The sequence below is a fragment of the Phocoena sinus genome, chromosome 20 (assembly GCF_008692025.1).
Source record: "Phocoena sinus isolate mPhoSin1 chromosome 20, mPhoSin1.pri, whole genome shotgun sequence".
NCBI lineage: Eukaryota > Metazoa > Chordata > Mammalia > Artiodactyla > Phocoenidae > Phocoena > Phocoena sinus.
The window spans coordinates 19,733,626-19,803,704 of record NC_045782.1 but is presented as its reverse complement, the minus strand read 5'-3'; the positions used below and the strand labels follow the sequence as shown (position 1 = coordinate 19,803,704).

The 70,079-nt window shown below is 50.7% G+C and overlaps 4 protein-coding genes and 1 pseudogene across 5 annotated transcripts; all 5 read right to left on the bottom strand.

Annotated features, from left to right (window-relative positions):
• Positions 1-40,471: 40,471 nt before the first annotated feature.
• LOC116745249 (fibroblast growth factor 11-like) lies at positions 40,472-44,306 on the bottom strand. 2 transcript variants are annotated; one of them, XM_032615816.1, is made up of 5 exons: positions 43,583-44,306; positions 42,563-42,673; positions 42,298-42,357; positions 41,432-41,630; positions 40,472-40,534 (listed from the first exon to the last, which is right to left on the bottom strand). In XM_032615816.1, the coding sequence occupies exons 1-4, from the start codon at positions 44,019-44,021 to the stop codon at positions 41,614-41,616; spliced, it is 627 nt and encodes a 208-aa protein (XP_032471707.1). In that variant the 5' UTR covers positions 44,022-44,306; the 3' UTR covers positions 40,472-40,534; positions 41,432-41,613. The 2 variants fall into 2 exon arrangements, with proteins under 2 accessions (XP_032471707.1, XP_032471706.1); XM_032615815.1 differs by lacking the exons at positions 40,472-40,534; positions 41,432-41,630 and having other exon boundaries at positions 41,672-42,357.
• Positions 44,307-46,647: 2,341 nt separating this feature from the next.
• Positions 46,648-48,382, bottom strand: LOC116745252 (transmembrane protein 102-like). The gene is given in 3 exon segments (XM_032615820.1): positions 46,648-46,686; positions 46,688-47,970; positions 48,072-48,382. Coding segments are annotated over 3 exon segments (1,536 nt in total). The 5' UTR covers positions 48,286-48,382.
• Positions 48,383-49,527: 1,145 nt separating this feature from the next.
• Positions 49,528-53,639, bottom strand: LOC116746149 (uncharacterized protein SPEM3-like). Its single transcript, XM_032617457.1, is given in 6 exon segments — positions 49,528-50,799; positions 50,801-51,933; positions 51,936-52,476; positions 52,927-53,177; positions 53,296-53,353; positions 53,502-53,639. Coding segments are annotated over 6 exon segments (2,169 nt in total). The 3' UTR covers positions 49,528-50,751.
• A 4,261-nt stretch (positions 53,640-57,900) lies between these two features.
• Positions 57,901-59,283, bottom strand: LOC116746148 (annotated as a pseudogene).
• Positions 59,284-61,108: 1,825 nt separating this feature from the next.
• Positions 61,109-66,295, bottom strand: LOC116745251 (neuroligin-2-like). The gene is given in 8 exon segments (XM_032615819.1): positions 61,109-63,013; positions 63,016-63,181; positions 63,184-63,656; positions 63,659-63,693; positions 64,494-65,090; positions 65,459-65,651; positions 65,774-65,959; positions 66,133-66,295. Coding segments are annotated over 8 exon segments (1,989 nt in total). The 5' UTR covers positions 66,254-66,295; the 3' UTR covers positions 61,109-62,795.
• Positions 66,296-70,079: the final 3,784 nt, after the last annotated feature.

Genomic DNA, 70,079 nt, shown 5'->3' with positions numbered 1-70,079 from the left:
TAATAAATGAGAAGGGAAATCAAATTAATGATGATGATAAAAATGGCTGAGCAGCTGAAGTGCTTTGTAAAATTGGTCTTTAACAAGGAAGAGAAAAAGAAATCCGAGGGATGGGCAATTAGAAAGGGACAGAAGCCCTGTCAATAGAGTTGATGAAAGGTAGGAAAGAGAATACTTAGAAAAATTGGATAATGCTGACCCAGTTCAAATCACCATGTCCGTATATACACTACCAAATGTAAAATAGATAGCTAGTGGGAAGCAGCCGCATAGCACAGGGAGATCAGCTCGGTGCTTTGTGACCACCTAGAGCAGTGGGATAGGGAGGGTGGGAGGGAGATGCAAGAGGGAGGGGATATGGGGATGTATGTATATGTATAACTGATTCACTTTGCTATACAGCAGAAACTAACACACCATTGTAAAGCAATTATACTACAATAAAGATGTCAAAAAAAAAAAAAAGAATCACCACATCCAGATGCAAGGATTAAACCATTGGCAGTTGTTTTAATTATATATATATATAAAATTATATAAAATTATACATAATTAAATATATGTATACATATAAAATTATATATATGTTTAAACATATATATATGTATACATTTTTTTCTTTTAAGGGAAGAGACAGAATCAGTGAAGATTCAGGAGCTTTAGATAGAAGAGGGAAAGGAAGTACTGTATTACCGTGTGTTGACTTCCTTCCTGGGGCCTGGCACCGTGCTAGGTACATTGCAAATGTCCTATCATTTAATCCCCCTAGCAGCCCTGTGTGCTTCCATGACCAGCCCATTTCACAGGCCAGGAAACTGAGGCTCAGAGAGTCTATGCGTCCCTCCAAGATTACTCAACTACACATGGTAGTGGTAGACTTTGGACCCACGTTTTTCTGATTCCCAAGAGGATTCCCTTCTGTTCTACCAGCTGCTTATTCTAACTCTCAAGATTTGATTCTACACATCAGAGAGAAAGGCACCCACCTGCCAATGGCCTACTTTTAGTGACTGTCCTTTGTCCTGAAGCCTTGGGATTCTGATGACATAGACAGAGGACTGTCTGATTGTAACTTTGAGATATTTAGGGAGGATTTCAGACTTTGCATGTTGAAGAGAAAGAAATGGGGCAGAGTTTGAGGAATGATGGGCCCGAGGGCACAGGACATCAGTGTCCTCAGGGGTATGCGGGCTCCCAGAGTCCAAAGGCCTTATCACACTGGGAAACTGAGGCCTGAGAGCGGGGAGTGACTCACCCAAGGCAGCACCAGGAGCTGGAGCTGACTTGAGGGCCAAAGCTCTGCTTTCCACACTTCTCAGCCTAAGCCCATTATTTGCCCTCATCGCTGACTTCTGTCCTTTGCCATATGAGACTGACCTTGACTTTGATTTTCAGCTTTGGCTCCGTCCCCTTCTCTCTCCTTTTTGTGGCTCACATCAGTGGCTTCTTTAACCTCCCATCTCATGTCTGTTGCTGTTTTGTTAACCCTGAGGCCGCAGGGGGTGGGGATGGGAGGGTGAGGAAGAGAGGGAGAGGCATGTAGGACTCATCTGGCTCTTGTCCCACTGGGGTCCTGTCATTGAGGGGTCTTGAGCATGGTGTGGTGGGAACCCACCTGTGATTGATTCAAACACTGGCCCAAAGTCTTTACCCACCTCATCTAACCCTTGCCACGGCTTCCTCACATATGGAGTTTACTTTCTTGCCTCTTGACCTTGGGCTTGACCATGTGACTTGCTTTGGTCAATGAGATGTTAGCAACATGGAGAAAGCAAGGACTTGAAATGTGCTTGTGTGGTTGGGCAACTCCTTGTGCACCTTTGACACTGCCATGAGATGAACATGCCTTGGCCAGCCTACTCATCCAGGCTGGATGAGACACAGCTGGAGTAGAGCCTCCCCAGCCAACTCCAGCCTTTCAGGGAGAATCAGAGCTGTCCCAGGCACCATGGTTTGAAGCAGAATTTTCTGTCTGGACTTAGACCAGCCAAGTTTCCACTGATCTGAATATCCCTGAGAATAGATGTTCATAATAATATACCACTGAGATATTTTGTGGTTGCTTGTTACGCAGCATAGCTAACTGGTACACAAGCCATTGACACGATGTGCTTGGAGGGCTCTAGTTCCTATTTAAAATCTCTCTTTTCCTCAATTTATTTAAAAATAAAAAACAAATCATTAAGCACCCACAGCATGTCCATTCCCATGATATATTTAGAAGTTTGGGTTACTGTCTTTGAGGAGCTCAGCCTGGGGGAAGCAAAAAGACGGTTACAAAATATGATGGCAATGAAAACTTCCCGGGGGGTAAAGATCTCTGAGTGAATTCTTTGGGGGAAGGAGAAGAGGGAAGGATGCTCAAGGCAGAAAGTACAGTGTGCCCAAAGACATGAGGGTGTGAAGCAAGCTGGTCCATTCATGGAACCCAAGCCCTCTTTGCGCTGGAATGTTATCCCCAGCATAGACAGACAGCCTGAGCCCAGGTCTGGCTCTGACATTTTACAAGTCCCTGACCAAATGTTTAGACAAAAAAGCGACATCGATGATGACAATTTATTACCAGATGATGAAGTTCAGGGAAACTCTATTAGATAAAAAATGGCACAAGATGTGATAAAACTCGAAGAAACTCAAAGGGGATAAAAGACTCATGGTAGTGTTGCGATACAATAAACAAACAGCATAATCCGGGAATGCCAAAGGCGCAGATGTAATCACACATGGACACCTGCTGCCGGAAGTCGGGCTGGGGTCCAGCAGGCCCAGCGGAGGGCCGCTGACAGGGTGAGCATCCCAGCACTACCCTCACCCCACCCTACCCAAATCTTGCCTGAGATGCAGACCCCTCCCTTGGCTTCTCCCAGTTTCCCTTTCCCTATGACTTTTCTCAGTGTCACTTGCTTTCTGCAGGGAGAGGTGGCTAAGGGTGGTAAGGGAGGGAAGGTGAGCTGCCTCCCTGGCCCTATGCAATAAGCACGGCCTCCTCCTCGAGCCCACCCCTCTCCTTCTAACACTCCCCCTTCCCCCAGCCCAAGTGTGTGCGATTTCCGAGTTAATCTGTCCTGCACTAATTAAATATTGAAGGCTGTTAAATATTCATGGGGCGTTTTAGCCTGGCAGGTTTGATGTCTCCAGCCCCGCTGCTTCAGCTCCGCTGATGGGCCATTTTGGCGGGGCACTTTGCGCTCCTGACGACCTCTCTCTCATCCAGATGTTCCCAGCTGCTCTGGATCACTTCATCTGCTAGGGATGTTCAGCCCGCAGCCTGGGACTCCCAGTTAGCTTTCTCGTGTGGGAAGTGGTACCTGCAGCTTTGGCCTTGGGGGCTTGTAGTGTGCCACCAAGGGAATCTGGCCTGGGGTGCTGGGAAGAGGGGCTGAACCAGGAGTTCACTGAGAGGCCAGGTGGTTGTGTCCTCTGGGTAGGGGCTCCTGGGAGCCTCCCTCCTTCCTTCCACCGGCTTCTGATTGCAGCTCCAGTGCTGTGCTGGGTGGGAGGTGCTGGGGGGAGAGGTGACCGGAGACACACTCTCCGATCCCTGCAGGAGGCCAGTCTGCGTGGAGACGTTCCTACAAAGGGCAGTTACGATCGCCGGGGACAGTGTTATGCTGGGCAAAGCGGGGCTGTCTCACGCACAGGAGCTGAGGGGTCCCAGGAGACACCAACCAGACTGGGGAAGGGGGAAGGTCAGGAAGGCTTTGCAGAGTGAGACTTCAGGCCGAACCCTGGGAAACAAGAAGGACTCAGCCCAGTTGGTATGAGAGGGTCTGTGTGGAAGGCCTCTGGTCAGGGGAAGGGCAGAGTGAAGGCCTGGACCAGAGCGAGAGAGGGGTGCCCTGTGAATAGGCGTGGCAGACGCCTGAAGCCTGGGACGCAGAGGGGAGGGGAGCAGTCAGCAGCCTGCAGGAGTGAGGGTGCCTGACCCCACCCAGGGTCAAGGCCAGGTGCTTCCTTCCTGTCTCTCACCTTCTAAGTCCCTTTGTGAGGGCCAGCGTCAGAGAGCAGGACGTCCCATGATGGTACCTCCTGCTGGCTGGCTGGGAAGCTGGTCCATCGCTATGTTTTCTTTCTCTTTTCTTTATCTTTTAAAATTACAGTTGAAGTACAACATTGCGTTAGTTTTGGGTGTACGGCATAGTGATTTAGTATTTTTGCAGATTATATTCCATTAAACGTTATTACAAGATATTGGGTATAATTCCATTGCTGTGCTTTCTGTCGGAGAGTCACACAGACTTGACGCAGGGCCAGCGTCTTCTTAGCCGGGGAGCACTGGTTTCCTGAAAGGGGGTTTATCTCCAGGCAAAGGAGGTTGCGTTCCAAGGCACACGTGGAGGTCAGTTAGCACCTAACCATAGGCCATAGACAGATGGCTCCCCGAGGCCCAGAGGAGATGCCCAGGACCCTCCATGTGCCCCTTTCCCTCTGGGCTATGGGGACTGTTGCCGGCCTCGGGCACCTCTGTGTGACTTTGCAGCTCAATGCAGGCCCAGGGTGTCCGAGAGGGCCATGTTCCTCCTGTGTGCACAGTTCTGGTTGCAGGGGGAGGGGTCCGTGTGGTTCAGGGAGATGTTACCAGGGTGATAATGTGTGTCAGCTCTCCCTCTAGAGGGGGAGGCCATGCCCTTACTGTTCTGAGTCCCCGAGGCTGGGTCCCCGAATCTGCATGGCACCAAGGACTTGTGAATCACACTGCATTGAGCTTTGCGCCCAAGGGAATCTGAGAATCTGGAATGTTCTCTTTGGATCATACCTAAGGCAACAATGCCGACAATAGCCATAATAACTTGTGTACTGAGTGCCACTGTCTCCAGCACTTTATACACATTATTTCATGGAACCCTGCCAGCTAGCAGCTTTTATGACCCACAATTCACAGACAAGGAAGTGGAGGGTCAGAGAGGTTGAGAAAACTGTCCAGGGTCACACAGGAAAGGGCCGAGCTGGCATCTGAACCCAGGAGGTCTGACTCCAGTGTCCATGCCTTCAGTTCAATGCCAGTGGTTTCCAAACTTCCCCGAGACAAACAATCACCTGGGAAGCTTGTTAAAATGCAGATTCCAGGTCCATCTTAGCCCAACTGAATAAGACCGTTAAGCACCAGGCTGCCCTGATGGCTGTGGCAGCAGCAGAAACCAGAGAGAGGCAGGGGGAAGGAGGGGCTCGGGGACAGGATTCAGGGCTCAGTGTTCGGCCACCCACCCCTTCGAGAGAAACAGTCAGAAAGAGCTGTGCTGGGATCCTCTCTCACTAGCTGTGAGGCCTTTGGTAAGCAACTGATTGTCTCCAAGTCTCAATATTCTGATCTGCAGAATGGGCTAATGATACCCCTTACCCAACAGTGTAGCTATAAGCCTCAGACGAGATATGAGAAGCACAGAACACCTGCAGCAGCGGCCTCTTACAGAGGACTTCCTAGGTGTCAATCACTGTTCCGTGGGCTTTACATGCATTACCTCCTTTAATCCTCAAGACAGCCCTGCCAGGCTGTTATCTTTACTGTCCTCGGTTCCCAGTTGTGAGACTGGGGTGTGGAGATGTTCACGCACTTGTCTGCATCCTACAGGCGGTAAGTGACAGAGCTGGGGTTTGAGCCCCGCCTTTCAGGCTCCAGAGCTCGTCCTCTTAACCCACAGAGGTGTCCAAAAAGGTTAGTCTGTCAACCTCCACTTTGCCCAGACTTCGGGAAAATTCTGCGTTCTGTTTTGGACCAAGGCCCCTCTTCTGTGGACGATCCTCCTCTCAGGAAGCCCTCCAGGCCGAGAATGGATTTCTCCTTGGTCAGTTGGGGCTCTTTTACGGGAGATTCACCGTCGCTCACTCATCCCCCCACTCACTCACCATTGCACAGCTATTTGGTGAGCACTGGTTACATGCCCTGTCCTGGGGACACAGCGCAGACACTGATTGTGACCCCTGTGAGACCACAATCGGTGAACAGCAACAACAAAAGGCAATAAACACGAAACTAAGTGAACTGTACAGCGTGTCAGGATGGGATCGCTGCTGGGAGGGAAATAAAGCAGAGAAGGGAGGATGGATGGAAGACGGTGGCTGGGGAAGCCCTCGCTGGTGGGTGTGTTTGACCGGTGGCCTGAGGGGATGGAGGAGACAGCCACGTGGGTGTGAGACGTGGAGAGCGTGCCGGGCAGACACACCAGGAACAAAGCCAGGACAGCAGCGTGGCTGGCGGAGGGGGCAGTGGAGATGCAGGCTATCGGTGGAGAAGACCTGCCTCCTCATGGTTTAAACGGGCTGCCCTGGCTGCTGTGGACGATAGACTGTAGGGCCAGGGTGGGTTGGGGACCAGTCAGGAGGTCCAGGTGACTGAAGATGGTGGGTGTACTCAGGTGCTGTGTCTGAGATGGTCAGGAGGGCTTGGATGGTGACGGATGGGATTTTGAAGGTAGAAACAACAGTATTTGCTGACAGACTGGATGTCGGACGGTGAGGGAAGAGTGAGTCCAAGGGTTTTGGCCGGGGCAACGGGAAGGATAAGATAACCATTGACTGAGATGCAGGAAGAGTGGGGTTTGGGGCAGAGGTGGGGGAATGTTTGGCTTCATTAATTAGATCTCCAAATGGAGGTTCAGGTAGGCAATTGGAATACACGTCTGAATTTGAGGAGATGTCGGGAACAGAGACATAAATTGGAGTTATCAGCATGTAGATGGTGTGTGTGTGCTTTTAAATTTTTTATTGGAGCATAGTTGCTTTACAATGTTGTGTTGGTCTCTGCTGTAGGGCAAAGTGAATCAGCTATACATATATCCCCTCCTTTTTGGATTTCCTTCCCGTTTAGGTCACTACAGAGCTTTGAGTAGAGTTCCCCGTGCTATACAGTAGGTTCTCATTAGTTATCTATTTCATACTTTGTAGTGTATGTATAGCCCAAGGAGGAGGAGAATAGATCAGAAAAAGCAGAGGTCTGAGGACAGAGCCCTGGAAGCAGGAATATTTATAGGGCAGGGAGAGGACGAGGGGCCAACACGTGAGACAGGGGCCCTGTTACCGCAGCCCACAAAGCCAGGCGGGGACCGGCTCAGGTATTTGGGTTCCCCGCCTTTCCCAGCATCAGCTCTGCGCTTTTGGCAGGCCTTTTCCGCCTTCTAGTGGTCATAATTGGGAGTGCACCCAGTGGAGCTAGAAAACCAGACTACCTTTCTGGGTGTCTTCTGAGTCACTTCACTTGTGCATTCGGTAGGTAGGCAACTCTGCTGTTGACAAGTCTTGTGATCTGGGGTGGGTCTCAGCTCTTTCCGGCTTTGGTTTTTCCATCCGTCTTGGGAGCAGGTGGACCAGATCATCTTTAATGACCTGTCCAGTTTCCACCTCCTTTGTTCTTGCACTTTCTACTTCTGAGCCCCTCGGGGCCACTCAGCCCTGATTCTGGAGTTTTGGCTTCCAAGCAGCTGGTTGGTGGGACCACTCCCCCTTTCCAGGACTTGGGTCTTGAATAAAACGGGGACAATTCTATCCACTTGGAGAAGGCAGCCCTTTGGGACATGTGTTATCAGGTGCTCTGCTGGGCACCCCAAGAGTCACAGGCTTGGAATCTACTTGTGTGAATTCCTAAGACCCTCCTCCTCTGGGGCCTGCGTCTGATGAACCTGTGCCAGGCTCCTGTCTGCCCAGCCATGTTTCTGGAGAGCAGGTAAACAAGCTTTGGAACAGGAAAATCAGAAAGGACACAGCCTGAAAACTCATCAGAGACAGACAGAGTTCTCTCTGCCTTGTTATTTAAAGAGGGTTCAATTCGAGTGGGCAGAGGTGAGAGCAGACAGGGCCGAGGCAGGACCGAGTGGGAGAGGGCTTTCTAACAAGACAACACCCTGTATGCACAGTGACTCACAGCCCATGGGGAGGGGGGAGTTAGTGGATCATCTCCATCCATACAACTGAGATCCAGAGGGGAACTCGTTCAGCAGATATATGGCTAAGCATTTGGGTGGAGAACCCAGGCACTCTGACTCTTGTTTGATGTTGTTTCTGGAACATCTATTCTGATGTCTTGTCTTTGATAGAGTAGGATGCTGGGGTCTAGAGAGGGAAAGAGACCCACAGGTCATCTAGCTGCTGAGTGACACATTAGGGACCAGATCTGACCGTCTTGCCAGAGTCTCCTGCCTGTAACCGGCAAAGTGTTAGTGATGTCGCCCATCTGTCTCTTATTTCAGAAATTGCTTGTCTCTGTGCATCCCTCTCCCTACATACATCATCCACTGACATCACACAAAAGTTTCCTCCATTATAAAAATACAAAGAGAATTTAGACAATAAAGCAAAGTAGGAAGAAAAATGGTCCTACACTCAAGCATTAATTTTTGGGTACATTTACGTCCTTTGTTTTTCCTGTATGTGATATGTGATTCTTTTTTTTTTTTCATTTTCACATATCGACTAGACCATTTCATGCCCTGATTTCACTTACTATTATAAGTATTTTCCATGTTATTACATACACTTCATAAATGTCATTTTGAAGGCAGGAAGCTTGCTAGACCAACCCCTGATTGTTGGACATTTAGACTGTTTCCAGTTTTTCACTGTTACACACAATGCTTCAAAGAGCAGCTCTGTGTAGGATGGCTTTGAATATTTAGCATGATTTTCTTGGACTGGAATTTTAGGGAGAATACTGCACATATGCACACAGGTGCTCCCATGGCTGGCTCTCCCATGGGCGGCCCAGTCTTGGGGGTCCAAGACAGAAGGCTAACAGGTCCCCTCTCCTCTTTCTACAGCCTTTTCTGAAGGCTATGTTGATTTCTTTTTCTCATTATTCACTCAGGACCTATAAGTTCTTTCCCAAGACTCCTCTGTTAAAACCTGTCACATTCACCAGGATACTCTCTCTCTCTCTTTCTCTTTCTCTCTCTCTCTCTCTCTCTCTGTTGAAAGTGAAGAAAATTATTGATTGAAAATAGAATATATTGTTTCAATAAACTGAAAAGTTTCTGACTTCAGGTATAGCTGGATCCAGGCGCCGAAGCAATATGATCAGAACCTGGTTTTTCACTGACTCTAAGCCCAGTTCTGTTGGTGGCTCCATCTTGAGGCCCACAGTCAAGAAGACTGTAGAAGATTAGTTTCAGCCTGCCTGTTTCCAGGCCTGTAGGAGAGAGACAGAGAAAGAATTTCTCCCTGGTAGGTCCTATATAAACCCCAGAATTCACTCTGATCAGACTAACTTAGCTGCTCACTAACTCCTGAACTAATCACTGTCATGTGGCCTGACCTAAAGCTTAGGCAACTTGGATAACATGTGTGCCTGGGGCTGGGGTTGGCTCTGCTTGTTCCAGAGCCTTTAGATTAGGAGAAGTATTCCCTGTGAAGTGTGCTTGGGGCATTTATTATCCCAAGAAAGGGAAGTGGAACCAGGAGGGAGAACACAAAACAATGGTTGCTGCTCTATTTGGGGAAAGACTCAGAAGCATAGCATTTTGGACCTGAAAGCTCCTGTGAACACATGCCTCTTCTCTCCCAGAGAAAGAGGATCCCCTGTAACAAACTTTCTGAGAGACAGCCCTTCTGATTCTGCTTGTATGTGTCTAATGACAGGGAGCTCAGCACTGTCCAGACCAACTCACTCCACCCCTGGTACAGCTGTAACCGTAAGAAGATGAATTCTCCTCTACACTGAGTGTTCAATCAAGCCTCTCTATCTATCTAACTGCACCCCCATGTCCCTGGCCGCATTGGACCCATCTGGGGGACCATTAGATATATGACTTTTAGAATCAGAGCCATACTGGGGTTTTTTCTTCTTAACTAAACAGCCCCTGGACTTTGTTGTGTGCTACTTGGTTTCCTGTCCCTGCTATTGGTTGGCTTTCTCCATATGCTCTTGTTAGTCAGTATAAAGTCAAGAACTGAACATGAGCCTGGGGTCTGATGCAAGCACACGGATTCTGGCTTTTTGAGAAATCTTTAACAAGTGACTCAGCCTTCCTCTTTAAAAAGCTGCCCAGGGCTTCCCTGGTGGCACAGTGGTTGAGAGTTCGCCTGCCAATGCAGGGGACACGGGTTCATGCCCCAGTCCGGGAAGATCCCAAATGCCGTGGAGCAGCTAGGCCCGTGAGCCATGGTCGCTGAGTCTGTGTGTCCAGAGCCTGTGCTCCGCAATGGGAGAGGCCACAACAGTGAGAGGCTCATGTAGCGCAAAAAAAAAAAAAAGCTGCCCAGCTGTGGAGAGAGTTTGTTCCAGTCCAGGTATCCGAGTCACCAGTCCAGGTATCTGAGTCATTCCTTCCCTTGTGGTTCATGTGAATTTCTCTTTTAACCAGTTTCAGGGTCCTGAAAGCAAAAGTAACAAGCCCAACAATGTGTTACTTAAAAGGAGACTTATTACATTCAACGGAAGGGATATTTTTCTAGGAAGAGACTGCTAGGTGTGAGACACAGGCAGATGCTCCCACCATGTGGCTGGCTGCCTGGGCCTCCCCACAGGTCCCCTTTCCTGCCACTGCTGCCCTGATGTCAGAGCTGTCTCCTGCCCTTAGGTGGCATCCAGCGCCTCACGGGTCCAGCAGATCATAGCCCATGTAGCACAGGGGTGGATCATGGTGACTTGGTGGCCCTGCAGCATTTTGTAGACTCTGTTTTCCTTCCTGAGGCCCTAGGGGGCTGCCACTCAAGGCAGCCACAAAGGCCCCCTTGTTGACCAGCCTTAAGTGTATGCTGTCACCATCCCTCCAACGGCCAAAAGCAAGCAAGGGGTCCAGGAGATCATCCATCGGCTGGATTCAGTCAGAGTCAGAGCTGGGTGGCTAGGTTGCCATCTAAGTGGGTTAGGGTAATGCCGCTGTAACAAATAAACCCCCAGCTGTACAGTGGCTCAGATGTGACAGAGACTATTCCTTCCCTCTGCCATGGGCCTGGTGTGCAATCAGGTCAGCAGGAGGCCATCCTTCGTGCTGTCTCTGGACCCCAGGCGGCTAGAAGCTCGGCCACCTTCACCTAAGGGCTTTGGTAAACAATCCAAGGGTCGCCTCCATTTCAGCCGGCTAGAGAAGGAGAGGAGCACCAGCAAAGCGGAACCTCAGTGACAGTTGTATGGAGGGTGGCCCTGGAAGGGACATAGATTTCTGCTCATCTCCCATCGGCCGGGTCAGACCTTTGCCACGTGACTGCAAGAGATACTGAGACAAACTGTCTAGCTGTGGGCCAAGAAGTGGATGCAGATTTTGGTGATCAGAGAGCAGTCTTTGCCACACAATCCCACCCCAAATGACAAGCTTGGACCATTCCATAGGGAAGTGGGGGGACTTGGTACGTGTCAGGGGAGGAAGGTCGTGGGCTACAGGGCAGCCAGGCTGACAGCCAGTCCCTGTCATTGGTCATTTCTCTCACAAGACTCTCCTCCAGCCATCCCTCAAGTCCAGGTCCCAGTGCCCTTGGCTGGTTACCATGACCCATTCCCAGGGCAGAGGCAGGGAGGCCTTGTGTGTGCATAAACCCTCGAGGGGATTCTCTGATCTCTCCACTCCACTCCCCTCTTTTGCTTCTCAAACACACACTAGGCGTGATTTAAAGACATCCTGATCGAATCATCTGGACACATTTTGCAACTTCGACTAAACCACCGGGGATGTCTTGAAGGCTTGTCGGGCAAGAGGAACCATGATTGGTGATGTGGAGACACACGGGCACTCGGGGAAGGATTTCTGATAATGCAGTGTGATCGATCTACAGCATTTCCTGACTTGCGTGAACAACCTTCAGCTGCCACTTTTCCATCTTGTCAGCTCACTTCATACTAACGTTCCCTTGCAAAGGATCAGCTCAGACTCAAGTATCTTTTACAGACGCTCAGCCGGCTCAGTGGCTGTAATTATTGTCTTGATGCTCAAGTTCAAGTTCTACTTGCTGTTGCATGACAACTTTTTTTTTTTTTTTTTGCGGTACGTGGGCCTCTCACCATTGTGGCCTCTCCCGTTGCGGAGCACAGGCTCCGGACACACAGGCTCAGCGGCCATGGCTCACGGGCCCAGCCGCTCCGCGGCATGTGGGATCCTCCCGGACTGGGGCACGAACCCGTGTCCCCTGCATCAGCAGGCGGACTCTCAACCACTGCGCCACCAGGGAAGCCCTGCATGACAACTTTTGCAAGAGAGATCCTCTTACCTGCTCACCCCCAAGGCAGTCCGACACAACCCCCCAGAATATTATTGCTCTCCAATCGCTGGGCGTTCCTGACCCAGCTTTCTTCGCTGAATTTATCTCTGGAACGGCCCCTCCTTCGGGGAACCCCAGCCTTCTAAGAATAACAGTCAGGAGTGGTCGCCTTCTGCACTTGTGACTGTGTTGATATCACTTGCATACTCCCTGATGACTCCCTACAGGCCAGACATCTCCATCGGCCGTTGGGTCATCTCGGCAGAGAAGGGATTTTTTTCAAAGTCACAGGTTGATGCTGAGGTGTTGGTGATCATACCATGTCATTAAGCCCCTTCTTTTATTATTCTAAGATAAGAAACTCTTGATTCACCTCCTGGATTCCTTTGCAAAGCTCTCAGCTTTCCTTCTCACACACATACTAGTTTCTAAATGCCAAGCTGTATATTGTCAAACAAAACTGTATGTGGAATTGTTATAACGACCACAGCTTTGAAAACATCAACGCTCAAATGCCGACTTGAGGCTGCTTGCTCTCCTGATAGCTCTTTATGACATTTTACACACCCCACATCTTAATATTTATCTGACCTGGGGAGTTGCATTCTTGATTGACTTTCCTCACTTTACTCAATTTGTTAACAGCAGTTTCTATATCCAGCACGTTCAGGAAACTGGAAACAGGATAATTTCACCTGAGGTTCCATGTGTCCTTTTAATATGCTTGGATCCTATCCAAGCATCATTTTAAGAAAGAACACTCCACCGTGAATTAGATGTGGACTCTAAAAAGTAAGAATCCTTTCCTGTTTAAACTGGCCTTTAGAATAATCCTATTCACACAGAATATGACACAACCAGATCATCTTTACCCAGGGCAAATGGCCCTGGATGATTTCAGGGAGGAGTGTGTGTGGTGGGGATGAATGGGGGAAGGGGTTCGTTTGGGAGGGGAAGGTAGTGATGAGAAATGGCAGGGTTGGCTTGGCCTTGGGAAGACAGTCCTGGGCCCCAGGAGAGAAGCATCCCAGACTCATCAGACCTATTGGGATAGAGAGCACACACACACACACTGGATTTCTATGGCCACTGCCTGCGCAATTCTGTTCCTTCCCTGGAACACTGCCTTCCTCCACTTCTGCCCAACCTGTGAATTATCCTAATTCTACATGTGATGATCTGTGATGCCGTCCACATGGCTTACCTTCTGTGCATGCTACCATATCTATACCTCTTGTACCATTTGCCACACTTGATTTTAGTATGTATGTGTGTGTGTGTGTGTGTGTGTGTGTGTGTGTGTGTGTCGTCCCTTTTGCCCACAGGCTCTTGGAGGTAGGAAGCATTTCTTCCTCATCTTAATATCCTTAGTGTCTGGCATGGGGTCAATACTCGTTGAATTGTGAATGAACCACTAAAATTAGCATCCAACTTACCATAAAATCTTTGTGAACGTTAAACTTGAAGGGAACGATATCCCATCCAAAGTCTGTTCTTTGTCAAAATCCAGGAAGACATTTGATGTGCTCGCTAATGACAACCATGCGTATTTCATAGAAACGTTTCCAGAACCTACCAAGCCCCCACTTCCGTCATTCACAATGGCAGCGTGTTATTCCACTGTGTTAACCCATTTCTCTTTGCTTGGTTAGCCCCCTCTTCTTTGGCCTTTAGGTGGTTGACAGTGTTTAGTTATCACAAGCAGCACTGCTATAGACCTGTTTTTCTTTCTTTGGGGCTAATACCATGGGGTCTGTTACCAGAGAGAGGATCGCTGGGTCAGAGGATAAAGAGTCCTCACATCTGCTGCCTGATTGCTTATGTAAATTGGTCCAGCCTTTCTCGATAGCAATGCTGAAGGATGTGTTTTCACTGGCTGCCCATCTTGGATTTTATCATATTTATTTTTTGTGACTTTAATAGGCATGTAATGGGACCTGAAATGTGCTTGCTTGTAAATTTTATTTCTTAGTTGGGGGGATGGTGCCTGTTTCCACATGGTGATTTACTGTTTCCATTTCCTGGCGTAATTCTGTTCATCTCCTTTGACCACTTATAAGGGGGAGTCATGTAGCAGCCCATCTGTTATCTGTTTGGGGCAGTCAGCAAGCTTGGGAATGGGAATATGACAGACAGAACGGATGCTGCTAGTTTCCTTTTGATATTGATTTTTATTACATGGCAGTGTAAAAATTTTCATTCTTAGATATTTGAACCCATCCATCAGAGCCCTGATGGTATCTGTTTCTTCAGTAGCTGGGAATTTATCTCCTCGTTGGCGTCAGGGATGGTAATGCTTGTCCCTTGTTCCCGGGTTTGTCACCGATTAATGGTGCCATACGGCTGAACTTGACAGGTGTGCTGTATGGATTTAAATGAACTCTCCCTGGCCCGTTAGCCAACTGTCCCGGTGATGTTTATTAAAGAACAATTTCTTTCCTTGGTGTTCTCCTTTGTTGGCCTAACGTTAGTTTTACCAGGGCTCAAATTCATCTCAGGAATCTCTCTTCTGGTGACCTTTGCTGCTTTTAACTCAGCATAGGCTGGTTCCACTGATTGACGGTGCATATTGTAATTGCTCCAGACGGATGGTCTATCACTGCCATTGAAAGTCAAATCCTTTGATTCTTCACCTGGAAGAATAAACATTCCACACTCAGAGCTGTCAAATTCTATTAGAGGACTTAGGGAGATTTACATTGGTATTGCATTAACTCTATACTTTGACTTTGGGACATAGCATATGTACTTGGGGATTACAATTAGACCCGAGCTGGGAAGCTCCCCAAAGACCTCAGGGCTTTAGACACAAGGAAGATTCACCTTTCCTTCCAATGGGCCTGGCCTGGGGACAGTCCCATAGGGTCAGGCAGTCCCGAGGCTGATGGTTTTAAGTAACGTCACTTTTCGGTAAACTCCTTCCTCTCCCACCCCAGGAGGATGCTCTGGATATTAGAAAGAGAAGACCAAGAGGGAATCTTGACTAGATCACATGAGTCCCACGATAAGGATGTAGTGGGTGAGTGGTGGGTTGGGACGGGAATGACAATAGAGGACTCGCAGCTCCTCCAATCAGGCTGGAGTCCACAGAATGTGTCTCCTAACACTTTATCTATCTGTCTATCTATTTATCTATCTATCTATCTAGGCTGTACCGCTCAGCATGCAGAATCTTAGTTCCCTGACCAGGGATCGAACCCACACCTCCTGCAGTGGAAGGGCAGAGTCTTAACCACTGGTCCACCAGGGAAGTCCCTCCTACCACTTTAGTGTCAGTATTTTCCTCTGTCCCTTTGTCTTTTGGTTACACTCTCCTGGTAAATCTGCCACATTGAATCAGTCAACCTGTCCACCTCTGTCACACCTGGGCTGCTGGGCACTCCCAAGGAAGACCCTGTGGAAAATTCATGTCTCCAAGCCCAGGGATGCTGGTGGTCCTCCTCTGCTTCCGTGGTCTTCACTCTCTCTTCCAGCCTGTCTTTCCTTTCTTCTTCCTGTTTCTCTGGGAGCAGCATCCTTACTCACATTTGGATCTGTTCCTCCTGGAGCCCTCCCCTTTTTGCCTTATCAGAGAGTTCACTCCCCTGATTACACTCTCTGTCCTGTATCCTCAAACTTGTCTTCTCTATTAGCTCCTTCCCATTCATACTTATATAGACCTGACTGTCTTCATTATTGAAAAACTCTTTCTTTCTTTAAGATGTTTTGGGACTTGAATGTTCTTCGTGTATTCAACTTAAAATAGTGACGATGAATGAACCCTCGAGGAAGGTACCCTTCAGCTAAGCCCAAGACTCCCTCTAGCCATTGCCTCCCTCCATCCCCCTTTCAACAGCACATTCAAGAGCTGGTCTACACTTGCTGTCACATCCCTTCCATTACAACAACCTTCTCAACACAGTAGCTTAAGGATTTGGCTCCCATCACTCCACAGAGACTGTTTTCCCCAATGCAACTATCAGCTTCCTTATTTATTTATTTTGCGGTATGTGGGCCTCTCACCATTGTGGCCTCTCCCGTTGCAGAGCACAGGCTCTGGACGCGCAGGCTCAGCAGCCATGGCTCACGGGCCCAGCCGCTCCGCGGCATGTGGGATCCTCCTGGACCGGGGCAGGAATCTGCGTCCCCTACATCGGCAGGCGGACTCTCAACCACTGCGCCACCAGGGAAGCCCTCGGCTTCCTTATCTTTAACTCCTACGGTCACTTCTGCGTTCTCATCTTCTCGGCTTCCAAGCAGCATATGGCTATTCTCTCCTTCTTGGACCACATTTTTCTCTGACTCGGGAATAGCTTTCCTTCTCGACTTCCCTCATACCTCTCTGGCCGTACCCTCAGTCTCATCTTTTGGTTCCTCTTCGTCTGCCCAGTCCCCCTCTTCCTCCTGGGGCTGTTTATGCCCTTGATTCTCCCCATTGGCCGTGCTGTGCCTTGGCAACCACGTCCACTCTTTTGGCTTCATGGCCCTCTGTTCGTGTGTAGATGACTTTGCAGTTACACCTCCAGGTTCAGGACAACTCTCTCCTGAGCTTTACATCCTTCATATGAGCTCTGGAACCTGAGTGTCTTTGTATGAAACCACCCCTGCCTCTTAGGGGCTGTGTGACCTTGGGCAAGTTACTTGACATCTCTGTGCCTCGTTTTTCTTCCTCCTGAGATTGTCCCGAGGGCCAAATTGAGTTGTTGTCATTAGTATTATGAACAGCCAACTGCTTGTTGAGCATCATCATCTTCTGGTGACCCAAAGACATAGCGAATGTGACCTGCCCAAATCTAACCTCACCATCTTCTCCACCTGTCCTTTAAAACCTTCATCTCCTCAGGTGTTCTTTTCTTTCTGGTGGATGATACCACTGAAGTCCCCCAACATCCTGGACTACCCTGCTTTCTTCACCCCTGTGGCCAGTCTGTCCCCGAGTCCATGCATCTACCTTCTAAACGTCCCTCTTACCCACTCCTACCCACGAGCCGTGACCCCACCCTCGCTCTGGCTGCCACCATCTCTCACTTAGGTTTGCCTAAGTGAGCATGAGCTCTTCAGTGGGTCCCCCTTGCTCTTCAAGTCCAACCCCCTTAGTATGGCTCACAGGTTCCTATCTGGTCCGGCGCTTCTCATTTCTCTTTCCCCTCCCTCCCCTCCCCCTAACATCCAGCCACTATCAACACGACTCCTTTTACTGCGCTCACTATGTCCTCTTGCATTTTCACCTGCTGTCCCCTCTGGCTGGAAGTCTTTTTTCTGTTCATTGCTAACTCCTCATCTCTAAAGCCTCATATTAAAAGCCATCTTCTCCAGGCAGCTTCTTGGACCTCCCCATGTGGCAAGAGATGCCTAGTCCTGTATGCTCCCACAGCACCCTGTGCTTCACCCATCCTCAGACTCACCACCACTCCCCACCCCACACACACACCAGCCTGTTTAGAAGTTTATATTCCCCACCAGAGGAATCATGACACTCTTGTTCACTCTTATATATCTGGTCCTTGGCACAGAGTAGGTGCTCCATAAATATTTGCTGAATAAACATCTCATTCCGCATCCTTGTGATGATATGCCTATGCTCTAGCCATCTTCTTCCATACATTGTTCCATTCAACACTGGGTACTGAATATCGGGTATCTTTCTCTCTTGCTTACTCTCCTTGAAATATTTCCCAGCCCTTGCCATTAAGAAGCTCAGAGTGCGGTAGTGGAGATGTACAAGGCAGAAGGTAATGACCAGGAGGATGACCCAAGGTGATCTGTGTGTACAGGAATCAATGGTGTGGGATAGAGGCAGCGGGGCAGAATAATTCCTGGAGGAATTGACTCTGAGCTGAGTTTTAAAAAATAAGGAAGAGTTGGACTGGGGAATGAAGGAGGGGAGCAATGCTCATATTCTTCTATGGGCCAAATAACAGCTAAGCAGACACAACCCTTATGTCTATTTCCATCAACAATTTTTACAGCTCATATCAGCTTCGTTTCATTGAAAGACTGTGATGTACTTCTGCGGTACCAAGAATGGCACCCCCTTCTCGAAACCCCTGCTATGTCTTCACTCATCTAACGAAATCTGGCTGACCCTGCAGGGCAAACTCTGCATAACTGATGCTACCAATGTCCAGGACATGCCTGTCTTCACTCATGACTTCCCCAGACGAAGGAATGGGCTCAGAGGAGGTGAATCACTTGTCCAAGGTTGCACAGAGCTAATTAGAAGCACAGCCGAGTGCCAACTCCAAGGACCTGCTCTTTTCACCTGCTGCCTGCTACATTTGTAAACACATGTGTACCAAAGAGTGATATTAAGGATGGTTTTTCAATGGGGGTGGGGTATAGAGTAGCAATACTCAGATCTTGAACTTGACCAGTTAATCTTCCTGGATAGATTCTTCATGGAATGTATCACTTACTGGGAAGCAAAGACACTTATTCAATATGAAAAAACAGAAACATTTTGCCTTCTGTATCCTAAGACGGCAGTTCAGTGAAATTCAAAATAAATCTCACAACAAGAAGGGGTTATCCATTCACACAGAAGCTGGCACTCCTAAATAATACCACGGAAAGAGGAGTAATTCAGAACAGAGTATTTAAAGAACACAGATATAAACACAGCATATCATATAAATTTGTGGGATGCTGCCATGATGGTACTTAGAGGAGAAAGTATTGTGTAAGATGGTCTCTAATAGCGAGAAAGAAGAAAAACTGGGAATTAAGTTTCTACCTAAATAACCCAGAAAGGGTAAAAATTATCAAATGAAAGCAAAGTGGAAAGAGTAATAAAGCCAAAAATAGAAATGAATAAAACAGAGACATAAAACTGAATTTGAAGCGCAAGCCAAGCCAGTGCCTCCAATGCATCAGAATTACCAGGGATGCTTGTCTGAAGCATAGATGCCCTGACTTGAGCCTGGACTTACTGAGTCAGACTTACTAGGGACAGGGCCTTGGAATCTGTATTTTTGACAAATGCCCTTCATGACTGCTATGCACCCAGAACTGCTATGTCTAATCAACATTAGACAATGTTGATTCTTTCAAATGAGACTTAAGGAGTCCCGGGCCAACATGGCTTTTAGTAACCTCAATCTTCTCCTTCCTCCACATGGTGGGAGCACCTAGGTCACAGTGGAATACCAGCCTCTGGACGCAGTTGATTAGTCTAAGAATGGGCCCTCGACCCTGGCTGGGCCAAGGTGTCCTTTCCCTGGGACTTTTAGATTTGGAGCCAAGAGAGTTGTGCAGCCTTCCTCATGGTCGGGGTTGTTATGTATGAAGCGATAGTCTCGCTGATACCCTATTTCCCACCTTGTGAAATGGAAAGAGGAGGAGGCTGGTCTGTAGAGAGAGAAGGTTCAAGGTGACACATAGAAAAATGTAGAGAGGCCAGAGAGAAGGTGAAATCCCAGCAGCATTCAAGTCCTGCTTCCTTTTGTCCTTAAGACAATTTTGAAGAGGCTTCGAAGAGTTTCAAAGAGATGCATCTGTGCACTTATTTTTCCTTCGTGTGTCAGCTGGATGTATGATGTGTCCCATACATCAACAGAGGCATAGCTAATTCACAAGTTTATGTAGTTCCTTTCTCTCAAGGCACAGGCCCCTAGTATCACCTCCCACACCTATCCTTCTAAGAGAGTAGTAAGAACGCAGTTATGGGAGTCATGCCATCTAAGTCTTGGTGACAATGAGGCTTTACAAGTCCGGGTATCATAGAGGTGTATCGTAAGTCAGAATCTACTTTCTTCTCTGTGACATACTTTCCTGATTCTCAAGGTCAAATCTCACTGTGCAGCCAAATAGCCATGCAGATGGGCTTAAGATGCAGCAGCATGACTGAGGTGGCCCATCCTTTGGAAAATTATGGAATAAGTCCTAGACCATAGAAGCTATACTCATCATATTTTTAAAGGTTGATAAGACACACAGTAGTAGGTGCTGTTGAAATAATCATCACCAAATAGTCAAGAAATATATGCTGAATATCTCATTTAAACTGAAGATGGTGTTATGTCTGGGTATTCTGAACGGCACATAGCCACTGTCCCATGGCATCTGAGTCATGGAGGACACGTACACATGAAGACACAGAAGGGGCAAGATGACAATGAACAAGGCATTAAGGAGGACAGAGGTGGGGATTCAACTCTAACTGGAGATGTCAGAGGAGGCTGACCTGGAGGAGGAGCCATCTGCCCCGCGTCTTCATAAGTGAGTTCACAGGCGGATCAGCGGGTGGGAAGAGCCTGAGTTCAAGGCAGAAGCATGGACAGCCATCTGGGTCTTTGGAGGCTGGAAGTGCTGTGGAGGCACATCGGAGGCAAGGTTGGTGGATCAGGTGGGAGCCATACTTGGAGGGCCTCATGTGTTCTGCTCTGGGGCTCATACTGGATCTTGGTGGGGAGAGAAAGCCGGGAAGGTTTTTAAGATGGGGTGTGGTCTTGGTAGATGTGCCATCATTCGTGTGGTTTATCAGTTATTTCTGGTTCTCCTCTGTGGGCCTTTGGTGGCACTGCATTTCCCAGCCTCCTTGTGATTGGATGGGACCCCACGAATGGCTCTGGCCATCAAGACGTGAGTGGACATGACATATGTTATTTCTGGGTGAAGCATCTAGTGGCTGGTGTAAGACCCCATCAAGTTCTCTTTCCCTCTACCGTGTTAACTGTCAGTGTTCCAGATGGCTGTGGCTCCACCTGCCTGGAGGTAGAGCAGAACCCTTGGAAGCCCCCTGCTGGACATGTAACATGAACAAGCAATAGACCACTGTTCATTATAAGCCAGTGAGCTTTGGGGTTGCTGGGTACCACAACGTATCTCAGCCTGTCCTGATTAATAGGCCCGACTTGTCATCCATCCCCCATGTTGGGGGGAGGGTAAGGTAGGATGCTGGCAGAGAAGGTCTGTGGGCTGGGCCTGCTGTCCATGCCAGTGAAGGACATGGAGGCCTGGGGACCCTCAGATGGGCAGCCCAGGGACAGGCCATTGTCCATGTAAGCAGTACGCTTGACTGCCCTTCTCACACCAACCCCCCAGTTAATCCCTGGAGAAATGGGGAATTCTGAATACAATAATCAAAAGTGAAAGGTGAAAGCCCAGAGAAATGACGGTCATGAAAACACCTTGACTTGAAAACTAACACGTGAACTTTGAAAATGCAAATCTCTTCCCAGCTAAATAAATGGCACACACAAATTTTGAAAAGTGTGATTGAAGAAAAAGGATGAGAGAAAACAAAATATAATGACAAGATGGCAGAATATAGCAGAAAGGATATGGACTTCAGAGCTGCAGACCTGGGATCAGACTCTGCTTTGGATGTTTACAATATAACCTCCCGACATTCATCCATTCATTATTCATTCAATAAATATGAAATGCCTACTGGGTGCCAAGGACCATGCTAAGTCCTGGGGCCCCGTCCCTTTAAGCCCTTCCAACACCGACTCTGCCTACGTGGAACTTATGGTCCAGTGGGTCACCCAGTCTAGAACCAGATTTCCTTACCTGTTTAGCCAAAACCGCCCACCTGCCAGGTGTTGCGGGCAGCTCCGTTATTGAATAAGCCCCCTTGCTGCGTGCACAGCAGACCAGAGATGCTAAACGGATGATGACTAAGATTATGAAAATGCCAGAGACCAGTAATAGACCACAGGATATTGTAGGAAAAAAAAAAAACAACTCTGTTCAGTAATCATTGGAGAGTCATGCATTATTTAGAGTCTGCAAAGAGGCAATTTGTAACGTGCAAAGTTTCAATAGAAACCAAAAGGGAATTATTGCTCCGTATTCTTAAGTCCAAACACTTTCTCCTGAGCCCGTGCATGGGAGTCTAAACGTTCTATTATAGATTAGGTGGCCCTTTAACATGAGCAGACAGACAAGGGCTAGGAACCAGGGGGTTGAGGTCGTCAGGCAGCTCACTGGGAACTGGTTCTCTGGTCTCTTGGCCTGGCACACCTAGGCTACCCGGCTATGCCCAGAGCATGCTGCCACCTCCCTCCCCCACCCTTGGGTTTGGTAAGACACATTTTGGGGATGCCTGGAGTCGATGTACACAGAATTCAGAGAAATATTTCAGGGACCTAGATCTGTCATGTATATATTTATGTGTTTTTTAAAATAAATTTATTTATTTATTTATTTTTAGCTGCATAGGGTCTTCGTTGTTGTGTGCGAGCTTTCTCTAGTTGTGGCAAGCGGGGGCTACTCCTTGTTGCAGTACGTGGGCTTCTCATCACGGCGGCTTCTCTTGTTGCAGAGCACGGGCTCTAGGCATGTGGGCTTCAGTAGTTGTGGCACACGGGCTCTAGAGTTTGGGTTCTGTAGTTGTGACGCACGGGCTTAGCTGCTCCACAGCATGTGGGAGCTTCCTGGACCAGGGATTGAACCTATGTCCCCTGCATTGGCAGGTGGATTCTTAACCACTGTGCCACCAGGGAAGTTCCTATGTGTTGTTTTTAGGAGAGGAAAGAGTGTGGAAAGAACATGGGTTTCCCAGTCATGACCATTTGGAATCAAATCTGGCTTTGTGACCTTGGCAAGTTAATTAATCTCTCTGAGCCTCAGTTTCCCTAATTTTAAATGGGCTGTTAATGAGGGCTACTGTGAGGATACACACACACACAGACACACACACACACACACATATACACACTCTCTGTCTCTCTCCACTATATACATATTCACACATACAATATATATAAAAATGTATATACATGAGTACATCTAGGGATATGAATATGTATATATACATATGCATACTCATGTATACAAAATATATATTCACATATGTTTACATATATTTATACCCTCTATACACACACAGATGTATGTATACATATATACATAAATAAACATATGAATATGTATATACACACATACATATATACGTAACACATACATTTATACAAAATACATATATTTATGTATACACACACACACACACACACACACACACACACACACACACACACGGCTTAGCCCAGTGCCTGATACCTGGTCAAAACTTGGAATGTATTAGTACCTTTTATGCAACTGTGATATCATTTAAGGTTCCGTGTGATCTGAAGAATAATAACTGTGGGGGGGGTCTCTGGAACCCCTCTTCCCCCTCAAAATCCTTTCACAGATGCTAAGTTCAGGTGCCAAATTGTCTTCCCAAATGCCTTTTAACCTGGTACCAAGCTAGAAGAGTGACATCAGACAGCTGACAAAATACGCTGTTCTAGGCCAGAGAGAAGTTTCCCTGTTGGTCAGTCACCCTGATAGACCATGCGGGTAGACTTCCTATTTAAGAAGCAAAAGTAGCAAACCAAACTGGTTGTTATCTAAACAAGAAGAGAGATGACTGGGGGCGGGGGAAGGGATAAATTAGGAGACTGAGATTAACATATACACACAACTATATATAAAATATATAATCAATAAAGACCTACTGTACAGCATAGGAAACTCTATTCAATATTTTTTATAATGTATATGGGAAAAGAATTTTAAAAAGAATGGATACATGTACGTATAACCGAATCACTTTGCTGTACACCTGAAACTAACACAACATTGTAAATCAACTATACTCCAGCATAAAATAAAAATTAAAAAACAAGAGAGGTGATTTATTACCTTTTACCCAAAGGACCGACTGTTAAAGGGAACATATAAGTGAGAATAACGGAAATAACAAGCAATCTTTATTGAGTACTAGGTAAGTGTCAGGAGCTGTTTAAACTCATTGTGCTCTTACCACAACAGGATGACTTAGGGGCACTTCTCATCCCTGTTCTTCAAAAGACGGAGTAGAAGTCAGAGAGGTTAAGTGACTGGGTCAAGTTCACACAACCAGGAAGTGACTTGAACCTGAACGTATAAGACCTCAGGTCTAGCTTAAAATCCCAGTGATATAATTTGTAAATTGGATGTCCTTCAGTAAGCCACTTGGCCACTCTGAGCCTCAGCTTCTCATGGTTAAGTGGTAGCCGCAAATCTTATTTCAAAGGATAGAGGTTAGCATTAAGCAAGATGATTTATGTAGCAGCTTATCTAGTACCTGCCACAAGATATGTGCTCAGTAACGGTACCAGCCCCTTTTCCTCCCCTTCCCACAATGCTGGGATCTCAGTCCCCTGCCCAGCCTTGGCCTCTGGTCCCAGAAAGACAACTCTATTTCCTATTGAAATATCTGTGTTTCTCAATTGTTTTGTTATTTTGGCTTCTGGGAATGTAGGCAACACCTTTGGGCAATGCTTGTAGTGAGAGGCCAGACCGCTCTGTTCCAATTTCAATGAGTTCAACGTATAGGGGGAGGTGAGCCTTAGGGTTGGGAGCCCCAGGCATGAGAAAACAACCACCCCCCACCAACAGCTCCATGATGAGGTCTTAATGCTTTGCTGGCAGGAAGAGGCAGCTTTAGGGGGACACAATCCTTACAATGTAATTTCACAGCCCTGGAGGTTCAGACAGGGCAGGAGAGGAAGTAACTGCCAATAGTTGGTGGCTCCATCTTCTTGCCTCAGCCTCTCCTAAGCACAGGACTCCAGCAAAGCTCTGATTTTACTCCTGAGGATACCTAGATCAGAGGGTTGAGTCTCCATAGGTTTTTCCCAAAGCTATGACTTGGGAAGAAGTAAGACCAGAATTCCTAATATTTCCCCCTCTCTTTTATATTTCCACTGCTGTGCTGGGCTGCCTTCTGCCCAGGCCAAAGACACTATGACCTTCTACCCTACCCACCAGTTCAAAATAGCACCCCGCCTCCAGAAGTTTCTCCTGGTTCTTAGTTTTTCCTTTCTAATTCCTTTGGGCTCCTTTGGAGATGATCTTGGGTAGGGGTTGAGCAGCTGGGTTTGTTCCGAATCTTGATTGGAACTGGAACCTCTATTGTTTCATCCCTTTTAGCTTTGACATCTCATATAACCATTCCACGAGGCCTTAACATTCCAAATGTGTGTGCACACACACACACACACACACGTGCACACACCCCAGGCCACTCCCCAGGCAGGGTCGGGGAGAGGTGTGTTAGGAGGAGCTGGTAGACCCAGTTTTTGCCCTTACTCTGTTGTGCACTCCTCCTTCTGGGATCGCCAGACCTGCCTATGATTTTTGATCTTCCCGGGCTTTGATGTCCAGGTTTCTCTTTGATGTCCAGGTTTCTCTTTGATGCTATGAGATGCCCCAGTATCTTTCTGATACATTTTCTATTTTCTTAAGATACTCATTCATGCGTTTAACACGTATTTATGGAGCTTCGACTATTCACCAAGCACTGTGCTAAGTGAAAAGTTGAACTGGCTTCTGTTTCTGTCATTTACAACCAAAACTGTCTTAGCTAAGACACCCAGGTATTATTAAGTTTATTTTACAGGTATAAATGTGGGGAACAAGAGGGCATGAATGAGCCTAAACTAAGAGCCTTAGCCGAGAAGGGTAGATATAGAAAATATACCCTTGCCTGGGCTCTTTCCACTGCACTTCACTGCCTCGGGGAGATACTTGTCAAACTTTCTCTGCGTTCTGCTAAGATCGGAAGGTGAATGTGTGTTATCCCAAGAGGGAGGCACTAACGACCTCCTGGGTAAAGCTGAAGAATTTGATGACATTCTTAACTTTTAAGGCAGTACAACATGATAATTATAAAAATGAATTTGCGGACCAATAAATCTGGGTTCAAATTCTCACCTTGCTGGGCAGATGACCTTGATTAACTTACTGGGTCTCAGTATCCTTCTCTGTAAAATGCGGATCACTGTAACTACCACCGTGTTTGTCATGAAGCTTCGCTGAGATAATGATGCCTGTAAGCACTGAATGCTGCATGCCTGGCATAGATCAGGCACTTGGTACCATTTGTTAAGATGGTGATGATGATGATGATGTTGATGCTGACCTACCAAATTATTCATCTTGGCAGAAGCACTGTGGCCCTCAGGTGGTTAATATTAAGCAATTCTATTCAACAGGTTAGCCTGTATAGTTTCCTAGCAGCTATATTTTAAGGCTGGTATTGGTGTGTGCTGTGGGGTCGGTGAGTCGTTGGCCCTGGGTGTCTTTACGTTATCCAGGTAAGGTTGCCTTTGCTATTGTTCATGCTGAAGACCTTTGGGGAGCTCCAGCCAGGTATGTCATCGGGCCCTGGAGAGCATCTAGAGTGGCTTTGCATTGGAATTTGTACAAGGTGTTCTGCCGCCCAGCTGAGTCAGAATTAGTGGTGTTCTAGATAAGGCAGAGACTCCGCTCAGACTCTTAGAGTCTCTTCAAAGCCTCTTTGCAAAAAGGTCATTGGTCTTCTTTCATCCAACAGCTCCCAGCCCACTGGGTTCATTTTGGAAGCTGTGGTGGGCTTGTCTGCCATGCAGTTGCTATTAAAATCTCAGTAACGGGGGAAAGTCATCTTCCCATGTTCCTTGGTGCTCGCTTGGCACTGAGGATGGTAGTACGAGGAGAGAGTCCCCACCCGAGGAATGAAGCAAAGCCCAAGCCCTGGAGGTAAATCCCTAGCAGGTCCCAGGGCAGGCAAATCATTAAATGTCTGTAAGGGGGCTGTGAATTAGAACCGTCCCTCAGGCTGGACCACAATGCCACAAACCCTTCAAGGACAGCTACAAAGGGAATTTTTTAAATCTCAAGGTTATTGTATAATTTTAGAAGTTTAAGGTCGTGTATAATAAAAATCATATATTATTTAAATGCCACTCTTTTATTTTCCCCTATAAAGTATCTGGGGGAGGCAGAGAGAGAGAGAGAGAGAGAGAGAGAGAGAGAAGAGAGAGAAAGGGGCAAAGATAGAGACCAAAGCAGAGTGACAGAGCTTTTAAATATCATTTAATGCCTAAATGTCATAGGCTTAAAAAATTCAACAGAATTCTCATGCATTCTTTCCCACAGGGGGCTACCCTTTAAACAATGACCTTTAAAAAAAACCCAAGCAGGGCTTCCCTGGTGGCGCAGTGGTTGAGAGTCCGCCTGCCGATGCAGGGGACAAGGGTTCGTGTCCCGATTCGGGAAGATCCCACATGCCGCGGAGCGGCTGCGCCCGTGAGCCATGGCCGCTGAGCCTGCTGCTCCGCAACGGGAGAGGCCACAACAGCGGGAGGCCCGCGTACCGCAAAAAAAAAAAAAAAAAAAAAAAACCCAAGCAAAGAAACAGCCCTGATACTGATGACGTGTGTACATTCTGCTGTTGACAGGATGAATTTCATCAGCCCAAATGGTCAGTATTTGGGGTGGTAGATCTTAGGATCTAACAGATTTTTATGGCCCACATCTGTCTGGGGTGATTGAGTTCCTGGTTCTTTCAAGATGGGATGATTTAAATAATTGTTCTTTACTGTGGTTGTAAAAATTCCATTCTGCCTTTCTAGCTGCGGTGATTTATTTGAAGACCCCAGGGACAGGCAGGGTTGGAGCACAGAGTAAGCTATAGGTAAACATATCAATGACATTGCAGGTATTACTTCCCCAAAGATTTCAAAAAATGGCTCAAAAAGCAGTGTTTCACAATGGAAAGGGCATGGTTCTTGAAGTCTGAAGGCCTGGGCTCATGCCTTGGCAACATTAATAAGCTCCCAGAGGGAGCTACAGTGCGGCTACACAGAGAAGCCTTTCCAGGTAATTGCAGATGTTTTGCAAGGCTACTGGAGACAGCAACTCTCTCGAGAAAATAATTAATAAGAACCCTGCTTAAAGTCAGCACTTTGAACAATTGCACACTGAGAGACTGATAAATCTCTATAATTAATATTAAACATGTTGATACGTGGAAGTGACCTTCCCAGCTCAGACCGGTGTGGAATGAGACCAGTTCGGTCAAGTTAAGCAGGTCCTGGGTGATACAGAATAGGGATCCAGGTAGGCTCTACACATAGAAATTCTTTTCCTAGCTAAGGGGTCCACTAACTGTTAGCGGGGAGGATTGGAAGTTGCGTCTGAATTTCGCTCTATGTAGTATGATTACGAATCTTCTATTCTCAGTCCTTTGCCAGTCCTCAAATACAGCAGCCCTTTCAGGCATTAAGAGAAAAGTAGGCTCTGTAAATAGTTGTCTATACTCACTGTCTTCAATTCTTTTCTTCCATCCTCTCTTGAATCCGTTGTAATAAGGCTTGTCAAGGTCCCCAGGGACCAATGATGAAGCTAGTTGTCAGTTATTCTCCTTGAACTCTCAAAAGCATTTGACTCGGTTGATCACCCCTTCCTTCCTGAAATACTTCCTTATTTTGGCTTCCAGGAGACCATAGTCTCCTGGTTTTCCTATTGTTCCTCCTTCACCACCACCCCTCCATTCCTTCTTAGTGTTCTTTCCTGACTTCTGTTAACCTTCCTGACATTCTAACCATAGAGAATGCCAGGGATCAGTCAATGAACCTTGCCTCCTCTTTGCCTACATCCAATCCTTGGTGATCGGATCCAATACGATGGTTTTAACAACCATCTCTAGGCTGATGCATAAGAAGTCACCATTTTATGGGTCCAAGGGGTTGACTATCAGTACTTTCATATGGTTAAACCTAATAACTCCCAAACATCATTGCCCATGAGCTCCAGGTACCTCCATCTACTTGTATATGGGGCTTGATATTTTCTCTGGGATGTCTAAGATGCATTACAAGCATAATATTTTTGCTTATTTCAGTTAATGACAAGTTCATTTTTCCAGTTGTTCAGCTAAAAATCCTTGAATCCTCTATTCCTCTGACAACCAACATCCAATCCATCTGCAAATCCTTTTGACTCTAACTTCAAAATATATCCAACCCTGACAACAGTTACCGTCCCCTCTACATGTTGGCTCCTGGTATTATAATCTCTCACCTGGCATATGCAATGCTTTCTAACTGGATCCTTGCTCTTTCCTTGCCCCATAAAGCAGCAGGGGAACTCCTGTTAAAACACAATTTAGATCATGTCAATTCTTTGCTTAAAATCTCTGACTTACTCTGAGTTAAAGTCAAAGGTCTTGCAATGGCTTCCCAGTCTCTGTAGAGATCTGGTTGCTGTTTCTTCCGTAGACTTAACACTGAACTTCTCCCTCTTGCCCACTCCAGGCACACTGACTCTTTGTTGTTCTTCTAGTCATGTTTCTGCCTCAGGACCTTTGCACTGGCTAGTTTTTCCGCCTGGAATTCTTCTCCCCTGGATAGCCTTATGGTTCAGTTTCTTATTGTTCTGCTTTGGAACCCACTATTTCCACTACCTGCCACTATGTGCCAGTCCGTGTGCCAAGTGCTATGGATACAGCGATGGCAAAACTATAGCTCCTTGTGGAGCTTCTATTTAGTGTCTGTGGGAGGACATATACTAACTGAATAATTGCACAAACTTGCAGAAGCGGAGCTCAGATGAGTGCTGTAAAAGAGAGATACTCCTGCAATGAGAGCTTAATGGAAGGATCTGGGGAGGCTTCTCAGAGGAGGTGATCTCTCGGTGCACTGATTAGTGCACACGTGGACCTGTGACTCTTGCTAGGTCAATGACTGTCACCAGGCCTCCATGCCCTGGGGGTTTTCTATCAGGATGTGGGAGAAAGTGATCCCTTTTTTCCAGGTAGCTGAGCTATTGGTTGTGAGCCCAGAGCTGCTGGTAGTTACATCTCCATAGTTGGAAGGATCTTACCTGATGGAAGAAAGAAACAAGACCGCATTAGGAAAAAATTAGATGGGCTGGATGGAGAGTTCTGACAGTAGGGGAGGCTCCTGATCCAGTGTCCCCAAATCCAATTCTTTCCCTGGGTTATATGAGCCATTAAACTATTTGGGCAGTTTTAGCAAGTTCAGTTTAGAGATTTCTGTCCCTTGGGATATGTGCATCCTGACCAATCTTCTTCCCTCCATAAGAGGAGCAGAAGGGTGCATCTCTGGGAGAAAGAGCTCAGCTTGACAAGACCCAGAGCCTCCTTCTCAGGTTCTCCCCTCTTCCCCAGCATCTTCAGTCTCTTCCTCACAAGAGCCGCATCAAAAGGGAGGAAGGTCATGGATTCTGGTGGATTTGAGGGCAGCCGTGACAATGATCATGGACAGAGCTGAACCAGGTGGGGCCTCAGCTGCTTTATCAAGTGTTCTCACCTTTTCTAAAAGTTAAGGTCTAGAGAAAAAAACTCTCTGAGCCCAAGATTAAATACTTATCATGAAATGTTTCCTTTCTCTTTCTTATCTCTTACGGTAGAAGCTTCGTGGTGTAAAATGTAAGAAGCCCTTAGGGTTAAAAGTAAGCCTCTCTTTGTCTTCTCCAGTCATAAGTTCCTCTCCTGAGACAGCTTCTGGAGTATCCTTCCAGAGGAATTTTACACACAGACAAGGGAGTATGTAACTCTGAGTGCATATGGTTTCACACAAATGGTTTCCTGCTATGCATGCTGTTCTGTCTCTGGATCTTAGTACTTACTGTATTTTTGGTTATTGTTTCATATAAGCGCGCATAAAGTGATCTCTTATAAGTTCCAGAACATTCTATTGTGTAGAGGTATAAGCGCTTAACCAGCTCCCAATTAAATGATTTTTTCCAGTCTTTTGCCATTATCAAAACTTTCCCGAGTGCTCAAAAGATGATACACACATCTTTGGGTCTATGGACAGGGTTCTTGGTAGGGTAAATTGGGTGATGTTTTCCCTTTAATTTCATTTTGTCCTCCTCTGGATCTGAAATGCACTCTCTTTCTTAGTCCAGAGAGGGGGTTTAATTAGAAGAAGATCATAGAATAAGTGATGAGCTAAGTCAGAATTAGAACTCGGATGCCGGGCCTCCTAATCCATCCAGCATTGCCTCTGCCCACCTCCACGTGGTCCCCTGGCTCACCAGAGAAGCAGGCAACAGCAGCTGAGCTGGGGAAGGTGCAAGAGTGGGGCTGGGGGAGGGAGGGTGATTATACCCCAAGCTGTTGATAAGGCAAGGCAACAAGGGAGGGCTCCATCCAGGGTGTTTAGGACCTGGGGAAGGAGAGGCTGAAGGTGCACGGCCCAGAAAATGAACTTAGAAGAGAAAACAAAAGGCAAGTATCCATTTCCCCCTTTTTCCATTGTCACAGAACTTTTAGCTGGGCTTATGGCCACCCAGAATAAAAATTATTTTCCAGGGCTTCCCTGGTGGCGCAGTGGTTGAGAGTCCTCCTGCCAATGCAGGGGACACGGGTTTGCACTCCGGTCCAGGAAGATCCCACATGCCGCGGAGCGGCTAGGCCCTTGAGCCATGGCCGCTGAGCCTGCGCATCCAGAGCCTGTGCTCCGCGACGGGAGAGGCCACAACAGTGAGAGGCCTGCATACTACACACACAAAAAAAGAAATTATTTTCCAGCCACCCACTGGAGGCTGTAAAGTGATGTGTCATGTGACAGCCTCCAGGAACCCTTGTTAAAAGACAAGGTCTGCCCCCTCTTCTTCCTCATCCTGCCCTGCTGCCTGGAGGGCAGGTGCCCTCACTCGAGGCTGTAGGACCAAGGCCATAACTTAGGGATGGAAAGAGGGTGCTGGAGTGAGCCTGGGTCCCTGGCAACCTTGTGGATCAGAGCTCTCTTATAGCCTGGACCTCAGGCCTCCAGACTTTCACCTGAGAGATTAAAAACTAGGGTGCAAAAGCTCGGAATGTTTTGGGTTTCTTTGTGCAGCTGAATTGAATCTTACCTGAAGCTGAAGGCCATGGTTGAGTATGTTGAGTACTTACGGTTCTGACAATGGATTTGTCCTGGGCTACCTGAGCTCCGTTTGCTAGATCACCTGTCAGCCTTGGTCAGGGGTGTAAATGGAACCATGATAGTGCTGGGGATGGGCCTGAGGAGTCAGGATACCTAGGTCCTCAGCTGGCTCTGCTGATGCCAGTACGTTACATGACTTCATGCAAAGAATTCCTTTTCCCCGGGTCTCAGTTTCCTAATCTGGAAACTGAGACGTTTGAATCAGAAAACCTCTAAGGTCCTTTCCAACTGTGATGCTCATAGCTCTGGCTCAGCTGGTTGACCTGGATCTCTCTCCCTTCCCAGCTCTGTCCTCTGAACTCCTCATGGCATTTCACTGGTCTCACCCTTGGACCATGGTCAGCTTCTGCCTTGCATCTCTCTTCTTGAAGTTCTCTGAGGTCAGGCCCTTGGGCTTCTTCCTGTCATACCCTTGTCTAGCTTCTAGAATAGTGCTTTGGGTATAAAGTGTATTCAGTACACCTTTGTCAAATAGACGATCTCACACAGACACAGCTGGAATATGATCCCGGATCTTTCATGCCCTACTCCCCCCGCCCGCCCCCCAGCCCCAGCCCATGCTGGTTCCACTTTGACCCTGTGGAAGCTGGGAGGGAACAGCAGTCCACACCCACCTTCCCCTGCTGGAGCTTTGCCTCCCTCAGAGCTGCACCCACACAGAGTTTCCCTGCCCCAACTTGTTGCTAATTTTGGTCTCTGTGGCTTGGTCTTCCTCTGCCACACCTTCCTGTGATGTCCTCAGGCCCCCATCTCCCAGCCAGGGAGCGAAGGAAGGGAGATACCACTGAATGCCCTGGCAGGGGTGGAGGGGTTCTTTGCTGAGGTCTTCTACCTCTTTCCTTTCCAGTAGTTTATTCCTCCTAATTCTCATCCCTCCCAATTACGAGCTTTGTGAACATCATTCTCCTATCGCAGACACCAAAAAAAGAAGGAACAGAGTGGGTGAGCAACTTCCCCTGGGTTACACAGCAGGAAGGTCTCTGTGGACAATAAGTTTCTTGGTGGCCACCGTCAGCAGAAGATGACAGAAAACGGTAAAGACCCCAGTCCTGTAATGTTCCCATCCATCTTTGCTCCATGAATATCATAATCTCTCTCTGTGGCTGGGAAATGCTCACCTTGGTTTGGCAGTAGGGTTTGGATATTTTGGGGCATCTGAACCTTCCTCCACGTCCCTTCCCCTCTCTTTCTTACTCCCCACAGCTCATCAGTCTCCACCACAGGGCAATTCCAGTCCCTGCCTCCTGGTCTCTGCTCTCCTCTGGACCATGCTAGGGGCTGTCACCTACCCGGCGTGACACCATTGCCCTGCACAGTTGGTAGCCTCACTATCCTCGTTCTAGAGGTGAAGACACTGAAGTTCAGAGACGTCCAGTGACTTGTCCAAGGTAACACCCCAGGTAACGTGTAGGGCTGGGCTCTGATATCATGTCCTTAGCCCCCATGTCCAGGGCTCTCTCCTTTGCAGCCTACATGGAGTGGGGGCAGCCGTGCTTTCTTCCACTTTCCTGGGGAGTGGCTTTATTGGAGAAGAACACAAACTCCACAGTCGACATAAATGGAGCATTGACTCTGTACCAGGCTTGGCTTGAACTCCTTCAATCCTCACCACACCCTAAGCAGTGGGTACCACTACTCTCTTTGGTTTATAACCAGGGAAACTGAGGCCCAGAGAGATGAGTGACTGATCCGAGTTAACATATCTAGTAGTTGACAGAAGTGTCAACTTGAACCCAGGACCGACAGCTTCAGTGCTGAAGAATGGTGCTGCCTTTCTGAAAGGAAAAGCACAGGTTTGAGAGAGCCATATAGGTCTGGGTTTGAAGCCCCGCTTTGCCACGTCTAGCTGGTGCCGTCTCTCTCACCTGGGCCCCTAGATATGCAACGGGGGTGCTGCCCTGCAGTGTTGGGTTGTGTGGACACAAGAGAGGCATCTAGAGATAAAGCTCATTATAAAGTTCTGGCCCTGGGCGCAGGGTAGGGGCTCAGTCAACCCGAGTTCCTTTCTTCTCTTTCTAGGCTTCAGCTAAGGTTCTCCGGTCTCAGCCCACAAAGGAAGGATCTTAGATTACAGGAAAGAGGGTGTCCTACTGAAGTTGGAGCCGGCTTCTTCCTGGTCCCAGGCAGCTTGCCCTTTTCATCTTCCTGGACCTCGCTCCGAGGGGCTGTGGGAGAGACTGTGCCCTGTGTCTCCCTCTCTGTTTTACAGCCTGAAGTTTAATCTTCTCCCCTCCCTCCCCACCCTGGTTTCCCCTTTCCACCTCCCTAGCACGCTGCCCGTGGGTTTCTACCATGGAAAGGCCCTACTGCCTGAACTCCTATCTGCTTCCTGTGGTTAGTATTGGGGCAGGTTCTTTGAGTGGGAACATCTGTCTGAGTCACTGTGCCCTCCGCAGCTCCCACTGACTCAGCATTGGGCTTCCCTTCCTGTCCCCATCCCCCCCTCCCACAGGTGAGCTGGTCCCTGCTCCACTCTGACCACCGGCTCCTCCTTTACCAGCCGCTCAGAGCCTCTGAGAGAGGGCAGGGCTCAATTTCAAGGCTCCACTCCTTTTGAGCACCTGCTCTGAACCAGGCCCTGTGCTAAGCATTTTCTGTGCATTATCTTATTTGACTCTCAAAACGTCACTGTGTGGTCACGGTTAGTTACTAACTGTTTCCTCTTGGAGGCTCAGGGAGGTTAAGGAGGTTAATTTACCCCAAATCGCAGAGCTAGGCAGAGCCATGACTCAAACCCATGTCTGGCGGACTCCAGATCCCAGGTTCTTAAACACACTGTCCTGTGTGATATTTGGTCCTGAAGCAGAGGGAAAGACAGACAAGCGTCCTTCTAGCTGGGAGTATTTGAATACCCCATCACAAGCTCAACTTTTGGGGAAAATTTGGCTCCTGGGCACCCACTTAGAAGTCAAAAGTTGCCCTGGGATTTCCCAGAGACCAAAGAAGGCCACCATGTGTGGGAGGGAGGAAGTGTGAATTTCCAGGGGCCGGAGGGGTTCTGAGTGCTTGGAGTCCAGTGGTGCTGGGCAGTCCAGTGGTGCTTTCCTGTAATCTAAGATCCTTCCTTCGTGGAGGGGTGGTTCTCATCTCCTCGGAGGTCTGGGTTACTTGGACTGGGCTGTTCATTCCCTAGCAGACCTTCACAGAAGGCCCTGTGTGTACTCACACTCTACCACCAAGGCTCTCTGGGTAGTAGAAGAGGCAGAAGTGGCAACAAGTATTGGCATGGCTGGTGACAAGGGCTGTGGTGGAAGCAGGCAAAGAAGGAAGGCTTTGAGGAAGGCTCTGAAGAAGGGCAAGGACCCACTCTCCCCAAGGTCTCGTGTAGAGTGATGGAAGGTCAGAGAGTGCTGGGTTCAAATCCAGGCTCTGACGCTTCTGACCTAGGGGATCTCCAGCAGATTTTCTCTGAGCTTCAGTTTTGCCATCATGAAATGGGGATAGTCCTGTCTACTTCACTGGAGTGTAGTGCCTGGTAAATAAGGCGGGTTTTTTTTTTTTTTATTGATTGATTGATTTTGGGCTGCGTTGGGTCTTCATTGCTGCATGCGAGCGGGGGCTACACTTCATTGAGTTCCGTGGACTTCTTATTGCAGTGGCTTCACTCGTTGCAGAGCATGGACTCTAGGCGCATGGGCTTCAGTAGTTGCAGCACGTGGGCTCAGCAGTTTTGGCTCGCGGGCTCTAGAGCGTAGGCTCAGTAGTTGTGGTGCATGTGCTTAGTTGCTCCGTGGCATGTGGGATCTTCCCGGACCAGCTTGAAACCGTGTCCCCTACATTGGCAGGCGGATTCTTAACCACTGTGCCACCAGGGGAGTCCAATAAGGTGGGTTTTAAAGCCCTGAGAGGTATTGGATGCTACTCTCTGTTTCCGTTCCCACCTTGTCCTGTCATCAAAAAATACTTGCAGGAAAAATCTTCCCAGCAGCCATGGTTGCTGTCAAAGTCAATGGCTTGATCCTCAAGTTAGACAGTAACTCTGAGCTCTACTCTTTTGGCCTGATCACAGAGGGTTTTAGATAAGAGATTGAGGTGAATTGGGGGTCACTCCCATACCTCTTCTTAAAAACAAAGCAAAAGAAAACAAAACAAGCAAACCAAAAAAACCCAAAACTAAAAATGTTGTTACAATGTCAGTTGATGGGGAATTGGGAACTTTAACTTGCAAAGATGCTACTTAACCCTCAAAACTGGGAGGTTTTATAGGCTGGGTTAAGAACACAGATTCGAGACCCAGACTATCTAGGTTTGCTTCTTGGCTCCATGATGTTCAAGCTGAATGAACTTGGACACTTTTCTTATAATGCCCAGTATCCTTGCATCGGGCCTTATCTTCCTCAGCTGAGAATGGGGATCCTAAGAGTACTACTAGGGTCTTCCTCCTGGAGAACATGTGAGGCCAAAATAAGATAGCATGTGTCAGGAGCTAAGCACAGAACCTGGAGTATAGGAAGCTCTCAGAAAACATTAGCTGGTCTGTTACTGCTTGGAAACTGCGGTTTAGCCTTAGAGAGTGGCAGTGCTGGCCGGGACTCTGGGGTTATCTAGATGCATGGTTTTCACCTGGGGGGCTCCAGGGTGTGTGGATGTGCCACAGGAGCCCCTCGTCAGATTCCAGAGAGAAGTAGGCAGGCCCACATATCCTCTGCCTCTGCCCCTGCCCCCATCTCTTTCATAGCTTGGGGTTCCCTGTAAAAGTTGTTTGGATAAAAGTGTGTGTGTGTGTGTTGACAGGGTTGGGGGGTGTGTGGTTCTATTGGGATTTTTTAGAAGTTTGAAATCTACAGATTTGTGTCAGTGATTTCCAGCTCCCTCTACCCCATGAGGACCTTTGACAATCTTTTCATCATAAACCCCATGGTTTGAAGAATTTGGTCTACCTCCAAACTACATGTATTTAGCAATGATGTGTAAGATTTTTAGCTCTGGTTAAGGTGTTTTGGGAAGACCTTTGGCAACACTTACAATTAGGAATCGTCATTGTCTATTTCAGAGTCTGAGAAGAGACTGGGGCCCTAGGCCTGGGACTTGGGTCCCCTCCACTCCTTTTCCTACAGGGGACCACGTCTTCTGAGCACCTTCTATAGCATCATCTTATTTAACTTTCACAAGCATCCTTTGCTCCGATCTTCATTTTAGACTCAGAGAACAGAGCACGAAGGCATGTGTGGGCGTTGTTGTTGGTGGTATGTATCACTGCCCAGTATCACTCATTTGATAAATGGTTTTAAAAGTCCCAGCCCACTGAAGCTTTATTTATTTTCTGTATGAAAACTAGAGGCTTGTAGGATCTGTCCACTTTTTTCCAAATCGTCCCATCTCTTCTATACATTTCACTGTTATTTGGAATTCATTAATTGGTTCCCTATGTTAGCAGAGCTATGCAGGAAGGTACAGATGAGAGAACTGTGTTAAGCCACAAGTGGTCTGTGTTTGATTTCATTACTTGCATCTCCTCCACGATTCCACGCTACAGTTTATTCACACATACACATGAGCATACTCTAAGGAATACATGCTCAGAAACAAGGTGTCTGCAGCAGAACCCCAGACATATACACTCCACAACACGTCTGTTCTTTGAGGCATAAACATGGAAGTGGATGCACACACAGAGACGGTCAGATACTCGGACTCTTATATGTATCCAGATACAAAGAGCCATAGCTACACAGCATGCACACACATACACGTACACCCTAATTGAAATGAATTCTCTCTGAAGCCCGTTTGACCAGATGTCTTTGGAAGGAAGTAGGGATATAGGATTTACAAAAAGGAAAATTGCAACGATAACAGGGTAAACTTACATGCTCACTAAACTGGAAAAAGAAAAAGTTGGAGGGGAGTTGAATAATGACACCCAATGCTGAGGACTACTTTTTATAAAACAAGTGTCTTTATACATTGCCACTAACAAAGAAATGGTCGCTTTTTTGGGAAACATCTTTCTTATCGCTCCAGTAGTCAGATGTGTTTATACTCTCTTTTGCTGTAATTCCACTTCTAGGAAGTTAATCTAAAGAAGAACATCGACAAGAAGAAAATTTGACTTATAGAAAAGTAGCCACAACACTGTTACTTAGGAAATAGTGGTAGCCAGATAAATATCTACAATTAAATCCTGTCATCTCAGTTTGAGGCAATCTTTTCCAGCCACATCACAATGACAATTATGAAGACTAGGGAACATCACAGAAAATATTTATGATAAAGTCAGTGAAAAAGAAGAGCACAAAACTGGGAGTTCACTGTGGATGGGATGAGATGAAGATTTGTCTACAAAGAGCTAAACAATGGAAAGTGAGAAACGAACAGCTCTTTGAGAGAGATATGACTATTATTGATTTGGTTTTTTGTTTGTTTACTTTAATGTTGGTATAATAAAGATCTCTGTTCCCAAAGCTATCTGTAATATAAAAATCCCAATGTAAGCCAGCCTGACAGCTGCAGTAAAGATTTAACCCACTCGCGGATAATGGACCCTTAGCAACTCCTGTGTTCGAGGGGCTGTATACACAGACATGTACATCTCTAAGAATGCCATGCGTACATTGGACTTGGTCAGCCTCCCAGTCTCAACCTACAAGAGTCTTAAATGACAAGCTAAGAATTGTCCATGGTGCTTCACAAGCCTAAAGCTCACCTCTGTTATTCTTCCAAGTCCTAAACTTGAATATTTTCAGGTGATCTATTTAATACCAATATCTGACCTTGCAGCTCTTGATCCTTGGAGATAAGACTCCAGTTGGTGAAAAAAGTTATTCAGTAGGGCCAGAGACCAAATAAGGTCTAGGCTTTCCATGAACTAGCTCTGTGACCTTTGACCAAACTTGTTAGCATTCACTGAAAATTGACCGCTTTGGGTGCTGTGGTGGATGCCCTACACCAGAGGTCCTCAACCTTCAGGAGCACCAGAATCACCTGGAGGGGGTTTCTTGTTGATACAGAGGTTACTGGGCCTCACACCCTGTGATAAGACTCAGTAGGACTGGAGTGGGGCCCAGGAATTTGCATTTCTAACAAGCTGCCAAGTGATGTTGAAGCTGCTGACCCAGTATGGAGGGCCACTTGCTCTACATATATTTTACTCAAAATAACCTTGCAAATGAAGTGCCTTAAATATTACTCCCATGAACTAAGAGGATAGAGAACTTGAGTGACTTGGAAAGTCATTTAATCTTCTTGGTAATGAGATTACCTCCTTCTCTTTCAAGAACTGAAATATGGAATTGATGAAACAATCCAGATACTAGTCATTTGCTCTGATGTGAATACCAATACACACACACACACAGACACACACACACACACACACACACACACATACACACACACACATCTTCCCCTCTATTATGGAGACCCACTGCCAGCCTGCCTTCTCAATATGAACTATCTCCAGGGGTCAGTTTCCGTTTGTTTTTTGTTTTGTTTTTCAGTCAATGAGAATGAACTGACTTAGATGGTCAACTTAGAAACCTGCATGGTTTCTGCTGTCACCAGGGATCCTCAGCAAAGTGACAGCATGCACTTCTAGTGACTCTGCAGATGACCCAGGCTTTGTGGTCTCAGGCTTATCAGTGTATCCACTGTGCTGCCTGGGTGAGCTGGGTGCTGGGGCATGCAGAAGAGCTACTGCTTTGCAGCTGTGTGCCAGCAGTCCATCTCTGTGCATCTCAGCTGTAGTATGAGGAAAATAACACTGACCTTCATCAGGTAGTGGTGAGGGTTCAATGAGCTGGCTGTGTAAAGAGCACAGACGGGTACCCAACAGAGATTTTCCTGGGACTTGATGAAATGGCTCCAGACTTGACATAAAAGAGTAAAAGGGTGAAAATAGCCAGAACACTTCTGGTTGAAACACAAAAAAACAACAAAAACAAGAGAGGGGAGCCTTACTTAACCAGATACCATGGCTCATTATGGCCAATGCAGTGATAAAGTAGGTGACCAATAAAAAGAAAGTCCATGAACAGAACCACGTATGTATGATGCTATGGTATGTGATATGGCTTGTATGTCACATCAATTCAAAAATTAGGCCTGGAAAAATGGCAGTCCATATGGAAGAAAAGATTAAATTGGATCCTTACGTTACACCATATGCAAAAATCAACTGCAGATGGTTAAATGTTAAAAATACGCCCCTGGGGCTTCCCTGGTGGCACAGTGGTTGAGAATCTGCCTGCTAATGCAGGGGACACGGGTTCGAGCTCTGGTCTGGGAGGATCCCACGTGCCGCGGAGCAACTAGGCCCGTGAGCCACAACTACTGAGCCTGTACGTGTGGAGCCTGTGCTCCGCAACAAGAGAGGCCGCGACAGTGAGAGGCCCGCACACTGCTGTGAAGAGTGGTCCCCGATTGCCCCAACTAGTGAAAGCCCTCGCACAGAAATGAAGACCCAACACAGCCAAAATAAATAAATTAATTAATAAACTCCTACCCCCATCATCTTCTTAAAAAAAATATGCCCCTGAAAATTTTAATAGAAAATTTTAATAGAAATATCTTTTGAACTTTGGAGAAGGGAAAGATTTCTTAAACAAGACACAAAAATGTTGACTCTAAAAGAAAAGAATGATACATTTTCTGTATTACAATTAAGAGTTTTCTTTCTTAAAAACACAACTTGAAAATAAGCTACAGGTACTTCCCTGGTGGTTCAGTGGTTAAGACTCCGTGCTCCCAGTGCAGGGGGCCTGGGCTCGATCCCTGGTCAGGGAACTAGATCCTGCATGCTGCAACTAAGACCGGCGCAGCCAAAGAAAGAAAGAAAGAAAAAAGAAAATAAGGTACAAATCGTAGAGTATATGGCAATCCACATCCTAAGAAAGGATTATATAAGAATGTATCAAGAGCTCCTTGATATCTGTGAGAGACTCTGTTCTTCTTTAAAATGATTCAGAATATATTGCCCTACATCATTGGCTTTGTGCTTGACCATGTAACTTCCTTGAGCCAACAGAATGTGAGCAGACAGGACATGTGTCATAGCTTAGCAGAAGCTTTAAAAGCGTTGCAAGTTTCTTTTTCCTGGATGCTCTGCCAGGAGAATGACATATCCTAAACAAGAGCTGTTCCTTTAGCCTGAGCCCAGGAGTGGGAAGACGTGGGGCAAGGAGCTGACCCACAGGCTGGAGCAGAGATGCAACTGACCTGCAGACTTGAGAGCAAAAAGGAATGTTTCTTGTTATAAGCCACCGATTTGGAGGATGATGTGGGGGGGTTGTTATGGTAGCGAAAGCTGACCAATATGGAAACTAGTACCTAGCAGTGGGGTGCTGTGCTACCCAAAGAATAAAATGTGTGGTTTTGGTTTTGGGGCTGAGTGGCAGGCAGGGATGTAACTACTACAGGGGGCTGGAAAACCAGCAAGCTATGTAATGTAATAGGTAAACATTTGGAAAAACTCTCACATGTGATCATTCGGAAGGGCTCCCTTCCCCTACACTGCTCCTCTGGGAACCCATAGAAAGAGAGCTTCCCAAACCTCCAAAGACCAAAGCCTTCCTGGCTTGACCTGTCATAGCATGTGTCCTCTTAAAACACTTATAGTCCCTTAGCTGTGTGTCACTAAATGTCCATGTCAAGGTCAATACCGTCCAATGTGGTCCACCTCTTCCCTGGGGGTCCATACTCACCCTCCAGGAGCTTGGGCACAAAGTGGGCGGCTGCCTTGGTCTTCTTGACTCGATTTCCCTTCATGACTCGGCCCTCCTTGTCCAGGCCCATGTACCAGGCCCGGCCAGAACGACGCTGGCGATAGAGAGCACAGGCGTACAGGACGTAGTAATTCTCAAAGACGCACTCCTTAAAGTGACAGTCAGCTGTGAAATGTGGCTGAGGAGACAAAGACCCAGAAAGGCACACACAGACAGAAAGACAAAAAGACACATCACTGAACAGAAGGGAGCCCTGGGAAGGACAAGGCAGGATATAATCCATACGTTTGAGACTGGGGAGAGCCAACTTCTGAGTCCACGCAGGAACTGGGAGAAAGGGAGCATGAGGAAGAGTCTGATGGCCCCTCGAGGGCCGGGAACTACACTTCTGGGGGCCTGGGATAAGAAGATAACTTCTCTCTGCTCTACTCCCAACCTCTCACCATCCAGGGCACCTGGAGGGAATTTCTGCTTGGAGGAGTTCCTGAATCCTTCCCCAGCATCCTGAATGACTCCGGGGAAGTGAGTAATAATGAGGTCTAGAGGAGGTTGGAGAAGACACAGGGGTCCTAAAAGGTTGAAAGAGTTGGACATTCTAAGAGCCTGGGTGTATTTAGGAGGCTATTGGAGGAGAAGGGATTGGAGGGACGCTAGAGGAGGTGCTTGGGAGCGGGCAGTGAGGACAGGGTGTCGGCAAGAGCTGGAGGGAGAGGAAGCCCTGAGCTGCAAAATATCTGTAGTTGGGAAGGCTGTAGCTAGGGGAGTTCCCTGACTCCAAGCCACTCTGCCCCCTTGTCTCAATGAATTGTAGAGCAGCCCCTCAGCATTCATGGCCATGTAGTTACCCAGCTTGGCGCTCTCGATGGTGATTACACGGAGCCCCACAGGGATCAAGTTGAACTGGGCTAGGGGTGGGGAGAAGGGGTATCAGTACCCCAAGCATCCAATCCCCATCTGAGCCCCCCACTCAATTCTGATCCCAGTTCTACTTCTTCCTTTGCGGGGTCAAAGAGCCAGGCTGAAAACAACAGAACCTGAAGCCACAATAGGACTGTCATCTCCTATGCCTGCGCTCCCCCTTCCCACCCAGCAGCTGGATTCCCCTCTCACTGAAAGAGCTGGTGTCCTCTGGGGTGCCCTGGATGCTCCCGTCTGGATTCACCTGGAGGTAGAAACCCTGGCGGCAGAACAGTTTGGTGACGATGCCTTTGAGCTGAGGCTCTGGAGAGAGAGACATTCATCTTGGAACATGACATCTCTGTTCCCAGAAACATTGCTACACTTGGCGGGATCAGAGGAGAGAAAGAAAGGAGGATGGAGGGAAGGAAGAGGGTCCCAGGGCCCCAGCTCCCTGACCCTCTAAGCAAGCTCTCTCCCACCTCTCTTTGACTCCAGAGGAAGCTGGGGTGTGGGTCCCTTCTGCTTCCTCTTACCAGCTTTCAGTTTAATTGACTGAAATTTATTTAAAGGTTTAATTCCTACTCTACAGCTCAACCAGGATGGGGGGAGGGGAGAAGAAGGAAGAGGAAAGGGAGAGATACATGGAAACGCAGAGGACAGAGGGAGACAGGCAGAGCTGCTGAAAGTGCAGTGTGTTTGCGAATGTGGGGGGCATTAAGGTGACCCCAGGGTAGGGTCGCACCCTCAGGAGTGGGGGTGGGACTGGACCTGATGCTGATTCAGCACCTGCTGCTCCAGCTGCCGCTCGCTTCGCGCGGGCCTCGCCTTGGCCCACCGCCGGCCTGTCTGACACCGACCCATCTGTCTGTCTGTCTGTCTGTCAGTCTGCTGGCTCACGGGGGCCCAGCCCTCCCTGAGGCTCAGCCTCTCCCCTTCAGCCAGGTAACCCACCTGGGATGGGGGATATTCGGTACTAAACCAAGGAAATGGGGGAGGGGCCAGGGAGCTGGTGAGGCTGGCTGACTCACGTGGGGGCTGGGTCCCACTCAAAGGGTGGGCTGCTGACCATACCACTGCGGAGGGCCGGCGGCGGGGGGAGGAGGACGCCAGCGAGGGGGTGGGGGGTCTCCCCATAGGGGAGCTTAGAGTGGGCGGGAGCGAGGCCAGAGGGACTTCCCGCCTGTCGCACCAGGACGGGGACCACAGGCTAACCCTCACAACTCTCCCCACCTGGTGCTTGTGGCCAAGTTCCTGGTACCCCTTCGTAGACGGTACAACCCCCAGTTTCCGTGCGGGTATCCAGCCCTGTAGTGTGTCTGACTTCCTCGCGGCAGAGGGTCTCCTGAGCCTGTGGGGCCCGATTTCTGAGCCGTGTAGGCGGTCGTGGGGGATTGCCCATCTCCCTTCTTGAAGTGCAGGTCACGGGAGGGGTTCGCACAGAGGTAAGGACTGGCGAGGTAGTTGCAAGGACACCCAGGGGAGAGCTGGGGAGATTGGTACCGAGCCAGGCAAGCTCGACGAGGAGGAACGGATCCAAGGCTTGGAGGAGCGGGAGAACCGGGACAGGGATGGGGCTACCGGAGCCACAGAAACCCTTGGGGTGACCCAGGAGTTTGGAACCCCCAGGCCCCTCCACTGGGCATTGAAAGTATCGCGAGAGACGGCACATAGGCAGAGGATGGTGGGGGTGGGGACTCCTGTGTTGGGAGGGGTTGGCGAGCGGGAGCTTCCAGGCTTCGGGGCACCTGGCTTAGCCGCTCAAACCTTCCCCTTGTCCTCGAAAGCGAGGAGACTCGGAGTTATGGGCACGAGACAAGGGAAACTGAGGCATCGTCTGGCCGAGAGTTTGTGGTCCAGGCCCACCTCCTTAAACTTTCGGGGAGTCCCCGTCAGTCGGGCACTGCTATTCCGAGTCCCTGGCCTCAACCTCCTAGGCGGAGAGGCCCCCGGCCCAGAGACCCCTCCCCAGCCACTCACACGGGCAGTGGTTCGGTCACGTGGGCCGCCCCCCCCCCCCCGCACAGTCGCACCTTGGACAGCAGGATGAGGAGCTGCTTCTGGCAAAGGGACTTGGTGCTGCGGGGACACACGCGCCGCTGCGCCAACACGGGCCGGCTGCCCCCGGGCTCGTGGACCTCCCGCTTCTGCCGGATCAGGCTGCTGGCCAGTGCCGCCATGGCGCCCCGGGAGGAGACACCCCAAAACCGGCAGGCTCCCGGAGCACACTAGTTCCCCCCCCGGAGAAGCCCGCTAGCTCACCAGGACATGCTCTTGACTCTCCGGTCCGACTCGCCGCCTCACCCACGGGACCTGAGGATAAGCCCTAGACGACCCCATCCCAGGCACCAGCTCCCACCCTTGGGCCTCGTGGTAGCTTCGCCAGACCCAGCAGCCTAGGTACCTCTCAGTTGACTCAACCCTCGACCTTTGCTCCCCACAGAAATCTCCCCCTTCTCTGATCTGCAATGTCCCTGTCCCCCACTAACACTATCCCAAAGCCAAGACCCTCAAATTTTCCAGGATGTGGTTCCAATATCCCCAGGCACCTTTCCACCCTATTTCCGGGCCCTGCACTCCTGCCAAAGCCATTCTTGTAATTTTAAGGGTGTGGGTCCTTAGCTTTGGGGATATTAGCTCACCCCACCCCTGCTGGGGTGCTGCCAGTGTCTAGGAAGAACCCAACCTTGGTGTCTTTTCTTTTGCCACCCTCGAAGTGAAGAATCCCCCACTGTTTTTCACTGAAATCCCCCAAAAACTATGCCTTGAAATATCCAGACTGTCGCCAATCAGCAAGAAGAGGTTCCCAGACCCTGTCTCTAGACGATACCGCTTTTTACCAAGTCACCCCCATTTCTAGTGGCACAGCATTCCAGCTGCTGAGCCCCTTTCCTCACCTTGTTACCATCCACTCCTTTTGAAGTCACCTCCAAATGCGCCCTTCCTAGTGGTTACACCAGGTGGTTGTCTGAAGGGCCCTGTGTCACCTCGGAATAAGGAGCATAGGTTTTTAGCTTTTTTCTTTTTTACTGGCAGCCCCTAATTTCCTCGGGGACAGCTGGTGCTGTTTAGATCCCACGCCCTCCAATCCAGCAAGCCCCCCGAGAGAGGAGGGCACCCACGTTGTCACAGGTCCCCAAATGTGAACAGACCCGCTATAAGTCAGAGCGCATCAGAGCTTTCTGTGACACGGTTTCCTTGTCCTCCCCGGGACTGCCTATAGCGCCCCCTCTTCCTTCCCCGACGCCCCTCAACCTGTCTGGTCTTGTCGATCCGGGCACGGCTGGCGCTGGCTCTGGTTCCAGGTTCCTCTCTCCCCGTAGCCCGCAAGCGGAGCTTCCCCCCACGCCCGGCTAGGCATCCCAGAACCCAGGAAGGAGTGAGGGTGCCTCCGCAGACCGCCCTCGTCTGACGAAGTGAGCGCTGGGCCTGGCGGCTGGACCAAGCGGAGCGGCGGCAGCGGCGGCAGCGGTAGCGGCTGTGGGAAGCTGAGGCGGCGGCGGCGGCGACAGCGGCTTCCCCCTCTCCCGAGAGCCGGTCCAGGGGCGGGGCAGGGGGCGGCGACGCCGGGAAAGAGGGGGAGGTGAAGCTGGGCCGGCAGAACCCCGGGGTTCCTTGGAGGCAGGGAGTGGAGATGGTCTTAGAGACAGGAGGAGCCGAGGCAACGCCGCATATCTCGCATGTCTCCGGGTTCAGAGGAGGAGGGACAAGGAGGCGACTTCACTGAATGGAACTCTGGATGGGGAGAGAGGTTGGGCTTAGATAGATGGAATGGCGGATGTCCCGAGAATGGAGAAAGGGACCCTACTGCCCGGGATGGAGGACAGAACTGGATGAGGAAGGTGGGGGGAATAACTGAAGAGATAGAGGTGGTGGTGAGGTCTATCCTGGGGTGAAATCCGGCCTCCTTAATGTCTCTGCTTTTTGTGAGACAAGTTTGTCAGTCCCTGGTCTCCATACCTTTCTCCTTTACACGTTTTTTCAGCAAATATATTACCCCCATCCCGATTGACTCCTAAGAGAAAAGACCATAAGAACTGGAGGGAGATGGATGCCAGAGGCTGCACCGGAGTGGGAGGGGTGCTGGCCACAGATTTGGAAAGTGGAGAGGCCAGAATGGAACGACCTGTGCCAGGGATGGGGCGGGAGGAGGGTAGGAAGAACCGGCAAGGAGTCCTTCTAGAACGGGCTCTTTGCGCCCAAAGCGCTCAGCCGGTCTCCCAGGTGAGGGGAGAGCAGTCCCCTCCACATCCCGCTGGCCAACAGAAGCACATTCCAGGTTAGTAGGAACAGCGTCTTTAATTGGCCCCGCCTCCCACGCCGGCTAAGCCACCCCCCCTTGCCTGCAGCCTTGGCCTCTTCCACAGCCGCGCGCAGGGCGCGGGCAGGGTACCTGCGAAGCAGGGCCAACGCCCCGAGCAGCGAAGCGGCGCCGTCCCCCGCACGGAGCTTTTGGCCACTCAGAAAATAGTGGGGCAGCGCCCCGGCCTTGAGCACCCGGCCCGGCTCATCCAGCAGCCCTAGGCAGCAGGCGCCCGCATTCTCGGCTCGCACCAGATAGAGCGCGGGCAGCCGCTCACACGCCCAGTAGAGCAACGTCCACAGGAGGTAGGGCGCTGCGACCCTAGTCCTGGCCACCAGAGGGCGCAGCAGCGCCTGGGCCGCCGCGTGCGCTTGCAGCAGGGGAACGGATATGCGCGTCTTGAGCGCCAGCTCTTGGTGGGCGAAGCAGAACTGCCAGCCGGAGGCATACGGCTGTTCTGTGTCGCTCCCGCCGCCGCCGGGCACCAGGTAGAAGGAAGACGACGCTGAGGCCAGCGGGCCAGCCCACGAGTGGCTCTGAGCCCCCTGGGGCCAGCCGGCCATGGACACCACGGGGGTCAAGTCGAAAAGCAGGAGGCGGCGCGGGGGCCCGGGCGTAGCCAGGAGGATGGTGGTGACCCCCGCGTGGCGGGCTGCGTGGACCAAGCGCGGGGCACCCGGAACCGGAAACGGGGACTCAGTGACCGCAGCCAGCGAAGCAGAGAACCAGGCAGCCACCTGGGCGGGGCACAATGTGGGCCACGCCTCCGGAGCCTCCAATGGCTGTGGCACTGGGCTAACGTCGGTTGCTTTGGTGACGTCAACATTCGTTTTCTTCAGTGGTGAGGGAAAGTCAACATCGGTTACGTCTTGTTGAGGCAACTCTGGCACTGAAACATTACTAGGTGAGTTTTCCAAAGACTCGTGTGCTTCAGGCTCAGTGAGGTGTCGGTGGTCCATGGAGATTTGCGGATCCTTGGGAGATTCTTTGCTTCGGGCTGGGTGGATCGAATCACCTCCTCCTGGGACTGGGGGTCCTAGGCAGTCCTGCCATGCCTCCCCGACCAAGGTTCCACGTAGCTGCTCTGGGAGGAAGAGCCATGTGTAACAGGATCCCACGTCTGGTTGCAGCTCCTGCCCAGTGCTATCTAGACAAAGCACGGGCACCAGGAGTGTGAAGCCGGCCTCGTAATGAGGTCCCCGAGCATCAGGACCTAGAGGTGCAGGCCCCAGATCCAGGGAACCCTCGCGAAGCCCACAACGAAGCAGCAGGAGCTCTGCATGAGGAGGAAAGCAAGGGTCCCGGCGGTGAACGAGACGTAAGGAAAGTTAAGGGATCGTAAAGTCGTGATCCAGAGCCGGGGCGGGGTGAGGCGGAGCTGAGAGCTGCAAGTTCCCGAAGGTTGGGAGGGTGACTTACCAAGCAAAGAGAAAACAAAGTCCTTGGCCAGGAAGAGATTTGGTCCTGGCTTGAGACCTTCACTCCAGCTTGCCTGCACACCCAGCTCCTGGATCAGCTGGGTTAGTTCCTGCAGCTGTGCCCCAGAGCAGAAGTCGATGTCCGTGAGCGGCTGGGCTGGGGCTTGGGGCGGTGGGCCCCACCAGGGAGCACTCCCCCAGACCGCAGAAGCCATATGGCTCTGTCGATTGAGGGCTAGGAAATACACAGACGGGAGGAAGCCAAGACAGGCCGTACCTTTTGCTGCAGAAAACTGACCCCAGTTCTTTTCTCTCCCAGAGGCCAAGAGGGTTCCCAAGACACAGTCTGCCAATGGGTCTGCATATGAAGGGCCCTAAATTTAGTCTTGAAAGAGAACAAATAAATACATCCTCCATCCTTGCCCTTTTCTCATATGCTAGTCCCCACCCCCATGAAACGGTTCACCTGACTCAGCAGGTAGAAAGTAACGGTTTGGGTCCTCCTAACGAATGCAGTAACCTCCTTTGCTGCACCTTGTCTACGTCCCCCTTACCACTTTCCAGAAGAGGCTAGTGGTTTGCAACTTCCCTCTTAGGTTAGCTACAAAGGCTGGGAAGAGAATGGATAGGAAGATTGAACAGGTAACTACTTCCTGCTGCCTGTAAGGCCACGCCCCTAAATTATAACCACGCTGCTTTCTGGAGACTGTCAGGGTGGTTCTGGACCAGCCCGGCCTCCCGTCAGAGTTCAGTCACTCCTTTCGCTCTGCAGAGATCTCGCAGCTATCCTGGGAGTGGTAGTTTGTCTTCAAAGCTACCAGGGCATTGGGGCCACGCCCCCACATCCTTCCCTGTTCCCTTGAAGTAGTGCCTGATGGAAGTTGTAGTTTCTATGGAGATATGCTATTCTGTGTCTTTATGATAAACTATTCTGTGTCTGTACAAGGCCAGGTGAACCGCACAAACACTCCTTGGGGTTAGAACAGAGGCCTAATAGGATGGATCTGAATAGCAAACCATAATGAGGGACATACCCCCTAGGGCATGTGGAGAAATAAGGGACTCTATATCTCACTTGGGAGTAGAGGAGCCCTGGTCATTTAAATCTAGAATGGTTCTTGCATGCAATTATAACTTCACTTTAGAGATGAGACCGCAAGCCTAGAGAGGTTGCACATGACTTGTCCAAGGTCAGAGCTCAGCCAGAGAGCTGTTGGAAATGGGCTCTCCAGCTGGGACATAACTCCTTGGAAGGGGTGGTGGTAACGTTAGACAAGAACACACTGATAGTGTGCATGTAGTGACCCAGGGCTGAACATCTGACTCAGGGAAGGGACATGTTAGTCTTGCCGACCTCAGACACACAAGTGGTGGCAGGGAAATCACTTTGGAATCTCGTAGCTTACGTGTGTATACAGAAGAGTTATCAGGACTGAAAATCAAGTCCAGAGGAGAGACCAGATGGGCTAGGGCAGGGCAATGAAAAATTATCAGGGGAAGGAAATGGCTTTCAGCGACCAGTGCTATCATGGACACAGCTTACGTCCAGGATGAAACTAGGAGCCAGAATAATAGGACAGAAAGATAGGACACCAGAGACACGCTCACAGATTAGACCAATGCATACTGGACCAGGAATTCTTACATGCCTTTTCCCCAGGGGTCTGTCTCCACAGTGAACTAGGCCAAGTCCATGGGCAAGAAAATTTAGTGGAGACACCTGGAAAAATTGAGAGGCCTATGAAGGAGGGGACCCTCAGAATCCAGGGCTCAATTTGGGGAGCCTAAAACACAAGGTTTCCTAGTCTCTGACAAAGAGAGGTCTTCTCCCTCAGTAACCAAGAGCCCCAAACGCAGTCCAGAACGGGGGAGGCAAGTTTCCATACATCTGGTCGTGACCCAAGAGACCAGATGAGGAAAACTGAAGCCTGGACCGTTTCTCACATTCTGGGGAAATCAGGCATTGGCTGTCCAGCCCCACATCTTACCTCCTCCCCAGAGGGTGGCTTCTGAGCCACCCTAAAAAGAGCTAAGTTCTCTGGGCTCTGGGGGAGCTTTAAGATGCTGGGGGTGGGTGACAGGGAAAGGAAAACTGCTCTAAACTCTAAAGCACTGTTCTCCAATACCATGTTCCATGATGATGGAAATGTTCTAAATCTGTGCCGTCCAATGCAGTAGCCGCTAGCTCCATGTGCCTACTGAGCACTTAGAAGGTCGTGGCACTGAGTAACAGAATTTTTTTTTTTTTTTTTTGGCCAAACCATGAAGCTTGCGGGGTCTGAGTTCCCAGACCAGGGACTGAAACCCAGCCACAGCAGTGAAAGCGCTAGGTCCCAACACCTGGACCGCCAGGGAACAGAATTGGATGCCAGGGAAATTCCGTTCCCTGAGGAAGAGAATTTTTAACTTAATTTTTAACAGCATTAAATTTCCTTAAGTTTAACTAATTTACATTCTAATAGGCATTTGGCTAGCGGCTACTGTAATTGACAATGCAGCTCTAGGGCCTTGGGGATGACAGATTCAGCTAGACAGCGATGGACGGAAAGCAGGGATAGCTTAGGTCTTCATCAGGCCCTGTGGGATGGGTCTGGGGTGGATGTCCTCAAACAACCACAGAACACTTCTCTTGTCTCTTTATTCCTCATGCATATCTGTCCCCTCTTTTGCTAAGTTGCTCATCACACACTGATATCCCCACTCCTTGATGGTCTCCGGTGAGCTGTTGGATGTCTCTCGGTGAAGGCGCCTGGGAGACAGAGCTTCTCACTTGTCCCTGCCTGCTCTGAACTGTCTCTGGCGAGCGTCAAAGACCACATGCCCGAGCTGGGTGCCTGACCCAGGACAGTAGGGCTTCCAGCTGGTTTGGGGAGGCATAGACATCTGGCGATAATTCTGGCAGGCTGGAGGAACTGTATCCATGGGGTGGTACACCCGTTCTTGGCTGCCTACTTGCCGGGAGTGTGATTGCAGCGCAATCAGCACAGGTACCTCTGAGAAGGTTAGCAGGTCATTGTAGGCCACCTGAGTCTTGGGAGAGCAGGAGTTCTGACTGGGTGGAATAGAAGTCCATGGTATGTGCTGCCCTGCATCCTTGTGGAGGCCAGGATTTGGGATAAGGCATGAGTTGTTATGGAGGCCTGATCTCTGGGATAAGCCAGAGTATTGAGTAAGGGCTGGACTCTTATGGGGGCCAGGAAGCTTGTGGCGGCCTGGATGTTGAGCAAGGCCTGTGTTCTTGGGGAGGCCTGGGTCTTGGATGAGACCTGGACTGTTGTGGATGCCTGGGTTTGTGGTAAGGCTTGGGTTTCTGGAAACTATGCAGACTTTGGAAGGGCCTGGGGTCCTTGGGAGGACAGAGCCTTGGTTGAGGCCTAGACTCTCATGAAGTTCAGGGGGTTGGGCCTGGCTTGGGGTTTGGGAAGTAGTGGATAACTGGGGAGGGATGGGGCCCTGGGAAGACAGGTCAGACTGAGAAGACTTGGAGGTTGGGGGAAAGGTGGGGGATCGTATTAAGGTGGAGGGCTTCTGGTGGGTGCTGTGTTGATGAAGGACCCAGCATCCGGGAGAAACAAGCGGTAGATAAACAGTGTATGGTGGAGGCATGTTGCATGGTGAGTTCTGGGCACTGTTTGGAGAATGGAAGCAAGGTTGAGAAGGTAAAGCTGGGTAGACTGGAGTCTGGTGGTCCGTGTTTCTCTTCTCAGACCTGCAAGCAAGGAAGCTGCAGTAAGGGACTGTCCTGGACTGTACAGATTTGTCTTTGGCATCATTTGAGATCTTCCATTCCATATTCCCCAACTCCAGGTAACCCAGTATGGATGCTGTGGAGGGCTAAGCACTGTCCCCAGTACATTTCTTGAGTGTTCAGCTGTACCAGAGCTCACCAGACCATGCCCCTCTTGGGGCCTGGAGAGGGTACCCAAGTCCTTTCTGGAATACCCAGAGTTCTGAGGGGGACACACATGGAATAAGTTCTGCTTTACCCTGCGGACATCGCAGACCACACGGCCGGAGGAGAGGCCTTGGCTGAAGGCAGACATGGTAGAGAGAATAGTATCTAGGATGTGGGTAGGGGTGGTGGAAGGGACTGGAGTGGTCCTGAGGGCCATGACCAGCGCTGGGACAGAGGTTGTGGCAGAGGTCAGGACAGGGGCTGCTGTAGGGGCTAGGGCAGGAGTAGTAGCATGGGCAGAAGGTTGGGGAGGGACCAGAGTGCTGGCATGGGTAAAGGTCAGATGAGCATGGGTCAGGGTGCAGACAGATGTTTGGCCCAGGGACTGGGCTGAGGCATGTGAGGGGGCCTGGGCTTGGGCCTGGGCTGGGGTATGGGCTGAGGTATGCTCAGGGCCCTGGACCTGGGCAGGGCTGTGCTCAGGGGTGAGGGCTGGGGAGGGGGTCTGGGCCTGGGGGGTGTGTGCTCAGGGGGGTGGAATGTGGAGCAAGTCTGGGCCTGAGGTGGGGTGTGCTCAGAGTGGTGGGTGGAGGAGAAGGTGTGGGCTTTGGCAGGAGTGTTCCCAGTGGGGTGCACTAGGGAGAAGGCCTGGGCCCAGGCATGGCCTCGGGAGCAGGTCTCTGACGGGGTGGGGGTGCTCAGTGGGGAGGGCTGAGGAGAAGGTCTGCGCCTTAGCAGGACCATGCGCAGTGGCCTGAACTGGGGGGCGGGTCTGGGCCCGGGCTGGGGCCTGGGCTGTGTCAGAGTGTGTGGTCTTTGTCTTGCTCTCTTGGGGCAGGTGGAGTGGAAGCACGTCCACCTTGCTCATCCTGCGGAGCTTGGAAGATGTCTCTTACCTGGTGTAAAAGTTGGCTTGGGACTTTAAGGCTGTGACAGGAGGGGCCTTCCCAGCTCCCACTACCCGCTCCTTCCACAGTCTCCGTGGAGCCTCCGTGGAAGCCCCAGCCCGTCCACACTGAGGCGGCATCCAGCAGCACTTAGAAGCCTTCTCATCTTTTTTGTCTGCTTTCCGGGAGTCAAGGTGGTTTGTGTGCCCGAGCGGGAAGTGTGGGCGATGGCGGAAGCGGGAAGAAACTCTTGAGCACAGGTTCTTGGGCTCCACGGGGCAGCGCCTGCGCGTGCGACGGCTGCCTGCACGGCTGGCTTGCTTGTCTGCGGGGAAAGGCGAGATGGGTCAGGTCCAGGGTTTCTGAGGGGCTGAGAATCAAGGCAGGGATAGAAGAAAGGGGACAGGCCCACATCCCCTGAGCTCACGCTGGCGCCCACTCACCTTTGGGGAAAAGATGATTGAAAAGTGCCCGCAAGAATCTCTTCAGATGCCTCCAGAGCTGAGGAAAGAAGGGGAGGGGGGAGGCCGGGAGCAGGGTGAGCCCTGAAATCCAACCCTTGTGCGGCCACACCCCAGCAGCCCTCCCACCTCAGCCCCTTCAAGGCCCCATGGCTCCCCCAACCCCGCTGCCCAGATCCTGCCCTTACCATAGTCACCACGTGGATCCCCACGATGAGGAAGATCAAGCTGACGAGGGGCAGAAGAACTGAGTCTTCTTGCTCCTGGCATTTCCTGGGGATGGGGCCAGGGCACGGCTCGGCTCCATAGTAGGTTCTCTCACCCATGGCCGGGGGTCCCAGGACTGCCTGGGGCCCCTGCCCTCCGCTTTTAACTCGGAGAGAGGCTGGGTCATAATGGGGCAGGTAGTGAGGTCACAGTGAGGGAGGGGCATTCCCTGGTAACCAGAGTGGCATTCCCTGGTAACCAGGGTCAGGTAAGCTGAGCCTGGACAGTCAAACAGGGCCCGAAGGCCGGCACACGTCCCCTCGAGCGGTCAATCATTCGCTCACCGCCCGCTGACTCACTTGTTCAAATGACACATTCCGTCTCTTGGCCCCTCTTTAGACTAGGAAGACCTTGGCCTCAGAGCCCTGCGGAAGGCCTGGCTGGAGTCCAGAGCCTCAGCCTTCTTCATGCCCTTCACTGGGCCTGGAGCTGGACCTGCCCAGATGTGGAACCTCCCAGTTTGGAAGCAGCTTCTTGTACGAGACTCTTTGGGGACAGGGCAAGCTGACACACAGAGGAGGTGCCCAGAGACCAGAGGTTTGGAGTCTGCAGCTACAGATGTACTTAGTGCATGGTATAGGACCAGGAGGGGCCTGCTGGCAGAACTGTGGCCACTAAACCAAGGGGACCCTCAGGCCAAGAAGGGGACACTGGCTTCTTATTGCAGGAAGCCAAGGGCAGAGACCCAGGCTGGCAGAAGGAGTGGTGCTTCCAAGCCACAGACCACCAATGTTTCCTGGACTCTGGCGCTCTTTATTCCTCTCTCCATGCCCTTCCCCCCCCAACCCCCACGCCCGCCCCCATTTGCCGCCGGTCAGTTCATTTTCCCAGTCTGGCTCCTGTGCAGAGAGGGCCTCGAGGCCGAAGTGGAAGGTAGCAGCGAGTCGGCCCGTGCTTGGCTCTCCTGTGGTTGCCGCTTCAGCTCCAGGCCGTCATACACCTGGTAGTTGGCATTGCCCCCCGGGTTCCGGCTGAGTGGCATGAAGGTGGGCGGGGGTGGAGGGTGCTCGGTAGCCTGGACGTCGGGCAGGGGCTGGGAGGGGCGGAGGAGCAGCGCTGAGCTGGGAGCCGGGGCCCGCTTGTACGAGGCCTCGGCCAGCACCGTGAGGGAGGCGGACGTGGCCAGAGGGCGCCGCACGGGCAGCATCTCGGCCCATTCTGCCGCCCGGCGCCACACCTCGTGGGGATCCCGGGAGTAGTTCAAGTGTCCCGTGGAGGGCTGCGGGCTGCGGTTGGGCTGGCTGTGAGCACAGCTGGGGCGGCTCCGTCCTTGGACCGGGGGGCGGGAGTTGCACTGCCAGGTTTCGGGCCGGCAGCCCAGGAATTCTTACATTCCTTTTTCCCAGGGGTCTGTCTCCACAGTGAACTAGGCCATGTCCATGGGCAAGAAAATTTAGTGGAGACACCTGGAAAAATTGAGAGGCCTATGAAGGAGGGGACCCTCAGAATCCAGGGCTCAATTTGGGGAGCCTAAAACACAAGGTTTCCTAGTCTCTGACAAAGAGAGGTCTTCTCCCTCAGTAACCAAGAGCCCCAAACGCAGTCCAGAACGGGGGAGGCAAGTTTCCATACATCTGGTCGTGACCCAAGAGACCAGATGAGGAAAACTGAAGCCTGGACCGTTTCTCACATTCTGGGGAAATCAGGCATTGGCTGTCCAGCCCCACATCTTACCTCCTCCCCAGAGGGTGGCTTCTGAGCCACCCTAAAAAGAGCTAAGTTCTCTGGGCTCTGGGGGAGCTTTAAGATGCTGGGGGTGGGTGACAGGGAAAGGAAAACTGCTCTAAACTCTAAAGCACTGTTCTCCAATACCATGTTCCATGATGATGGAAATGTTCTAAATCTGTGCCGTCCAATGCAGTAGCCGCTAGCTCCATGTGCCTACTGAGCACTTAGAAGGTCGTGACACTAAGGAACAGAATTTTTTTTTTTTTTTGGCCAAACCATGAAGCTTGCGGGGTCTGAGTTCCCCGACCAGGGATTGAACCCCAGCCACAGCAGTGTAAATGCCAGGTCCCACAACTGGACTGCCCGGGAACAGAATTGAATGCCAGGAAATTCCGTTCTCTGAGGAAGAAAATTTTTTACTTAATTTTTAACAGAATTAAATTTCGTTAATTTTAAGTAATTTACATTCTAATAGGCATTTGGCTAGTGGCTACTGTAATTGACAATGCAGCTCTAGGGCCTTGGGTATAACGGATTTAACTAGACAGCGATGGACGGAAAGCAGGGATAGTTTAGGTCCTCATCAGGCCCTGTGGGATGGGGCTGGGGTGAATGTCCTCAAACAACCGCAGAACACTTCTCTTGCCTCTTTATTCCTCATGCATATCTGTCCCCTCTTTTTTAAGTTGCTCATCACACACTGATATCCCCACTCCTTGATGGTCTCCGGTGAGTTGTTGGATGTCTCTCGGTGAAGGCGCCTGGGAGACAGAGCTTCTCACTTGTCCCTGCCTGCTCTGAACTGTCTCTGGTGGGCGTCAAAGACCACATGCCCGAGCCGGGTGCCTAACCCAGGACAGTAGGGCTTCCAGCTGGTTTTGGGAGGCGTAGACATCTGGCGATAGTTTTGGCAGGCTGGAGGAACTGTATCCATGGGGTGGTACACCCAGTCTTGGCTGCCTGCTCGCTGGGAGGATGATTGCAGCTCAATCAGTACAGGTACTTCTGAGAAGGTTTGCAGGTCATTGTAGGCCACCTGAGCCTTGGGAGAGCAGGAGTTCTGACTGGGTGGGACAGAAGTCCATGGTATGTGCTGCCCAGCACCCTCCTTTTGAGGAACTGCCTCAGATATAAATGACTTTCTGGTCTGATGTGGGCCCAAAACTTGGACAGATTCAGTTCCTAGAGGGTTCTGATGGAGGCCAGGGTTTGGGATAAGGCATGAGTTGTTATGGAGGCCTGATCTCTTGGATAAGCCAGAGTCTTGAGTAAGGGCTGGACACTTATGGGGGCCAGGATCTCGATTACTTCCTGAGTACTTGTGGAAGTTAGGGTCATGGGTATGTTCTGAGCTCCTGTAATTTCCAGCATCTTGGGTAAGGCCACATCTCCTTTTGACTTCAGTGGCTTGGGTAAGGCCTGGATTCTTACGGAGGTCAGAATCTTGAGTAAGGCCTTGGCTCCTGCAGACTCCAGAATCTTGGGTAAGACCTGGATTCTTGTAGTCTCCTGAGTCTTGGATAAGGCTTGAGCCCTTATGGAGCCGAAGGGTTTCAACAAGGCCTGGGCTCTTCAGGTTCCTGGCAAAGGTCTGAGCTCTTGTTGACTCCAGAGTCTTGGGCAAGGTATGGATGCTTCTCTGGCCCAGAATCTTGGGTAAAGTCTGGACTCCTAGAGACTCCTGAATCTTGGGCATTACCTGTACTCTTGTAACATCCAGAATGTTGAGAAAGGTGTGGGCTGTTATGGAAGCCAGTTTTTTGGGAGAGCTCTTGACTTTTATACAGTACAGTCTCTTGCTTTCGTTCCAGATTCCTATAGACTCGAGAACCATGCATAAAGCCTGAGCTCCTCTGAATGTCAGAAGTTTGGAGAAATGGTGTGTTTTTGTGGAGACCAGAGGGTTGGGTGAGATATGGGCGTGTAAAGAAATGTCTATCTTGAGTAGAACCTAAGCTCTTCTGGGAGCCAGAATCTTGGGTAATGACTGTATTCTTCTGAAGGTCAGAGTCGTGGGAAAGGCTTGGATTCTTGCAGAGGTAAGGGTCTTGGGTAAGGCCCGGAAGCTTGTGGAGGCCTGGATCTTGAGCAAGGCCTGGGTTCTTGGGGAGGCCTGGGTCTCCGTAAGGCCTGGGTTCTTGTGGAGGCCGTCCTGGGATCATTGCTGGGGTCTGTGAAAGTGGTACCTGGCGATCCTCAAGTCATTTTGTTTGCACAATGAACATCTCAACAGATATAGAGGAATATAGACCTCACCTTCCATACCAGCTGGGTTCCTGGAATGTGAGCAGATAGGTCTTTTATGAATCACCCTGCTTCTCTGTTCATTTTCATTTGACTAACGTTATCGATCATTTTAAGCTGATTCCATTAAGTGGGTCTATATTGAGCACCTGCTATGTGTTTGGAGTCTTGATGGAAAATGCCCACTGGCTGTTTCTATTTCTTTCTCTCTTTTTTTTCCTTTTTGGCCATGCAGTGTGGTTTGCAGGATCTTAGTTCCCCGACCAGGGATTGAACTGGGGCCGTCAGCAATGAAAGTGTGTAGTCCTAATCACTGGATATCCCGGGAATTCCCTGTGGCTATGTGGGCCCTGGCACCCCGCACACCACCACAAACCACCTCCTTTCTTCTTTTTATTCTTCTCCCAGTCACCTCTCTGTCAGGGAACGGTATACCTAGGCCTTTCCCGTCCCCTCAGCCATGCTGGATCCAGAGACTGGGAGGTAACAGTGGGACAGGGCCTCCACCTCCCTGGTCAGCTCCCGCAGCTGCCGTCTCACGTCTCTGGCATTATAGGCTACACGCCCTGAGGAGTGGCGCCGGGGGATGTCTGGGACGTGGGCCGGGCCCAGGATGGGTGGCTGGGCTGGCGAGCACTGCTCCTGTTCTGCTTGGGGCACCCCCCCAACCGTTCTTGTGGCTCAGGGCCTGAGGGCTGTGGGGCGGGGGTTCACAGGGTACGGGTAGGCCTGTAGGCCCAGCTCTGACTGCCTCTCTTTTGAGCAGCCTTCCCTCTACAGTTTGCTGGAAGCAGATGGTCTGGGTAGGTGGCTCCACAGCATCCTGGGCCCAGGGAGTCCAGAACCCCTGGGTGGACTGAAAGCCTTCCTAGTCCTTGGGGCAATTCCAGTTGTGGGAGCAGATTGTTGTGTGCTGACGTGGGGGCTTCTCGTCATTGCTGTCAGTTGTCAGGGGCCCAGGCTACGGGGCGGTGGGCGCGGCGTGCTGAAGAGTCTCGACGGCGATGCGGCGAGTGGGTGGGGGGGACACGATCATTTTCACAGGGTCCATGGTGCACCGAAGGCAGACTGCAGGGGTGCTCTGCTTCGGGGGCTGGGTCTGCTTCCCAGGTGAGCATAACTTAGAAGCTTCTGTGGATCGGGGACAGGTGAGAGGCTGTGGATGGGGGACAGGTGGGGAGCCTGGCTCCTCCAGGGATGGAGAGGCAGGTTGCAGGAAGAGAAGCTGCATAGTTATGGTGTCTGAGCAGGGAGAGCGGGAGGGGAAGGGGCCCATTTAAGGTCAGGGCTAGAACACCTGGTTTCTGCCTTTCCTATTCCCCAACCTCCCCATCCTCCACTTACCTTTCTCACAAATAACATGAAACACTTGGTGTAAGAAGCCACAGAGTCTGCACCAGAGCTAGGTGGGGGAGGACACAGTGACTGAGTGGCCGTGGCCATGGGGGTCCCTAGGGCCCCAACCTACTGTGCCCACAGTACTACCAGCTGCCTTCCTGTCCCACAGGTTCCTGGGGGTAAGTGGGCCACAATGATGTGGGGCTTTCCCTCACAGTGTGCCAAGAGGGAGAGTCCTGGGCCTGTGTTTGACCTTCCAGCCTGGGCCAGGGCTTAGCAGAGGCCAAACCCTTCACCTTGCATGTCTCTCCTGTAGCCAGCCACCTGCACCAGCCCATAGGCCCTCTGGCCTGTTTGGTGTCTGTCCCCATCAGGCCCTGCCTGGTCCTCTACGCCAGGCTCTGACCTCTGCACAATCACTGGTCCTGATCTTAACTCCCCAAACAACCCCATTACCAATGACCACCTCACCCCAGCACTCACTCCCCCTTTCTCTCTGACCTCAGAGCTGTTCACTGGAAAGGGCTGTGGGCTCGGACCCCCTCCTCCTCCCTCACTGGCAGAGTCACTTCTCCAGGGTTTGTTTCTTCAGAGCCCCACCCCTACCTCCCAACATAACAGCAGGCAAAATCAACAATTAAACTTTTATATTTACAATATTCCATCCTGGAGTCTCTGCGCCGTGACAAAGTCATGATGCAATCAAAGGCAGGACTGCAAAGCAGCACTGTGCCAGGACGGTGGACTACATCTCTATTGATTTGTTTGGTTGTGTTAAGCTTATATATGGAAACAGCACAAGGGGGATTTGCGCCCAGGGTTAGGAAAATGAGAAAAACTACTACCCCCCCTACTATTGTTATTACAAAATGGAAAGTACCTATTTCGGCCCCAGGAAACTGGGAACACAATACACAAATGGAAATATAGGAATGTTCCTATGGAAAACACCCCCAATTGAACAACAGTGGCCCTACGAAGGGGTTGTTGATGATTTTGCTTTCATATGGGTCCACTATAAAGAAAGGTTAATACTCTGGCAACAATTGCCAGGTGATAAACAGGAGCGTAGGAGGTATTGTAAGTGCTACTAGTGGAGTCAGGTACACAGGAAATGTAGGATATATTGTAAATATTTTTAAGGCACTATTCAAAAAACTTGCCCATGCATTTAAGAAAAAAAAGTGTCATGAAGAACCTAGGGGTAAGAGAGGAATAAAGATACAGACCTGCTGGAAAACGGACTTGAGGATATGGGGAGGGGCAAGGGTGAGCTGTGACAAAGCGAGAGAGAGGCACGGACGTATATATATATATATATATATATATATACGCTACCAAACGTAAGGAAGATAGCTAGTGGGAAGCAGCCGCGTAGCACAGGGAGATCAGCTCCGTGCTTTGTGACCGCCTGGAGGGGTGGGAGGGAGGGAGACGCAACAGGGAAGAGATATGGGAACATATGTATATGTATAACTGATTCACTCTGTTATAAAGCAGAAACTAACCCACCATTGTAAAGCAATTATACCCCAATAAAGATGTTAAAAAAAAAAACTTGCCCATGCAGAAAGAACATGAAGATTGCACTTCTGTATTAAAGACTTACATAATAGCTTGGCTTAACTATTAGAAAATAACCTGCAACTAATGAGAACTTGGGGAATTATCTTGTTAGTACATCTAGAAACTGGGGACATTTTCAGAAAACTGACAAAAATATTTTGAGGTTAGAACATGTTGAGATGTTTTGATTTTGTACATGATGATGAAACCTGCCTATATATAAATACCCGCTCTGAAAAATAAATCTGTGCTTGACATGCTGACATCTACCAAGGGTGTCAGGTCTTGTTTCCTTCGCCGACGCCGTCCATCCCTCAGGTTTACCTGGACTCGTTGGAGCTGGACTCCGACAATTTACAATATTCTCTTCATCTTTCGCCAGGTTTAAAAATGTGTACAGAGCCACGAAGGGTTGGGGTGGGGACATGGGATTGTCAAGGAATTGTTCTGGGGACAGGGGCTGGGCATTGGAGTCCGTGGTTGAATCATGGGGTCCCCCAGCCCCACTCCCATGCCCCAGTTTGGGGGGCATCTGTCTACAGGGTTCAGGGCCCAGGTCCCTAGCATTTAGAAGGCAGGGCTGTTTGGAAAGGAGCTAGACCAGGCAGGGGAAGGGGTGGGAAAAGAACTAAGTTTCCATGGGTGGAGGTGGGGGCAGAAGGGACAGTCAGGAGGCAAAGTTCTGGGGAGTCAAGACAGGGATTTGGGGGTCAGTGGAAGACAGCACTCCACCCCTATTCAAATTTGGTGCTAATGAACCCACAAAATGCCAGCAGACGAGGATTGGCTCCTTCTCCGCTGGTGTCCCTTGAAACCCTTCCCGACATTGTTCCTTTCCCCAGAGGCCCAAACCGTTTCTCTTTGGGCAGTCCCCTTACACACATCCTTTCAAATCAAATTCTTCCTGCTGGTGTTTGCCCAAGCGCCGTCCCCCACTGCCCCCTCCATCTGTTCCTCAGTACAGCTGACCCCGTTCTCTCCCCCAAACTGTCCGGGGAAGCCTTTCTCCCCTGCTCTCCTCCCCTCCCCCCTCCACTGCTCCTTTCCTTCAGCCCTGGGGGCCCAGGGGAGAGGGGTCAGGTCAAAGGAGGGGGTGGGCAGCTGAGGGGAGAAGCTGGCTTGAGACCAGGAAGGGATGGCTTCAGAGGGGGACAGCGAAGGGGGGAGGGAAAACAGGGGCAGAGAGGGAGGGATGAGACATGGCGAGAAGAGGGACGCAGGCAGCACCCTTTTAGCTGCCACCTCCCCCTCTCCTGTATCTTACCTGCCCTGGCCCAGGGCTGAGGAATCCTTGGCACGTTTTGGGGGGTCTTCGCCCCTCAAACCCACCTCACCAGTTTGGCACGGATGAGCGACGGTCTGAGGACTTGAGGGAAGAAGGGCTGCCCTCAGACCGTGGTGAGGGCTTTGGTCAAACATGCACGGCCTCTGTGGGTGGCAGGTGCCACGCAGCCCCCCACCCCACGAACTCTAGGGAAAGGAAGGGCAGGGCTTAGGGTCTGTTCATCTCCTCAGGGTTTGTCCCTCCCCCTCAGCTTCTGTCAGTTTGAAGTCCTTTCACACCTGCTGTGTGAGAAGTTAAGTGCTGGGCCTGAGGCCCTAAGATGCAGGGCAGTGCTGCAGAGAAAGGGGCCGTCTGCATGGGAAAACGTACATCCACATGCAAGAACATGTTTCCACTCAGAAATGCATCCTGGACCCAGGGGAAGACAAGTTCCCAGGCAGCACAGGGATGCAAGATCTCCTCTCTTCCCCGTGGCAGGGAATGTGTGTCTGTCATCTGTGGAAGGCGAGGTCTGCCCGGGGGAGACCGTGCTTCACCTCACTTGTGCCACGCGGGATACACATGCTTCGCTAGGGCGGGAGGGCTGGGGGCAGGGCAGGGGGGCTGTGATTTCCTCGCTACTTCCCAGGCACCACCCTGCGTCGTCCGGTGGCCAAGAGTCGCTGTTTGTGAACACACCACTTCCAGGGTCTCCAGGGGGTGGGAGGAGGGAGGAGGTGGGGGCACAAATCCCCACAGAAATTCTTTGAGGGAGCCAACATGTGTCCAGGGCGGCAAAAAAAACCCTCACCCTGCACATGGTTTCTCACCCCCTCGTGAGAAAGCACACCTCCACGTGGGAAAATACTTCCACGTCTCCACACACCGAAGACGGGTGTCCAGACGACGGAGGGGAAAAAACACCCCCCTAGTTGTTCAAAGGCCCGGGTCCGGAGAAGAGAACGGGCCACTCCACGCGGGAGAAGCGCACACATCCCGGCGAGGAAACCCATGTCCACCTAAAGCTCCTCGATGTGTCACAGCTCCACACGACAAAAGCCTGTCGCCAAGTCCTCCTCCCTGCCTTCTGAGCTGGCCGGGAGGGCCGGGGAGGGGGGCATCCCCGAGCCGCCCCCTATACCCGAGTGGTGGAGTGGGGATGGGGGAGCGTGTTGCTGTGGCTGGTAGCGGTGGGGGGAGGCGGGGGGAAGGGCCCAAAGGGATGGAGGGAGGGGGACGGCGGGGGAGGGGGTGGCCCCAGGCCGCAGGGCAGCAGGGTCAGGGCCCCGGGGGCCAAGAGTGGCAAATCGTCCGGCGCGCGGCGCAGGGCCAGGGTGTAGTCGGGCGGGCAGGCGGGCGCAGGGCCTCCGCAGGTTCCGCCCCGACGTCCCCGCCCCGCTTCAGCTGCAGCGACACCAGCTCCTCCTCGGGTGGCAGCTCACGGCCGGCAGCAGGGAGCAGGGTGCCCCCGCCGGGCACGCCGGTGCCCGAGCCGCCGGGGCGGGGGCGGGGGTGGGGGGGAGGCTGAGCCGCCTTCACCGCAGCTCCTGCCGCCGGTCCCGCTTGTAGTAGAGGGCGGCGAAGGCAAGGATGCTGAGGAAAAGGAGGGAGGTGCCCACGGCCACGGTGACGCTGAGCTCCGTGGAGTAGTCTCGGGAGTCCCCGGGGAAGCGGTCGTAGGCCCGGGGGCCCGGCTCGGGCTTGGGCTTGGGCTCGGGCGGCAGGGTGGCCGGAGGCGGGGGGCGGCGAGTGCCGAGGGCACCAGGGGGCGGGCGCGGCGGCCGGCGCGTGGCGTAGGGAGGGAGGCGCGTGGTGGTGGTGAAGAGCTCGGTGTGCAGGTTGCGCAGGTGCGGCACGAGCTCCAGCCAGAAGGCCACCTTGTTGGCGCGGTAGCTGGCGCGCACGCGCGGCTTCAAGCCGATGTGCAGGTACTGCTTCTCCTTGCTGTTGATCTCGCTCCACACCACCTCCTCGAAGCGGTTGCGCTTGGTGTGATGAACTTGGTGTCCTGTGGCACCGGCTGGTTGGGGTCGCTGTGGACACAGCGGGGCAGGGAAAGGAGGAGTAAGGGTGAGGCTCCCATGAAAGGCAGGGGTGGGGGCGTGCTATGGGAGGAATGGGGAGAGAGATGGACAGAGATGCAGAGAGCTGGGGAGACGGGAAGAGAGACAGAGACGGATACGAAGAGACAGAGAAACTGCCAGAGAGGGACGGACAGACAGACAAATAGGGATGGAGCCAGACAGCCAGAGACAGTCTGAAATGAGGACAGAGGGGCAGAGAGGGAAGAGACAGACCACCAGTGACAGAGGCAGAGTCTGAGAATGAATGAGATAGAGACATATGGAAACAGAGACACAAAAGGACATGAGAGACATCCAGGGGGAAACCAGCGAGTACAGAGTAACCAGATCAAAGCAAGCAGAGATATCAATAGATTTCAAGAGAGAGAGGCAGAGACAGCAATAGACAGACAGACACAAACCCTCACACACACTCATATACACAGATGGCAGCATTCAGACAGCGGGCCGAGCTCTGGGAGGAGAAGGAGAGAGCTGGGTGGGCAAGGGAGGGAAGGAGAGACAGACACGGAGCCAAAGGCACCAAGTGAACCCGCCCCCCAGAAAAGACAGGGACCTCCCTGTCCAACTCTTCTGAGTCTTCAAAACACACAGAAGAGCTGTCCGGCAGGAGTCTGAGTCGAGAAGGCAAGAGTGCCTTGATGGAGGAATGATGGCCATGTGAAGGAGAGGGAGAGAAGGGGCTGAGGATGGAGGCGGTGTGTGCCCTGACCTGCAGGGATGCCCGACCCAGCCCCTCTGGCCCTCACCCGGTCTTGGCGAAGTTGGTCCAGTAGGTCATGACCACAGCGCTGAGCATGACATCATTCTTGGAGAAGTTGCAGGGGAAGAGGTTGGTGGCACCCACCATGGGCACACCAAAGACGTAGGGTAGCTCATCCCCGTGTGCTGCATCTGCCCACTCGGGCTGGCCCTCAGCCTGGCAGTGGTGGCAGAAGGTGTAAAAGTAGACAGGGGACTGGTAGTCAGCGTGCAACTTGGCGGTGGCCACAGCCGGTGCCACCCACTGGTGGCCGGTAAAGAGCGCCAGCTGGGTCTTGTGCCACATCTCACCATTGTCCCTGTCGGCCCAGTCCGTGTACATAAACTTGATGGTCTCCTGCAGCACATCCTTGCCCTCCGGGTAGCCATACAGGTTGTCCACAAAGTTGGAGACGGTGAAGTCGAAGGCTCTGGCGGACACGCCGTCCTCGCTCTCCGCCGAGTCCTCCACGAACTTGAGGCCCTCTCCCTGGTTGACACCGATGAGCATGTCGTAGTTGGGGAATTCTCCCTGCTGCATGAGGATCTCAGGGTCATCGGGGACTATGTCACCGTCCACCACGGGCCCAAAGGCGATATGGTAGCTGGGGAGAAGGGGTCAAGGTCGCATCACCTGTTCACCGGCCTCCTCTCAGCTCACAGCCTGCTGAGTCCTCTGCTCAGAAGACCCCTCTCCCCTAGTTAGAACCTTCTGAGCCCTTCAGGGTACTTGACCTCTCAGGAGGAAGTCCTCCCTCAAGCACTTCATGGAGCCTCGTGCACACTGGCTCTCTTTAGGCACCTCCACCTAGGGAAGGCTTCTGGGAGAAGGCAGGGCCCCGGGAGGGCCTTGAAGTCCACCTCTCCTGGCTAAATGGAATGCTTGTGGCCTGTGGGCACCTCTCACCCTCAACCTCCTTGGAACCAGCAAGGAGAATGGAGGCCTGGACCTGGCCCTCTCCCACCCCCATACTGGGCGGGCTGTACGTCCTGGTCCACCAGCTCCCGAGAAGGCTTCCGGCACAGACACTCCACGGCCTCGGCGCTGTCCTCCCGGTCACAGCCCACCTTGGCCGCCAGCAATCGTGTGTACTTGAGCGGCTGGTAGTTGACAGACCAGCTAGAAATAGCAGTGCCACTCTGGGCGATGGCCTTCTGGAACAGCCCTGGTGGGACAGGCAGGCTTTAGGCTGGGCTGTATCAGCCTGCGGGAGGAGAAAGGGACCCTGGTGGGGTTGGGGGTGTGAGAAAGGGGAGAAGAGGGACAGGCTAAGGAGGTGGCTGGTACCTTCCGAATGGTGGGAGAGGATCAGAAGGTTGACACAGGAGACCCCTGCCCCAGATCCAAAGATGGTGATGCGCTCGGGGTCGCCCCCAAAGTGGGCAGTGTTCTCACTGAGCCAGCGCAGGGCCTGGATCTGGTCCACAAGCCCGTAGTTGCCTTTTGCAGCCTGGTCCCCAGTGCTGAGAAAACCTGGGGGTAGAGGAAGAAAGGGGGCTTCCTTGGGGTGTCACAGCACGCTTGCCCTCTTTCTGGGCAGCTCAGTCCAACCCAGAAGCCATTCTGCTTCTGCTGGGTTTAGAGGAACCCTGCCAGCAGGCCCTCCTCCCAGACTCCAGCCCCTAGAGTTGGCTACCCACCCTCACCAGGCACCCCAAGCCGGTAGTTGAGTGTGGCTACAATGACGTTGCCGTAGGTGGCCAGGACAGAGCCATCCAACATGTTCCCCGTGCCCTCCACGTAGGAGCCACCATGCAGAAACAGCATCACCGGCTTCTTCCCAGAGTCCCGGATATCTGCGTGGGGAGGGGGCGGGTAGGTGGGCCGGGGGGTGGGGGACAAGGACACAGTCAGACCAGAAGCAGCACCGCCCAGCTCCCAGGCCTGCTGAGTTCCAGCCCAGAGCTCAGGGGACATGTCACTCCCATACCTGGGGGGCAAGACCGGATTCCCCTCCCTCCCTCCCCAGCTAGCCCTGGCGGAAGATCCCTCCCCACCTCCTGCCGGTGTGCCCTACAGCACTTCTCCCCATGCCTGGCAGACCTGCCAAGAAGCCTAGCAGAGGCAGGGCTGGGGGCTGGCCCTCCTCAGGGCATCTGCTGGACCCAGGGGAACTCCTCCCCACACACACACAGCAAATCTCCTTCCTGCTCCTAGGAAGAGCGAGCTCCCAAGGCTGCCACTGGAGCTAGAGATCCTGGGAGGGTCCTGGCGTTTCCTTCGACTCAGGCCGTGGGCCTCAGCTCCACATGGTAGCCTGTTCTGTGGGTGAGGGGGTGCCAGGCCCTAGGGTCCCTGGGGGCTTGGTCTCCTCCCCAGTTACCATGGCAACCCCCAGCTTAATTACTGTGGCCGGAGGCGGCAGGGTGGGAAAGAGCCTGCCTAATGAAGCCAGGGTGCAGCTCTAGTCTCGGACCCCCCAAACTGGCCTAAGTCCTGAGCTCTGGACCCTTCTCTTGCCATGTCCCCAAAGGATCCCATGATCACTCCCATATGTAGAAGGCCCCTTGAGCGGTAATTCTGGCAGAGGGTGGGAGTCTGAGAGGGCTTGCCAGGGTCCCTGCCCCTGCAGCTCCTCCACGATGCAGCCACAGTGCCTGTGCTGGCGTCACCCCTGGCCTCCAGGCCCTCCTCTTTCTTGACACCTGCAATCTCTGACCAGCCTGGGCACTCGGGCAAATAAGATCCAGGCCTGGGCCTCCACAGCTGGTTCCCAGTGCCTCTGCCCGCCTCCCTCAGGCCGCTAGGAACTTCCCTCCTGGCAGAAGGTCAACCAACAGGTCACTGAGACACTCCCCTCCATCCCCCCACAGACAGCTTCCTGCCTCCTGTCTCTTAGGACCTTCTATGACACCTCCTTCCACCTGACTTTGGCCAGGAGCTCCTAGGTAGGCAGTGCCCTCTCTGTGTCCTCCCCCAATCCTATTCTTCCCTTTGTTCCTGAACCTCCAGTGGCCTTCCAACAGTTCAGGCTTGTCTCCTTCCCTCCGAGGTCCTGTCCGAAATGTCCTCACTCCTCCCCACTCCTCCCCACCCAGCACCTCCACTCCCAGTGAGGGGGGAGGGGGAGTCAGAAAGGGGAGGAGCAGGAAAGGGGGCTGGGGCAACAAGAATTCAAAACCAACAACAAAAAAGCGGATCAAGAAAGAAGAAAGAAAAAAACAACAACCAAAAAACAAGAAGCTCTCGGGGCAGATTCAACAAGAAAAGAAAAAAAACCCAAAAAAACAAGAAACCAAAAAGATCCGTTTTTGGAGAAAAAGAAAAAAGTTCTTTGCACTTTTTCAAAATTTTGTGGTGAAACTTCAAGATATTGGGCCCTGCTTTCAAAAATGTCCAAATTCTTTAATTTGCTTCAAATGTGCATTTTCTGCATCGGACAGGCTTTTTTTTGGAAACTGTAGCAGGTTTCTGCTGTCTCGATTGTGTCATCAATTTGCCAACTTAAACTTGTTTTTTTAAATGTTATTTTGCTCCAGATTAAAATTGTTTTTTCAAATGTTATATTACCCAAGTTTCAAAACAGTTCAAATGTTTTGGGCTTCCCTGGTGGTGCAGTGGTTGAGAGTCCACCTGCCGATGCAGGGGACTCAAGTTCGTGCCCCGGTCCGGGAAGATCCCACATGCCGCAGAGCTGCTGGGCCCGTGAGCCGTGGCCGTTGGGCCTGCGCGTCCGGAGCCTGTGCTCCACAACGGGATTGCGGGGCCACAGCAGTGAGAGGCCGGTGTACTGCAAAAAAAAGAAAGAAAGAAAGAAAGAAAGAAATAGCTTCCTTATTTTCAGCTATAATTTGTCTCCCTATAACTTCCACCTGCTGGGACTCACAAACAAATCTAATTGCTTTTGTACTAGCAGAACTATACTCTCATGACTCCCAAGGCTCATTGATGTTACTTGGTTGCTGATGACAACCACGATAGATACAAAGTTTTCTGAGAGTCTAGCTCCATATGAACATCTGCTCCACATTTCCCCAAACTTCTCACTCATTCTCCTTTACAAGTTGCTCCTGAGCTATGATTTTACTAAGCTCTTCATGCTCTCAGACATAAACTGAGAGGAATGAGATTTTAAAAAAATTTTTTTTTTTTTTTTTTACCTGATGCTCTTGCTTTTCCTCTTGTTGCTTCAGTTCCACATCTGGCTTTGGTCTGAATGTTTGCCTTCTGTCACAGCCCCTGTTGCCCTTTGATATCAGCCTGGGAGGAGCAGGAACTGTGCCAGACTCCCCTAGTCTTCATAACATTGACCCCTGAGGAAGGCTGATAAGGACTCAAGAAAAGCCTATGACAGGGCAGATTGGCAGGCCGGGGTCAGACCTCTGGGGAGAGAATGAAGTATTAGTGGGGAAATTCAGGGGTTTTCAAGTGAGGGGCCAAAGCTAAAACGTCCCTCCTCTAAAGGGCTGAGTGTTATTTCTATACATCATACAAGCATCTCCTGTCACGGTTAATTTCATTTCAAAGCTCTACGTTTATTTTAGATTAAGCTGTCCTGTACATATCTATTATGAGCAATATTAACCTATTCTATCACCTTCCAAATCGTTTGTCCTATTCTGTTCACTTTTATTCTCTTTTTCTTACTTTTCCTCTTTATTGGACACAAGACCCAGCCTAGAAAAATACTCTTTGGTGAAGATTTGGCTACCCCTGGGTGAGAGGATTACAGATGATTTTTCATTGAATTTCTTTTCCTTTCCTTTTTTTTCTTTAACTTTTCTGTATTTCCTAAATGGTCTACAATGAACATCAATTGCGTAATTAAAAGAAAACAATTAAGTGAAAAAAAAATAAACAGGTAAGAGACAATTATCTCTTGTGGAGATGCTGGTTAAACTGGAACAAGTGAATATTGGCCAGCAATTATTGATGATGATGATGATGATGATGAACCTATAAACGTTAACTTACAAGGACAAAGGGTCTTTGCAGATGTGATTAAGAAAGGATGTTGAGATGAGGAAATTATTCTGGATTATCCTTGTGGGTCCTAAATCCAATCACAAGTGTTCTCATAAGAATTCAGTAGAGGGACTTCCCTGGCGGTCCAGTGGTTAAGACTTCGCCTTCCAGTGCAGGGGGTGTGGGTTCGATCCCTGGTCAGGGAGCTAAGACCCCACATGCCTCGCGGCCAAAAAACCAAAAACATAAAACAGAAGCAATAGTGTAACAAATTCATAAAGACTTGAAAAAGTGGTCCACATCAAAAAAATCTTAAAAAAAAAGAGAATGAGGTAGAGAGAGATTTGATACCTACAAAAGAGGAGGGGGCAATGTGACCACAGAGGCAGAGACTGGAGTGATGTGGCCACAAGTGAGGGAATGCCTGCAGGCACAGGAAGCTGGAAGAGCACAAAATGGATTCTCCCCTGGAGCGTCTGAGGGGAGCACAGCCCATGCTGACACCTTGATTTCTGCCCTCATATGTCAAACTTCTGGCTGTGAGAGAATAAAGTGTTATTGTTTTAAACAACCCAAGTTGTGGCAATTCGTTACTGCAGCCACAGGAAACTAACATACTTCTCTCCAGTAACTCAAACCATCAAAAAACTCTTTGTTTCTACTCCAATTTGCTTATGCTGAAATGGCA

Coding starts and splice junctions, on each gene's coding strand:
- LOC116745249 (XM_032615815.1), bottom strand. CDS start 44,021: ATGTGCCGTCTCTCGCGATACTTTCAATGCCCAGTGGAGGGGCCTGGG. Junction 42,674..43,582: donor AACTTGGCCACAAGCACCAG/GTGGGGAGAGTT, acceptor CTCTCTCTCCAG/AGCCTCAGCTCAAAGGCATC. Junction 42,358..42,562: donor AGAGGACACCAGCTCTTTCA/GTGAGAGGGGAA, acceptor CCCCACCCCTAG/CCCAGTTCAACTTGATCCCT.